The 72,089-nt window shown below is 37.0% G+C and overlaps 1 protein-coding gene across 3 annotated transcripts; it reads left to right on the top strand.

The window, feature by feature from the left end:
- The first annotated feature begins 52,113 nt into the window (after window positions 1-52,113).
- Window positions 52,114-60,538, top strand: LOC113332757. Of its 3 annotated transcripts, none has more exons than XM_026579275.1 (5): window positions 52,114-52,272; window positions 52,384-52,694; window positions 53,279-53,339; window positions 59,158-59,228; window positions 59,996-60,538. In XM_026579275.1, the coding sequence occupies exons 2-5, from the start codon at window positions 52,384-52,386 to the stop codon at window positions 60,036-60,038; spliced, it is 486 nt and encodes a 161-aa protein (XP_026435060.1). In that variant the 5' UTR covers window positions 52,114-52,272; the 3' UTR covers window positions 60,039-60,538. The 3 variants fall into 3 exon arrangements, with proteins under 3 accessions (XP_026435060.1, XP_026435058.1, XP_026435059.1); XM_026579273.1 differs by having other exon boundaries at window positions 52,114-52,292; XM_026579274.1 differs by having other exon boundaries at window positions 52,114-52,298.
- Window positions 60,539-72,089: the final 11,551 nt, after the last annotated feature.

Raw genomic sequence — 72,089 nt, 5'->3', positions numbered from 1 at the left:
GCACAGTGGTGCGGCTGGCATTGTTGGCATGCCTTGGCGCGGAGATGTGGCTGGCACGGTTTTCCATCGGCATAATGGTGCGGCTGGCATGGTTGGCATGCCTTGGCGCGGAGATGTGGCTGGCACGGTTGGCCGTCGGCACAGTGGTGCGGCTGGCATGGATGGCATGCCTTGGCGCGGAGATGTGGCTGGCACGGTTTTCCATCGGCACAGTGGTGCGGATGGCATGGTTGGCATGCCTTGGCGCGGAGATGTGGCTGGCACGATTTTCCATCGGCACAGTGGTGCGGCTGGCATGGTTGGCATGCCTTGACGCGGTAGCATGTGAATTTAGGGTTTTGCACAGATGATGTCAATTAATGTTAAGGGTTCTGCCGTGGAACATGACACATGGAAAGAAAAAAGGTACCCTGGTAATTCTTACGTAAGCATGTTGATTGATTCGATAAATGTACTAATGGTCATAGTGGTGTCATGTCAGATGTGCGGTTTTACGATTTTAAGCCTAAGAAAAAAACCACCATCAACACCAAGGTTACCACCTAAGAGAGACATAGATTTTAGCATTGATTTACTGCCGGGAACTTCTCCGATTTCGAAAATCCTTACCGTATGGCTCTTTGTGAAAAGAAAGAGTTAAAGTCACGGATAGAAGAGTTATTAAGTTTAGGATTTATTCAACCTAGTTTTTCTCCATGGGGTGCTCCTGTTTTTTTTGTGAAAAAGAAAGATAATACCTTCAGGTTATGTGTTGATTACAGGGAGTTGAATAAAATTACTGTTAAAAATAGGTATCCACTTCCAAGGATAGATGATTTGTTCGATCAGTTGAAAGATGCTATTTTTTTTTGCTAAGATTGACCTTAGGACAGGGTATCATCAGTTGAGAATCAAGGAAGGTGATATTCCAAAAACAACATTTAGGACAGCGTTAGGGCACGATGAATATCTTGTTATGCCTTTTGGTTTGTCTAACGCACCAGCTGCTTTCATGGATTTGATGCATAGGATACTCTAGCCATTTTTGAATGAATGTGTGATTGTATTTATTGATGATATACTGATTTATTCAAAGACTCGTGAAGATCATGAATTATACTTGCGGAATGTTCTTCAAACTCTGCGTGAAAATCAACTTTATGCAAAGTTTAGTAAATGTGAATTTCGGTTGAATTAAGTTAAATTTCTTGGTCATGTGGTTTCAAGTGGGGAAATTTGCAGTAGATCCTTCAAAGATTGATAGTGTTCTGAATTGGCAACAACCAAGGACAGTTTCAGAAATCCGAAGTTTCTTAGGTCTGGCAGATTATTATCGTCGGTTTGTAAAGGGTTTTTCTGTTATTGCTTCTCCATTGAGTCGGTTGACACAGAATGGGGTTAAATTCAAATTGACAGTTGAGTGTGAGTCTGCATTTCAAGAGTTAAAGAACTGTTTAACTTCATCACAGGTGTTAAAAGTACCATCTTCAGGGGAAGTTTACGATGTGTACACAGATGCTTCTACTATTGGGCTTTGGTGTGTGTTGATGCAAAATAGGCAGGTTATCGCGTATGCTTCCAGGAAGTTAAAGATTCATGAAAAGAATTATCCTACGCATGATTTAGAACTGGCAATAATTGTATTTTATTTGAAGATTTGGAGACACTACGTCTATGGTGAGAAATTTCAACTTGTATTTTGATCATAAAAGTCTGCAATACTTGTTCTCGCAAAAGGATTTGAACATGAGGCAGAGGCGCTGGACAGAGTACATGAAGGATTATGATTTCACTTTATTGTATCATCCGGGTAAGGCAAATATGGTGGATGATGATCTTAGTCGTAAGAGAGAAGGAATTCTGGCACAACTAATGGTTAAGGAATGGTTGTTATTGGATGAAGCTACAGATTATATTTTTCAGGAATCAGAAAATGGTAAAGGGTATTTAGCTCAAATGACAGTACACTCTACTTTGGTTCAAAGGATAGCGAAGGCTCAAATGGAAAGTCAAGACTTTGTTAGGTATTTAGACATGGCTAATGACAAAGACAACAAGGACTGGAAGCTGCATTCTGATGAGACTCTTCATTTCAGAAATCATTTATGGGTGCCGAAGAAGACAGGTTTAGAGCTGAGGAATGAAATATTAAATGAAACGCATCGCTCTCATTACACGATTCACCCAGGAGGCACTAAAATGTACAAAAATCTAAGAAACTTTTGGTGGCCCGGAATAAAGAAGTCTATTGCCGAGTTTGTAAAGAAATGTTTGACATGTCAACAAGTAAAAGTTGAAAATAAGTTACCATGGGGTCTCTTCAACCTATACCTATTCCACATTGGAAGTGGGAGCATGTTACAATGGATTTTGTTAGTGGGTTTCCTAGAACTAGTGATGGTATGGATTCCATACGCGTGGTGGTGGACAGATTAACGAAGACGACTCATTTTGTACCAGTCAAGACTACTTATTCAGTTTGAAAAGGCGAGGGTACCAAAATATACCTAAAGTTAAAACTTTTCCTACCTATAAGTCCTTTCTCCGAAAGTGATTGTCTATGGACTGAGTCGAGACGATACAAATAATCGGTTCACACTTCGTGTGATCCTCTATGGATACAAGATCGAGACAATACAACAAAGAAGTATGTTTACTTGATGCAAAGGTTCGGACTTAACCAAACATAATAGGATTTCTTATCAAGTAAATAAGAATTAACGTTTGTGTAATTTACTTTAATTATAATAAAACAATTATAATACGGAATATAAAAGTAATGACACATCAAGATTTTGTTAACGAGGAAACCGCAAATGCAGAATACCCCGAGACCTAGTCCAGAATTGAATACTCTCAGGATTAATCCGCTACACAAAATTACACTAAATTCGTATAGATGAGACCAAGTAAGTAAACCTATAGTTCACCTAGTTGCGTCTGTGTTCCCACGCCTCCGACTTATGAATAAGTCACGTACTTGGAACAACCCCTTTGGTTCGTATTCAAAACAGTAAAGGAACAACAAATCTGTTTGGTATCAACTCTATTCAACCAAGTGATATGAGTCGGACAAAGGCTATTCCATTTATCTTAACATAAACTCCTTCGTCAGGTCCTTAGATCTATCTTATGTTCAATTACCGAAGTAATCTTTTAAGATTAAGCCAACAACACCTTGAATCTGAAGAATCGTGTTGATGCCGCTCAATTAATCAATTTATTCTACCACAAGGATAAACCGATTATTAACTGGATCATCTTTTACCGAAACAAGTATTATGCACATCAAAGATTATAAAACCCAAGTCAGATCTTCAATATCTTCTTTGTCTTCAAATCTTCTTAAATCTTCAATAAAAACATGCACACAATCACTTGAATCTCTTGTGATCAATCACGCACAGAACGGAGTCTGTTAACAATGGATTATCACAAGATCGTCTTTAGAACTAACAACAGTCTAAAGATCCCTGTCGAAACTCCGAACTAGTTTGAGTGAATCTTATATCAGAAGAGAAGATTCTAAAGAATAAACAAACTAGGTGAAATCAGATTTCAACCACCATTAGTCATTCAAATCAATCGAAAACAAAAGATAAACCGCAATTATCTAGTTTCCCACCAACGGGTCGCGCTAGAGCTTCTCAATCCCAAAGAAGACTTTAAACTGAGCGGTCGTAAGAGATTTCACCTAATTAGGTTACTCTCCTCTCCTAATAGGCGGCTACACCAGTAACAACAACAAAAGAGGAAGTCTGTTGTTACGAAGGATTAGTTTGCTTGAAAAGACAAACTTCGGTATTTATAGACAAGGAAGTTTGGACACCAAGGAATTTCCAAAACCGAAAACATTCTCAAGATATTCATAAAGCACAAATTCGGTTTCCATAATTCCTGGAAATGCTCTGTCCAAAAATAATTATTGAAATCTCTCGGAAAATCTAATTAGTAAATGCACATTACTAATTCTATAATTTCCCTACAAAATGAAATTAATAACCTTAATTAAAAGATTCTTAACTTACTTATGTTTCGATCCTGGGATTCTCTTCCCTTATCCGTTAAGGAATATCTTTGAACAATTATAAAAATAAACATTCACATCACGTGTTCAAAGTATGTCGACATCTTTACTTTGTAAGTTCTTTTTCACACTTACAACCTTGAAACTAATTTTCCACACTTCCAAACAAGTTTAAAATTGGTTCATCTGACTTTCAAGAACTATGTGATTGATCAAACTAACATTCAATCACAATCATGGGTCTAACGGTTCTACCTCCATGTGAGTATTGTGCATAGTCACACTAGCTTTCCAAAAATTAGGTTGACTAGGTAATAGGATCGGTTCCTCATATATATATGGTATCTAACTTATATGTGTTGCACATGTCCATAAGATCGGTTCCCCTTTGCCTAAAAACGTGTTGCACATGTCCATAGGATCGGTTCCCCTTGCTGCTATAAACCTTGCTGCACCCATACAAGGATCGGTTCCCCTTGATGTACTGCACCCCTTACAAGGATAGCTTCTACTTTCCCAGAATTGGTCATACAACAAACCCGATCATACCACAGGTGATTACTTAATATCGATTTTACTAATAAAAGTTATACCAATACATAAGTCAGGCCTTTGTGAATCGTCCTACCAAAACACAACAAGTTATGAGCGGTTAAACTCAATCTGTTCATAAGATATGCAATGAATAACAAAACCAATAACGTCTGGAAATTTCCTTTCGGTCCACAAACAAGTTTATGAACTTACTTCCTTAGAACACATGTAAAACATTATTCCCTAGTTAGAAATCCTCACATCATACCCATACATAATCACAATAGCATTCAAATGATTATGGCGATGTCTTATCTATAAAGTTTAATGGTTAAGCAATAAACCTTGTATTGTATTCTATGTCTATCTAGAGTTCATATATGCTTCGCAGTTATGTTTTCAATATGCACGACTTGAAAGATACGTTAGGGAATGAAACAGTTCAAGTCAAATATCATAAACCTTAAGTGGAAGGATGATTGTTGTTGTTGTTGTATCTCCTTGCTTCTTCACATCTTCAAGACTTCGCAATACTTGTAATGTCTCATATCCTAATACTTTCAATCTAACCTATACGAAGTTGACTCTAGTACATAATCAAGCGACTCTTAACATGAGTTCTGATTCACTAAAATATGACAACCAAACTTGACATACCAACGCTTGGTGGGTTCAACCGAGCTATGCTCTAACAGTCTCCCTCTTTGTAAATTTTAATGACAAAACTCTTACATCACATGGATAAACAAATTACAAGAATTCGTTACAATCCGCTTGATTCTCGATTCAACAGCACAGTAAAACTGCTTACATTCAATCCTTGAAAATGCCGATGTTGACATTATAATAACAAATCTAATACTCCCCATAAGGAAGATAGGTAGATATTCAATCCGCACGGCTTTGTTATACCAATATATATGACATGCTATTCCCCCTTAGTCTGTGCTTTCACTCTTTTGTTAGATAAACATTCAAGCACCAATGTTCTTTTCCCTAGCGATGCCAATCAATATAAAATATGAATGCCAACATCACTGTTTACTCCATATATTTCTCCCCCTTTTTGTTACAAAAATGACAAATAAACGAAAAAATAAAGGACAACACGAAAAGAATCTTACAAATCTCAGCATAGACTTGCAAACCTGCAGAGTTAGGCACGAGGGTTCCACACATCACATTCTGATAACCAATATCAAAACTGAAACTACAAGTAGTCTTATTTTGATATGTTACCAAGGAAACAATTTTCCGAAACAATTTTTCCAATTTAGTTTAGCAAACCAAAAAAACTAAGCACATTAGTCCCTTTGCTAAACCGATTGTTCAAAAACAACCGCTTGATTTGATAAGACCAAAATAAAGATTAACTCCATTTTTCTCATCAGGTTCTAATTATCCATAAACTTAGACCTTTCAATTTTAAACAAGACAAGTACTATGTTAGTTAACTAGCATTTCTTGTTTAGGCATTCGATTAGACTTGAATAACCGAAACCTTACTTCGATAAGTCTAATTAAGATCAGAATTAACTTAGTTTATCTTATCCGGACTAAACAACTCATCCCGTACACATATTATTTCATTAAGACATAAATAATTCATACAAACCAAAATAAATCAACTTGCATAATTATTCGCCTCAACCGGAAGCAATTGAAACAACATAGACATTATTAGCACCGCAATTGTACCGAAATTTTGTATGCCTAAACCATCGAAACCATACAAAAGCAAGATAACAAAAGTTTTTCTTAACCGGAACCAATTGAATTGTAACGAGCCTCAAGCTCGTCAACGCTATTAGACCAGTCCAGATACAACTTAGACGCTAATGACTCGTTTAGTTAATATAGAATTTAATTATTAGAAATTAGGGTTTGAATATTATTTAGGAATCACCTAATCGGTACTGGAAGGAAGATGAATTGATGATTTAGAGTTAGGGTTTTGGATTGTGATTTGGAACTGAGCAGTTATAGTTGGAGGTTAAGTTACATGGGATGAAGATAAGTAAGATAGTGGAGTTATGAGTGTGGTGTTAAGATTTGATTAAGAGGAAGCTACAACTTATGTAACTGGTGGAGGTTGAATTGAAATGGTGGTCGTATATCTGTGTTGAAGAGTTGTGTAGAAGATAAGAGATGAACTATGGATTCTGTTGGTGGTTATTGTGCATAAATGGGACTGAAATTGCAGCTGTTCAACTGATGTTGGTAGTGATCTTGAAGTGGTGGTGATTTTTGAGAAAGTATGAAGTTAGTTAAATGCATGGGATGCTTTGGTTGAATTGATAATTCATACATGAAGATGGACCTGGAACGGTTAAGTTGAACAATGAGTGATGTTGGAAATGAACTTAGTAGAAGTGTTTGCTTGGGAATGGAACTGCAGGTGATGATGTTGGTTTATGAAATGATGTTAGTGATACAGATGTGGAGATAGTGGTGCATCAAGAATGAAATGAAGTTGGAGTTGCAACTGAACTGATGTGATTGGTGTTGTTGGTTAAGGACATGAATAGTTGACGAAAGCAATGACTGAGTAAATATGAGATGCTGTGAAAACGTGGAGCAGAACTGAATGTCAGTGTAGCTTGATAATATGTGTTGAATGTTTGGTGGTGTACTGGATTAAAGTTAGAGATGGAAGTATAGTGTTTGAATTGTATCAATGGGGTTTTAGATGTTGTTTAGATTGAGCTGAATTGTTAAAAGAGTATGAGTTGTTTTGTGTTTGGCTTGTTGTATATTGCATCATTTAAGTCTTGGAAGGTTATGTGTTGCACTTTGTTTGTGCATTAGTATTCTTTAGCCTTGAGCTTTTCAGCTCAGTCAGAACCTGACTGACATAGACTTCCTTTTCTCAGATATTTGAATGAGTTGAATCATTTTTACTCACCGAGTTCCCTATCTTGACCCGAGTTGACTCAGTTGACCTGACCTTGACCATTTGACCATTTGACTTGACCAGACTTTGACTTGACCCTAGACGTTGACTTTTAGTGACCTATTCGATTGTTAGTGACGGTCAGTTGACTCTTGAACCAGGCCTTGTGTTAATGGGCCGAGTTTGGTGGACTTGGGCTTAGGCATAGTTTTCCTATTATGATGGTTTGGACCTTTATGGTTTGAATTAGCCTTTGGTTCCTTCTACAAGGTAGTAGATATTCATAAGACATATCTAGTGGACTATAAAATCAATCTTATTGAATTAGTAAACCTTTAGCTGTGCTAAAGATAGATAATGAAAGGTGTAGAACCATAAATGGGCTTAGAACCATTAGATAGTTCACTTAGTCTTTAACTGGAGATTTGTATGAAAATGTGTATGAGCCTTGTATGAGCCTTTTGGATAATCTCAGAGTGCTTCTGTGATTAACAGTTAATCTGTATTAACAACGTACGACCTAAAGAATGAACCAGTGGATTATGGATCTCAAGGTATGGGAGGCTTGTCATCAAAAGAGGTGGGAATCGATAACGAACTCTCTTGTATTCATTATTGTTTTACAAATCTATCTTTTGTGAAATCCATGCATATCTTTGTTACTATATGATAGTGTATGCATGTATTATCTGTGTGTATTACAAACTAGTTTTCTTTTACATTTTGGGATGGGCTTGGATCTTTAGAAACAACTAATATCTGTGTTTTGGGAGTATTTACTTATTTTCAAAAAGTGATTCTTTCCATTGACTGGGAAGTGGTTACAATCTTTATTTACTGTTAGCATGAAAGGGAGAAGGTTTCCTTTTTATTGGTGTGTGATGTGGTTGCCAAAAGTTATATCTATATTTATGCCCTAAAGGAGTGAAAATTGCTTCCAACTAATAAACTATCTAGGTGTGTACTCGTGTCACTGAATATTATTTTCCCTATTTCTGTACGGGCAACGCATGTCTCATACATGAATGTTTATTGTTATTTAAATTACTTTCAAAAGCTATTATATTATGTTTTGGTGTTTAGAGAGAATGATGTTGAGAATATTATATATGATTGTTGGATTTACCAGTGGCGGATTGTGGGCTCTCCACTGTGTAAGCACTTCGATTGGATATAATGTCGTTACCGTTAGATCTCTTTAGATACTTGATATGTAGAGTGCGCGTATAATAAGGTACTGGTAAGGTACATATCGTTTATGACTTGAGGACGGAACCTCATGGGAGCTTTAATGATCATTGAAGAATCCACAACAGTCATGCCTTGCTACTCCGAAGGAAGACGTCGCTCAACTATTATTTATGTTGTGAATGTTTGCCGAATGATTGGTTGGTAGAACTTTACATTCTCAGTATTACTAATTTCAGTACAACTATTATCTTAATATGCTTTATATGTTTTTCCGCGTTTTGTCGGTTTTCTACAAAACCTCATTATATTCAAATCATTCTAATGATTACTCGAAAGGTAGTTGTTATTTATACTGGGCAACCTTCGGAATGATGTGCTCACCCATTCCCACTTTCAGTTTCAGAGACAGATCAAGATGTGTACGAGGCGATGAAAGCTTCGAGGAGTTGGTTTCGTTAGTTGGTTAGCTTCCGCTGTGTTTATTATGTTGTATATTCTATTTGTAAACCATCTCACTATTAAATATGTATCACTTGAGAGGAGTTCTTGTATTTATTTCGGAGAGGGTTTAGATTCGGGTTAATCTTTGTTTAGAAATTCTTTCTTAGTGTTTTAAATAGATGTTTTATATTGTTAGTGCCTCATTTTATAGCTAATCTCTTGGATTAGTCAGCTGCTAGCTTAGGGGGCGCTACATGAATCACACGCAACATCAATTGTACCGAAATTTTGTAAGCCTAAACGATTGATACCATACAATAAAGCAAGATAACAATTGTTTTTCTTAACCGGACCCAATTGAAACACACATCCACACACACATCATGCAATAAATATCAATTGAACCGCAATTTTGTTAAGCAAAAGCAACAAATTTATATAATATAAACTCAGGCTTTTCTTAAACAGGAAAACAATTAACTAACAAGATTGTTACCTAAAATTTCGCATCCACTTCTTCAATATGATTGCATCTTCGTCCAAAGAGAATTGATATCAAAATATCACCACGTTGTCATACTTATGCGTGAACAAAAGAATAATAACACACCTCAACCTTTACCAGAGAAAGGTTGAAAACCAGTTTTAACAATTGCAAGCAAGAGTTGAAAACCGTCGAAACACATATGCTTTTATGCTAAACCAAAGCCGATTCAACGTATTGTGACTTTTTCACATATTGCTTCTACCAGAACCCCTCATAATCCTTTGATAAAGACTACCTACTAGGGCTAGAACTTAATACCGCTAAATCAAAAAGTCACCCAAACCATGAGGGTTCACAATATATGAGATCGAATATTAAGGTAGTAAAACCGAAATCAAAAATCCCATAAACATACATAGCAATAAGGTAAAAGAAATTAAGCACAGGCTATGTAAACCGAAAACTATCACAAGAAAAATTACTAATCAAATAATTTTATTCATAATAGACCAAGACAATCAATGAAAGAAATAAAAAATTGATGTCTATTAAACTAGATTAAGTAATACAACAAATAACTTAATCTCTAGTGGTGCTCTTGTTGTTCACTGAGGTCTCTTCAGTGTTCAAACTTTCAAAGCATGTCGCAAGGGACTTGTCCGCAACCACTTCTTGTTTTTCAAGATCTTCAATTATAGATTTGAGCTCAGCAAGAATTCCTCTTGTTCCTTCGTACTTCTCTTTTACCCAATATTGATGTCGAATAGTCGTTGCAAGATTGGTTTCTAGTTCGTCAAAACCATGGATATATTGAGACATGCTATCAGAAAGAATCCAATGGGTTTTGGTTGGATCTTGTTTGTTGTAAGCCAACAGACATGAGTCATCTTGTGATCTTAGATATGCTCCTTTTATTCCTCTATGTATTGATTCCTTGACAATCCTTAACCTTTTGAGATTCTTCCTTATTAGTCTTTGAGACACTGCGGGTTACTAGAGGCATGCTCGGTTATGATCGAATATAAAGGATTCCTCAGGGTTTCAAATACAGACAAGAGAAACTTTCTCCTCTTAAAAGAGACAACTTTCGGACCAAAAGACCTTTGGAAGAACAGAAAATATAAAAGAATATATTTTGTTTCCTTAGTCCGAAATTTTTCAAGTTGGAAGGTTTATTAAGAAACCGAAAAATCCAAACAACACCACCTTTTGGAAAATCATGTTAAAACATGAACATTTATTGATAAACAACTACACAACCACTTGTGCTCCTGTTTTATTGTGCCTTTCCCATCCAAGATTATAAGCACGAAAGGATGAGAAAGCACAACATATGATACAACTAAGTTGCATCGGAGTAAGCTTTTTCCAGCTTACAGTGAATATCAGAAACATAGTTCATGTCTCTCTTCGGGAATTTCTGCCCAAAATATTTTCTCCCAAGACAATGATCTTTTCTAACTCTAAAGATATGATCATGTGGATAAAATGTACTAATGTGAGAAATCTCGGAGATAGCTAGATCTCTCTTAATTCTTTTAATGAGATTTTCATAAGATTTTCCCATTCTAAGGACTTCCTTATTATTCACATTAGTGTGATCATCTGAAACAATTATCGGAAATTCCTGATTGTTTCTTTTGGCAGAGATTCGCTCTTTCCCTTCCTTCTGAAGTCGTTCCTCATCAAAACCAGAACTGTTTCGATATGGGTGCGGTGGAACCTTTTTCCAGAAGAGATTATCAACTCTTTCCTCTGACTCCTTTGATTTGATCTTATTGGGATGTAGTATAATCTGTCTTTCTACTGAGGAATGATCTTTCAGTTTTTTAACACAAGAAACTTCCTTCAAAATTTTTACCACCGTATATTGAAGAAGTATAACTTTCCTGTCAAGTGACTGAAAAATTGTATTCCTTAGAATCACCAAGGAATCGGTTCAAAGTTTCCTTTGGACAAGATTTCGTTTGATCATCAGTAGATCTAGAAGCTGGTTTCTCATCCTCTTCTAACTTGATGTAGTTAGGAAAACTACCATCATCTTGATCTGTTTCAGATGTGATTAACCCAGTCTTATCACAACTGTAAAAGTCGATCAAGGACTTTTAGTTTCCTCATCAGAAGAAATCACAACAACATCATTAGTCAGAATCATAGGATGTGTCTCTTTATCTGTTAGAGATTTACCAAGAGCTTCTAGTTTAACAGCGAGATCCATTTTCTATTTGGCTAGACAATTCAGTTAAATTTCTTTTTCTCTGATCTCCTGCTTAAGAAGATTCGACTATGTCTTTAAAATAAACACTTTAGAAGACAGAGAATGTATAGGCTTTAGGAGTTTTACTAACTCTTTATCAACATCTTCTCTTTCATCAGAGATAGACATAGATGTTTTCGTAACTCCTGGATCATGAGTCAACGAAGTGGTAACATCTTCAACATTTGAGTATTCATACTCTTGCATAACGTTAACTGAATCGGACATTAGATTCAATTCTTATAGGTTGGATCGCACCAAACACAGATTGTTAGATCCATTCGTGTTTGCCTTCTCTGATACCAATTGAAAAGGCGAGGGTACCCAAATATACCTCAAGTTAAAACTTTTCCTACCTATAATTCCTTTCTCCGAAAGTGATTTTCTATGGACTGAGTCGAGACAATACAACTAATCGGTTCACACTTCGTGTGATCGTCTATGGATACGAGATTGAGACAATACAACAACGAAGTATGTTTACTTGATACAAAGGTTCGGACTTAACCAAGCACAATAGGATTGCTTATCAAGTAAATATGAATTAACGTTTGTGTAATTTACTTTAATTATGATAAAATAATTATAATGCGGAATATAAAAGTAAATGACACAACAAGATTTTGTTAATGAGGAAACCGCAGATGCAGAAAAACCCTGGGACCTAGTCCAGATTGAACACCACATTGTATTAAGCCGCTACATACTCTAGCTTACTACAAGTTAACTTCAGACTGGAATGTAGTTGATCCCTAACCAATCTCATACAAATTAAGGTATAGTCGTGTTCCTTACGCCTCTGAATGCCAGCAGGACTCTACGCACTTGATTCCCTTATCTGATCTCACCCACAAATAAGAGTTGCTACGACCCAAAGTCGGAGACTTGATAAACAAATTTGTCTCACAGAGAAAAGTCTATTGAATGGATAAATATGTCTCCCACAGAAATACCTACGAGTTTTTGTTCCGTCTTTTGATAAATCAAGGTGAACAGGAACCATTTGATACACTAGAATTATATTCCTGAAGAACAACCAAGTAATATCAATCACCCCACAATGATCTTAACTGTATGGAAGCGGAACAAGATATTGTGGAATCACAAACCATGAGACGAAGATGTTTGTTTGTGACTACTTTTTATCTTACCTATCAGAGATTGAATCTCAAGCAAATCTTAGAGAAGATAGTACTCAATATGATAGAACAAACTAAGATCAGAACACATAACTACAAAGAAAATAGTTGGGTCTGGCTTTAAAATCCCAATGAAGTCTTTAAGTCGTTAACGTATAATGGTTTTTGAAAAACCTAGGTTAAAGGAGAATCGACTCTAGTCGCAACTAGTATCACACAAGATGTGTGGGGATTAGGATTCCCAGTTGCTAGAGTTTTCCCTTATATAGTATTCAAATCAAGGTTTGCAATCAATGTTACCTTGGTAACAAAGCATTCAATATTTACTTTTAGATGAAAACCTGATTAAATTCAATTTCAATCTAAAATCTTTCAACCGTTAGATCGAACTTAGCTTTTTATACACAAATGTGACTTCATATAGATATGGGTAACCGTACCTAAACGTATATACCTTGTTGGCTCAATAATAGTTAACCGAAGTTATCCATATGAACACTTACATATCAACCTTGTTCATCTTAATCACAACTAGTTCAAATGACTCAAATGAAACTAGTTATAGAGTTGTTCAATTGTTTAGATTCTCATAGAAGCATACAAGACACAATTAAAACAAAATCGATAATGATTCACTCGAATCAATTCATGAACATTATAGCCACGTTTTGCGAAAGATTGCATTCCTTATTAGCTATTCTATCTCGTTCCCTTCTCTCTCTCTCTCGTCATCATCTCTCTTTCTCTTCTATTCTGTCTCGCTTGATTTCATCACTGTGTTTGAATTTTTATTCTGGGTTTGATTAATTCTAATCTTGTGTGAAATCCCTAAATTTCTTGGGTTTTTGATTTGAGAGATCGTGAATAGGAACAACGCTTTCCTCGTATAAAAAAACCCTATTTTTTGCTTATTGAAACCCTAATTTCATATATGCAATTAGAAGGTAATGATCTTAGAACCTTTAAGTTTCATTTTTCCGTTTATTGTGTATTATTACTATCGAGTTCTTCAATACTTGTTCTTCAATTTTTATTCAACATTTTAGCCCGTTTAGATCTCACTGATACTTAAGGATTTTGATGCTTGCAAATGTTTATTGGCAATTTACGGTATTCCTTATGTTTCATGAGGTTAGTTCGCTGTAATGGAGAGACTTTACTAATGACTTTTATGTATATTCTGTTTTAATTTATTTTTTTGATTTGGGTTTTAGGGATTTTCTGTTAATGATTACTCCCTCTGTCCCTTTTTATCTGTCCTAATTTCTACTTTGGTATCCCTTTTTATCTATCCGCTCTGTTTATAGACATACTTTTCCCTTAAAATATCAAATATATCCTTTATTTTGTACAACCATAAAATCATTTTTAATTTCCAAATCTTAAATAATATCACCATATATAGGGAAAAAAACTTACTCAATATCTTTGTATTAATTGTCATTCCTTTTTTAAATAAAAACATTTATGAATAGTTATAAAATTCCTAATAAACTTCTCCTTATTTTAACACTAAAAATTTAGTTTTAGTAATAATATAAAATTAAATAGGTGTAGATGGGGAAAAACGATTTGCTGGTTTTTAAGGAATTGAGGAGACAACCGTACGGAGGAGACTCCTCGAACCAAGAGAAATGTTAAACCTCACACAGATGCACCGCTGCAAAGGGGGTGCTTTAGATTCGAGAGATCAATCTGTAGTACTCTGTCCTAAATCAAGACAATGACCGTTCCAGAGTAAATTCGGTCACAAGAGAGGATGGGTTGATCTGTAGGAGGGAAGCTGAGAAATGTGTGAGATCAATGGTGATCGAGATTGTGGGTGTGTTAATTCTGAATATGATAAGCTCTGAATGATTGAAATTTCTCAATTGAGAGTAGTTGCTCAATTGATGAGTTGATGATCTCGTGTTGTCGATGAGACGTGAGATTGATGATACCGTTGATGTTGATGATTCAATAATGATTCAGAGACTTATTTATATTGCTGTAATTTTAGACACCATGACCCCATGAAGTGTGACAGTTGATGGAATCAAGGAGTGGGGAAGTGTAGATCGTGTTTGAAACCAGTTGCTCAATGTGTGGAGACTTGGTCGATTTTCCACCCACTACCTCGTGAATTCCTTCAACTGATTGCACGACTTGCTCACATTCCATCGTGTGTTTGAACACGCGTTCCGTAGACCGCCAGACCAAAACCCTGAGTGATATCCCCCCAAAGTGACACGATTGACGTCTCGTGGTATGTTAGTCAATTGATGACTTCGTGGTTTGATGGGACGATGAGTCCATGTAGTTTCTGAGTTGAACATGATGTTCTGAAACTCATGAATTGAACATGTCATGAGACAGAGGTATAGTTCTTACGATAAAGTGAGCAAGTATTGCTCATTCGATGGACCGTTGAATACTGATTGTTGAACCAATATTCTTTGATTTGAGTAAATATTTATCATCTGAGCAAGTGTTGCTCATGTGATGAATTGTTGAATATTTGATCGTCTGAGCATGTGTTGCTCATCTGATGGATTATTGGCAGTGTACCAAAAATATTAATTAGAATACTGGTCGTTGAACTGAGCATAATTAATAAAATTAATGACCATGAGGTCGTCGTAAAATTATTAAGGTTGGAATCTGGAATGATGATCCTTGGATTCAGAAACCCTAATTTGATCAATTGATGATCAATTCATGGTTCGTCAGAAGTTTAACCATGGGACGAAGGAGGGAACGACTACATGGGACCGTGGATCAACCATGTAGTGTCCATATGCTCACGTGAGCAAATACAAAGAACTCCTGAAGATTTGACGATTTTTTGGTGAAAGAATGATTAAATGCTGGTTTAATCATTTATTCGTCTGCGCCTTAGGTGAGAAAACCTAATTAATTATGACGTGAGGGACCGACCATGGGTTCATGAAACCGGCCCTGGGTAGTCACGTGACCGCCTGATGATCACTTCATGAAAATACAAAATGTTTGGAAGAGTCTTGGACCTAATACGTGCAATTGTGCAAATTAGGTTAAAACTGTGAAACTTGACAGGACCGGCTTCTGTAAGCCAAAGAGCCAATATTGGTCGGTCAAGATAGCGTGCTCGTGTCCCCAAGGCGTTCGCGTCTCAGTCCTGAGAATTTTGATATTTTCTGGCGTGCAATTGAGCATCCATTCGAGAAAATATGCCAAAATTAGGGTTTCGACGAAACTGAGGAAAACACCATGAGATGATGGAAAATAAATTATAAAATAAGGAATAAGGAGGCGTGGGACCTCCGAGGCCAAGGCATGGTCGGCCGGTCGTGACCACGGTCCCGTGGTGCCATTTTCTTAATTTTATAATATTTTTGATGATTTTATGAAGAATTTTAAGAAATTTGATGAATTTAGGGAGTTTCCATGAATTGCAGGAGTTTTCATGAGTTCAAGGAAGCAAAAAATATTAAAATAATAAAAACACGGGCGTGTGGGACCGTGGGGGCGTGGCCAGCCGGCTAGGGGCCCGGTCCCACGAGTTTTCATAATTTTTTATATTTTTTAAGTATTTTTCATGATTTGAGGGAATTTTTCCTAATTTGTGAGAAATACCATGAAATCAAGGAATTTGATGAATTCAAGGAAAAATAAAATAAAATAATAAAACAAGGGGCGTGTGGGACCGGCTAGAGCATGGCCGGCCGGCTAGTGACCCGGTCCCACAAGTTTTCATAATTTTATTTATTATTTGATGATTTGTGCAAAATACCATGAAATCAAGGAGTTTTTTTTATGAAATTAGAGAAATAATAATAATAAAATAATGAGGAACCGTGAGGTGTGGGGCCGGCTGGGACCAAGGTATGGTCGGTTGGCCAACGGTCACGCCCCACACTTCTTTCCTTAATTTTATATTATTTTTTACGAATTTATGAAAATACCATGAAACCGAGGAGTTTCCTCGAGACGAAGGAGATTTGATAAAATGAGAGAATTTTCATCAAATCATGGAAAATAATAAAAATGCATTAAAAATATAAAACTGGCGTGGGATTGACCACGACACGGTCGGTCGGTCGTGTGTCCGTGCTCCCAGCACCCTGGTCAATATTTTTAATTATTTATTATTTTCTTCCCTATTTTGCATAGGTTCATCGTTTCGTTGTATTTTGAAATACTCGTTCGTGCGGTGACTGTTAGTGTATCGTCGTTGAATACACTTTCACCATTTGAATCGAGACTTACTTAGAGGTAGCTCAGACGCCCGGTTGTTGAATATTTATTATTAATTGTAGAATTCAGTGGAGAATAATTCACAAAACTGAGTAATAAGATGTTTATTATTAATTCATAGGATCAGCTGAGGATTCGACTACGAATAATAAAGTGAGCATTACCATTCCATGGGATCGTAGATTCGACCATAGAATCGGAGTAATTAAGATTTATCTATTACCATTTATGAGACCAGTTGTGGATTCGATCATGAAATCGGAGTAATGAGATAATATAGTTATTGCTATTCTATGAGATCAAGCCGTGGATTCGATCATAGAATCAGAACAATTGTTTATTGCCATTCCATGGGACCAGTCGTGGATTCGACCATGGAATAGAGAGCAATAATAGATTATTCTGGGACAGTAGTGAATTCACTTAGGAATAATTAACTTTGTGGCTCTATACTAGCAGAGCAAGCTGTCTAGGAGCATTAATTATCCCGATATGAGCTTGTCGGTAAGTCATATCCTTTATATAGTCAGGGTAAACTCGTTGTTTGTTCCTGAAGACGTTATCGCTCTATACTAGCAGAGCAAGCTGTCTAGGAGCCGTCCATCTCGTGATACTATATAGAAATAATCACTGAAAGTGTTCAGTATTCATGAGATATGCCGTTGTCCAGTCGTGAGACTACATATCTACATGTACTCTGAGAGAAAGTACTCTCCGTTGAGAATTCGATGAGAGACCCGTGTCTCAATACTCACGTCTGATTGCTGGATCAGAGCTTCGTATAATTATGAGTTTACGATTTTAGCCCTTGTCGAAAATCCACCATCTACATTAAGTCCCCTGCTTACTGAGGAAAGTTGTGTTCCTCAGTCAGCATTAAATGGTGATTTTCCGGCCATAAATAATAATACCAGTAATTGAACTTAGTCGTAAGTTGAGACGTTACCGGATTTAGAGAGCATGAGCAAACCACGACTTGATGAAGGCTTCAATGTCATGATTGGAGCGTCGTTGATGAGCATAAATTGGTGTTGAACCGCTGTTTGGACGACGAGTCCGTGGTCGTTAGGATTCGCGGGGGCCCATGAAAACAAATCCTTGTTTTATGAATAGACGCTCGTTCGTTCGTTAGTTTAAGGAACAAACAAAATAGACCTGAGTCTAATGATATAAAATTCGTCTATGAGCTTTCACGAAAACCGGAATTTTATATTTTAAATATGTGAGATTTCACAAAGTGGAATAAACTCTCGTTTCAAAGGTGGATGCTCGTACGAGAGAAAAGTTTTTTTTTTTGATAGACGTGCGTCTGTTAGTAATAAAATTTTGTTTATGAGCCTTCATGAAAATTTTTATCTTCGAGCTTTCGGAAATCTTTGAAAATATACTCTCGCTTCAAAGACAGATGCTCGTGCGAGGGAGCAAAAATATATAGATATATTTTTCAAATTTACGTGAGTTTCACGTTGAATATTATATTTTGTAAAATCAATGTTTTGATTTTGAACAACTGTTGAAAGTAGACAATTATACATGGTGAAATAATGTCTATATGTGAGTTTTCACAATTGTAGAATGGACGTCTGTACAATTTTTGAAGATCAGTGAGTGTTCACATAGTAAAAATTTACGTGGGTTGTTCACGGCTTTATGAAAATCAAGTCATGATTTTTGAGCAATTGCTGAAAGTAAGCAATTGTATACGTGATGAAATAATGTATGTATGAGTTTTGCGATTTTATAGTGTATGCACACATGTAGAAAATCAGCGAATGTTCACATGAAAGGTTATGTGAATTATTCATAGTTTCACGCAAAGTCAGGTGTTGACTTTAAATAATGAATTTTGCTCGTCTTGGCAAGTTTGAAGAAGCGAGCAAGTTTTTCGAGGTTTTTACGTTATTATCACTAGGTTCTTGAAACCGTAAATAAGTAAGAGTTGAGGATTACCATTTTGTTGCGTGTTTGTTATTGGTATATCCATGACTCCATGCCTTGCGCCTCAGATAGTGGTGACTTCTGGTTACACCACTCTTCGGGATCTTCCGTGGAGCGCTCCAAAAATATCAAGTCAAAGATGAAGACTTCTGCGGATGCTCATACTGAGGAAAATCAACCTTTCAGAGACACTGGAAGCTGACATATTGTATGTCTCTCGATCATCCGAGAGTCGTCCCTCATTAGCAGAAGCACCGCCGACTTCAGCAAGTGAGACTATCGGCTGAAGATGAAGTTCGGCTTTGTGTTGATGGTGTAGCTCCTGATTGGATGAATGAAGAATTTCGTCATCAGAAAATTCAGAAGTTAGGTCTTCGTTGAAATTGTTGTAGAATCTTCGTCCGATGTCGGATTTTCGCGGTCGACCCATGTATCCTCATGCCCAGGAAATTTCCAAACTTTCAAGAAGCCTTTTGAGTTCCGAGCATGTTTAGGATGTGAAATCGACGAAACAGTAAACTTCCAGGAGACCTTCAGAAAATTTTCAGCTGGCATGTGGTCCAATGTTTTGGCCACAACTCTTTGCTCGTTTCTCCAATTGTTTTGAATTTTGGATATGTTGTAGAGGACCTTCATACGAAGAGAATGGTATATGACCCATCCCTCGATTCTTCACCAATTGCTCCCAGCTCGTCGGTTTGTACAGGACAGTGTAAAATCATCTCAGCCGAGCTTGCTGTAAAACACTCATGTTGTGTTCTTAGACCATTCGCTTGTGTCTTGAACGGTTGGTGAAGGATTTTAATGTCGTTGATTCGTTTGAGATCAGGACCCCTTGATTGATACATGATCATGGTGCTTGCAGCGCCATCTTGCTTCTGTCAGTCGTAGAAACATCGCTTCTGAAACCCTGGTCATGGGACCATAGCTGAGGTTGCTCTTGAGAGGGGATGATGTAATGACCACGGTTTCATGTCCCGATGGTAGCATTACTTTTATGATGAATGATTAGCACATGAGAGTCTGGTGCCACGAGTCTTGGACTGTGAAACTGGTCGTCATGATCAGTGGATCGTCAGTCCCCAGTATTTTGGTTAGATCTCTCCTCTTCGTTTTCTCTTCTTCTGGCAAGACTTGGATAGAGGACCCAGGTAGAAAAATTGATGTAAAGACCTAGATGGTCGAAGTTGGAGGTACCTTGATGAAGTACTTAGTGGAAAGACCTGGTGGACACCGATCGACTGTGGAAGTCATGAATACCGTCTAAGAATTGCTGCTTGCATATTGTACGCTCTGGAAGATGTAGGAACCTCATACGACGTCGGAATTTGATGCTTGACCCCAACTTTTGAAGCTAAGAGACTGAGTTATCCCATGAGACAAGAATCACTCAATTTGGAGTTGTAGAGGTCATCCAACGAAGCGTGCACATTTGTAATTTTTAATCCCGTACAAATTTTTCAGATTTCGTAGACCTGACGGTAAAGGCCATATCTTTCAGCTCGTACGTCCGATTGATGCGCCCTTTTGGTAGGTTGTATAAGAGACATAGACGAACATCTTTTGTTGAGGAAGTATCGTCTCATTCCTCACTCGTTGGTACGTTTTTGTAAACCCATTTGCTGAAGTATGTTGTATCTCATTTGTAGAGGTGATGAGAACATCTTGTAGAAGACTTTGGTGTTGTGCCCGCCCATCGTGCAATCTTCAGAAAGACTTTCATGTGAGCATATTTCATGTCTACACGCCTTGATATGAATCATTAGTGCTTCGAGAAGTCCGTTTCCTCGAGCAATACTTCAGAGAATGGTTAGTTGATGGAGCCTTGTCATGAGGATGTTGCTCCTGAGACCGTTGTTGGTGCTGAGACCATGAATTATTATGCTCCAGATATCCTTGTCGATGCTAAGATCATGGATGGTGTTCCTCTAGAGATTATTGTTGATGTTGATACCATGGTTGAAGTTGCTCTAAAGACCGAAAAGGCTAGAACTATGATTATATATAATTTTTGTTCCTTCATCCAGTGAGCCTTTTACGTTCACGAACTAGTTAGTGAGTTGAGAATCCGGTATACTGGGAGTTCAACCTGAGTGCTCTTGAAAGCATGACTGTATCGTGAAGCGGCTTTGTAAGTGAATCCACGTTGTTGTGGAAATAGCAGAGAAATCTCCGTTCTAGATCGGTGAAGGGAACAAGTTCCTCAGTCATGTAGGGTTTTGTGATGTAGAGAAGTCCCGTCGATGAAGTTTCACGGAATCACCTCAGGTTCCCAGTGTATGTTGAAGGAGTTGGTAACATTCATGTGTGAATGATGTTGCATCTGCTTCAGAAGTCTTATAATGAGATAATGAAGACTTATCGAATGTAGTGTCGTGCTGGTGTTGAATCAGTGTCGAGATATTTGTGTTGAAGCCAGAGGCGCCATTATCGAAGGTGTACTCTTTGATTGGGAGTACAATTTTGAAGGCTTCTTAGATGATTGAGCGTTGAAGCGTCATACCCCTTGAGCATGTCTTAGGTTTGATCGTCTGGGCCCCGACTTTCTTCTGTTGATTCAGCATTCCTTTCGTTGCAGCAGTGGGATTCAACACTTGTGCAGAAGTCAGAGCTTTCTAATTTTGTGGCACACATGGACGCTCCTGCAAGGCTATGTAGAAACTCCCAAAGTGTTCTTTGCCATGTTTGGACATCATCTCAGCAATGAACGTCTCAGTGATCGATTCAGAGAAATGTCAGATTAAACCACTTGGTAAAATACTAATGCGGTGAAGTTATCATTCATAACATCTTGCAGAGTTGCTAGCAGAATTAAGTCCCCATGCTACATAGCATGTGAGGAAATAAATGACGTAGACACGGGAGGAATAAGACTTGCCTGAGTGTGGAACCTCTTGATGAATGTCTATGCATCTTTTGCAGGTTCTTGCTTCAATATCGTCAAGGTTCGAAATTCCTCCAAGTGCTCTGATGATGGAATGTCCGTCAAATATTCTGGATCAGACTTTCTTTGTTGGAGAGATATGTAACCAAAGGCGTCTTGTAAGTACCCATATTTTCAGCGTGGATCCACGCTCTTCTGAAGGACATGTCATATCCTGGATCTTCATTGGTTTCTGTCCAGGTTGAACTTATGTTAACTTTGAGAATGATGTAGCCATAAGTATTTCCGAACGCTCTTTCAAGGTCTCCGATTGAGATGGAGCATGAGTATCTTCTTGTCGAGTGATGCATGTGGATCCGATGGTTTTCAGTGGAATGTTGTTGATGGCGGTGTCAGCATCGATCAACGTTCTTCCCAATTCGTTTCTTCTGAGATTGACTGTGGTAAGCAGTCCCCAGTCGTACACCTCTTGGTCCGTGGATGGAGGCTCAAGAAGTATTTTCGGAATAGACTTCTTGACATGATACGTTCAGTGCTGTGAACATGTCTCTCCTTCGTTCCTTCGACAGATAGAGCAATTCACGTTCGACCAGGATTGAACTTCCTCTTTGATAGGTTGTTCAGAGAGAGTGTAAAGCTTCTGATTGGGAGAAGACTCTTGTGTACTCCTTCAGTCCCTCGTTGAAGCTATTTTGGATCAACCTTCTCTTTGAAAATTTGCTTCAAAATATTGCAGTTACTTGTGGGATGATTTGATGAATCTATGAAGGTGACAATACCTGGGTTTCTTCATTTTTCTTCAGTTGTCTCTCTATGATGAGCAGCGATTTGATTGCACCGTCTTGAACCCAGACTTCTAGTAACTCGATCACTGCTTCATGATAAGTTTGAGTATGTCCGATCATCTCCCCATTCGTTAATGCCGGATCGAGGTTTGTGTAAGATTGGTTATCCTTTCTTGATGATTTTGTAGGATGAGGTGTTAGATGTCGCATGTTTGAGAAGAATCTTTACTTTTGCCTACTTGAGCAACAACGTTCATGGAAGGTTGGACATTGTACTGTTTTTTGATCAGGCGTCGGCTGCTCCGAGGTTCCTCGACCTTGTAGACTTTGCTCAGTAAAGCAAGTGTAGTAGTCGCTGATCGTTTGGCTGCTTCATGAAGTTCAGAGAAAGTGTGGAACCGGAGGTTTTCCAGCGAGTCTCTGTAGACCGGGATCATTATGTTGATGCATAAGTCTACAAGTTGCTGCTATGTGATGTTGGGGTCGTGGCAGTCCAAGGCTTGAACTGTGAACCATTTCACATAATCATCAGAATGTTCGCTGCTCCTTTGAAACATCCTTCCTAGATCAGATAGAGTGATTTGCTCTTACACGAAGAAGTATTTTCTGTAGAAAGCATTAATCATCTCTCCCCAATCGGTGATACTTCCCAGTGCGATGTTTTTGTACCAGGTGTATGCTCTGCCTGTCAGAGACTTTGAAAATTCCTTCAGACAGACGACATGTTGTGCTCGTGTTCGCCCAATAATTCCAGAAACCGAGAAATATGTTTTTGAGTATTGCATGTTCCATCATAAAGAATGAATGCTGGAGCGGTATAACCTTTTGAAAGAGGAATCCTCTGTATGGAAGCAGGATATGAAGATTGGTGAAGATGGACAGATGATGCCTTGTCTTTTCCTCGATCCTCAAAAAGTTCTACAGGTCTTCACGAGTGATGAAACTTGCAGGTTCCATTGCTGGAGAGTCATCTGCAGCTTTGCAGAATTCTTCATCATGTACAATATGGACTGGAGAGATTTCAGGATTGGCAGTTGAAGATGTTTCTTTATCTTTCCCTTTCTCGCGTTGAGGCTGAGTTCGTTCAGACGCAATATTGTATGTGAGAGTTTTGAGATAAGCACACAACTCTTTCTGTGCTGCAGCTACGTTAGTCTGAACCTTCATGAGATCAACTATGGTAGGATGATTTCATCTGGTTTCTTCAGGAGATCAACCGAAGAGTGGATTGTTGATGGCGCCAGTGCCGTCACTTGCAAGGGTGATCACTGGAGCATAAGTGCTTGGAGGAGTATTAGTATAAGGTTGCGCTGGAGGAGTGGTATTAGCGGTACCACTAGATCTTGCAATGTTAGGGTTGGGTGTTGAACCCGAGTTGGTAACTGAACCAGACCTAAGATCGACCATCTTTATGAGAACTGAGATTGCAACCGAGAGAATAATCTCCCACTGTGGTCGCCAATCTGTAGATGGGGAAAAACGATTTGCTGGTTTTTAAGGAATTGAGGAGACAACCGTACGGAGGAGACTCCTCGAACCAAGAGAAATGTTAAACCTCACACAGATGCACCGATGCAAAGGGGGTGCTTTAGATTCGAGAGATCAATCTGTAGTACTCCGGCCTAAATCAAGACAATGACCGTTCCAGAGTAAATTTGGTCACAAGAGAGGATGGGTTGATCTGTAGGAGGGAAGCTGAGAAATGTGTGAGATCAATGGTGATCGAGATTGTGGGTGTGTGAATTCTGAATATGATAAGCTCTGAATGATTGAAATTGCTCAATTGAGAGTAGTTGCTCAATTGATGAGTTGATGATCTCGTGTTGTCGATGAGACGTGAGATTGATGATACTGTTGATGCTGATGATTCAATCATGATTCAGAGACTTATTTATATTGCTGAAATTTTAGACACCATGACCCCATGAAGTGTGACAGTTGATGGAATCAAGGAGTGGGGAAGTGGAGATCGTGTTTGAAACCAGTTGCTCAACGTGTGGAGACTTGGTCGATTTTCCACCCACTACCTCGTGAATTCCTTCAACTGATTGAACGACTTGCTCACATTCCATCGTGTGTTTGAATACACGTGTCGTAGACCGCCAGACCAAAACCCTGAGTGATATCCCCCCAAAGTGACACGATTGACGTCTCGTGGTATGTTAGTCAATTGATGACTTCGTGGTTTGATGGGACGATGAGTCCATGTAGTTGCTGAGTTGAACATGATGTTCTGAAACTCATGAATTGAACATGTCGTGAGACAGAGGTATAGTTCTTACGATGAAGTGAGCAAGTATTGCTCATTCGATGGACCGTTGAATATTGATTGTTGAACCAATATTCTTTGGTTTGAGCAAATATTTATCATCTGAGAAAGTGTTGCTCATGTGATGAATTATTGAATATTTGATCGTCTGAGCATGTGTTGCTCATCTGATGGATTATTGGCAGCGTACCAAAAATATTAATTAGAATACTGGTCGTTGAACCGAGCACAATTAATAAAATTAATGACCATGAGGTCGTCGTAAAATTATTGAGGTTGGAATCTGGAATGATGATCCTTGGATTCAGAAACCCTAATTTGATCAATTGATGATCAATTCATGGTTCGTCAGAAGTTTAACCATGGGATGAAGGAGGGAACGACTACATGGGACCATGGATCAACCATGTAGTGTCCATATGCTCACGTGAGCAAATACAAAGAACTCCTGAAGAGTTGACGATTTGTTGGTGAAAGAATGATCAAATGCTGGTTTAATCATTTATTCGTCTGAGCCTTAGGTGAGAAAATCTAATTAATTATGACGTGATGGACTGACAATGGGGTCATGAAACCGGCCCTGGGTAGTCACGTGACCGCCTGATGATCACTTCATGAAAATCCAAAGTGTTTGGAAGAGTCTTGGACCTAATACGTGCAATTGTGCAAATTAGGTCAAAACTGTGAAACTTGATGGGACCGGCTTCTGTAAGCCAAAGAGACAATCTTGGTCGGTCAAGATAGCGTGCTCGTGTCCCCAAGGCGTCCGCGTCTCAGTCCTGAGAATTTTGATATTTTCTGGCGTGCAATTGAGCATCCATTCGAGAAAATATGCCAAAATTAGGGTTTCGACGAAACTGAGGAAAACACCATGATATGATGGAAAATAATTATAAAATAAAGAATAAGGAGGCGTGTGACCGCCGAGGCCAAGGCATGGCCGTCCGGTCGTGACCACGGTCCCGTGGTGCCATTTTCTTAATTTTATAATATTTTTGATGATTTTATGAAGAATTTTAAGAAATTTGATGAATTTAGGGAGTTTCCATGAAATGAGGGAGTTTTCATGAGTTCAAGGAAGCAAAAAATATTAAAATAATAAAAACACGGGCGTGTGGGACCGTAGGGGCGTGGCCAGCCGGCTAGGGGCCCGGTCTCACGAGTTTTCATAATTTTTTATATATTTTTAAGTATTTTTCATGATTTGAGGGAATGTTTCCTAATTTGAGAAAAATACCATGAAATCAAGGAATTTGATGAATTCAAGGAAACATAAAATAAAATAATAAAACAAGGGGCGTGTGGGACCGGCTAGGGCATGGCCGGCCGGCTAGTGACCCGGTCCCACAAGTTTTATATTAAACACTTCTTTCCTTAATTTTATATTATTTTTTACGAATTTATGAAAATACCATGAAACCGAGGAGTTTCCTCGAGACGAAGGAGATTTGATAAAATGAGAGAATTTTCATCAAATCATGGAAAATAATAAAAATGCATTAAAAATATAAAACTGGCGTGGGATTGACCACGACACGGTCGGTCGGTCGTGTGTCCGTGCTCTCAGCACCCTGGTCAATATTTTTAATTATTTATTATTTTCTTCCCTATTTTGCATAGGTTCATCGTTTCGTTGTATTTTGAAATACTCGTTCGTGCGGTGACTGTTAGTGTATCGTCGTTGAATACACTTTCACCATTTGAATCGGGACTTACTTAGAGGTAGCTCAGACGCCCGGTTTTGATTATTTATTATTAATTGTGGAATTCAGTGGAGAATAATTCACAAAAGTGAGTAATAAGATGTTTATTATTAATTCATAGGATCAACTGAGGATTCGACTACGAATTCATAATAATAAAGTGAGCATTACCATTCCATGGGATCGTAGATTCGACCATAGAATCAGAGTAATTAAGATTTATCAATTACCATTTATGAGACCAGTTGTGGATTCGATCATGAAATCGGAGTAATGAGATAATATAATTATTCTATGAGATCAAGCCGTGGATTCGATCATAGAATCAGAACAATTGTTTATTGCCATTCCATGGGACCAGTCGTGGATTCGACCATGGAATAGGAGCAATAATAGATTATTCTGGGAATTCAGTAGTGAATGTCACGGAAAAATTAATCTTAATTAGGAATAATTAACTTTGTGGCTCTATACTAGCATAACAAGCTGTCTAGGAGCATTAATTATCCCGATATGAGCTTGTCGGTAAGTCATATCCTTTATATAGTCAGGGTAAACTCGTTGTTTGTTCCTGAAGACGTTATCGCTCTATACTAGCAGAGCAAGCTGTCTATGAGCCGTCCATCTCGTGATACTATATAGAAATAATCATTGAAAGTGTTCAGTATTCATGAGATATGTCGTTGTCCAGTCGTGAGACTACATATCTACATGTACTCTGAGAGAAAGTACTCTCCGTTGAGAATTCGATGAGAGACCCGTGTCTGAATACTCACGTTTGATTGCTGGATCAGAGCTTTGTATAATTATGAGTTTACGATTTTAGCCCTTGTCGAAAATCCACCATCTACAATAGGCTAGTCAAGGGTTAGTCATGATAATTTATAGGATTTCCTTAATATCTTGACTTAGTCAAAGAGGACTCTTAATTTAGGACAGAGGGAATAGTTGAAATGATTAGTTGATTTTGTTTCAGTTTGGCTGGTTGTGACAGTGGGTTCTAGGGGTATTCTCAAGAACAAGAAGAAGAAGAAGAAGAACATCGATTCCTGCTAACAAGAACTTTTATTCTCCAATTTTGCAGACCACTACTTGTGGTTCTCTTTTCCAAGAATTACAGGTCTTTAGGTGTTTTTTTACCCTAATGGCTTTTCAAATTATACCTGGTTTTCCTTCTTTAATATGAATAATGTTGTTTAATCTGTGTATACTGACATTCTCATGCTTAAACAGGCTGATGATAACCCTGAGCTTTTCAAGACATGGTAAATTGTCTCACTAAACTCACAGTTGTTAAAGGCACTAAGTGTTTGATAAATTGTCTCACTGAACTTACATTTGTTAAAAGTTGGTCTTATTCATGTCTTTATGGTTTATATAACATGGCAGAAGTGAGAAAGCAAGCTGTAAATGCAATGGAAAAGTTGGGGGATCAATACAGTCCTAATCTGCATCCTCAGGGAACTCATCTGGTTGTTCAGATATCCATTTGCTGAATTATTTGTATGTGTATTCTAGATTACAAATTTATAATTGATGTCAATGGTTACTCATATTATTTAATGTTGGTTTAAGTGTCTATTGCCTTTTTATCTACAACATAACAAAAACATTTGTTGTTCCATGTTTTCCTTAATCCTTCTTACAGCTTTGGTGGATATTCATACAAATATGAGCATGCTATGAAGCTTGGATTGAGAAATAGCCTATTTCAGCTGTTACGTTGGGATGGTTTATAGATAGTGTCAGAGTGAATGGTGAGTGCATTGTTACTAATATCCACCTAATTTCATTTCACTTCAATTATTCCTTCCTAGCTTTGTGGAGGGCATACATGCGATATTGATGTTCGTTTAACAATAAAAGAGTGTATTATTGCAGCTAGGTTTAGTGAATCACTTTACGCTGTTAAGAATGTGGTGGAAAATGTTGCGCAATTAGACTTCAATCGATTAGTTGGATCCAATGGAAGTGAGAAATCATGTCTCCGTGTTGGGTGCATGAAGAAGTTACCAAACAATCCAAAATAAGCGAGCAACCCCAACTAGAAGTTATTAGGAGTAAAGAATCAGTATTTGCTGGACAATTCATGTATCTTGATTCAGAACTTTCAGCTGAGATGAAATGTAAAGTAAAGTAATAGACCCCAATCCCATTAAGCAAATTTCGGAGTTGAAATTTGAAGTTGTGTTCTCTCAGTATCGTATTTATTTTAATTTTAATTAATTGGGTACGTTGATGCATCAACTAGTGAAGGTGCTAAGTTTGTAGATCACTAGTTTGTTGGATGTGTAGCAACACATATAGTTTGCGAAGGACCTTAAGTCCAGAGATATTTGGGCCATACTAATAATTTAGTCACTGTAAGTTGTATCCTGCTCTAGTAGAAGTTACTCTAATTTTATTTTGTTGCGGATTGATATCGGAATGTTTCAACCATTGTGGATCCTATAAACAACCAGGAAAAATCATTGCAGAGACTCGTTCAGTTGTCCACTGACCTAGCTAAGCAAGTAACAGTTGTTTGCTTATCAAATTTCCAATCTTGTTAAAATGTTTATGATCTACTTATTACTTGTTAGAAATTGATGGATAGGTTGGTTTTATAGTCCACTAACCTGCTTCAATATTTTTTCTCTGTTGTGCGCCAGAGGTGGATATATGAATGTGAAAGAAGATGTGGCATGTGATGAAGGTGCAACTAAGTTACAGGATCCAAGTTCTTTGAGGACAATGAAACCATTGGCAAAAGATGATGCACCTGATGGTATGTCTTAAAATAGTGTTTTTGTGTTGTAACATTTTCATTGGGTTTTTTAAACTTGGTTTCATATCGTGGAAGTTACTTCTGATGGTTAGTAGTTAGATAATCCCTTACATATGTTCTTTTATCAACAACTAAGGTACATTATCGTTGGCTACAGGCGCAAAATAAACGAAGCAGGCATTGGTAGAGCTCATATAGTGGCGATGACTAATGATGGAGCTTTGGCTAGAATAAGCATGGACAATGTGGAACAGGTTCAGTAGGAATGGTAAGTGCAAGTTTAAGTAGTGACTGAGTTTTACATCTAAAATGTTAACTTTATTGTAAGTATTACGAAAAAGGTTTACTTCATACACCAAAATTAAGGATGACTTTATTATATGGGGAACACTCCTGGAATCGACCATATTGCAGGTTTACTGTAGTTGTACTTTACTTGATTCTCAGGCAGTCGTAACTATCATTGAACACTTCTTGCAATCTTTCTGTTTAAATTGATTCCATGTTTCTCAGGCAGTGACGTGTCTGCTGTTTCTTTCAAGTTATTCTTTAATGTTAATTCTCTCCCCTGCAGGGACTGCTTAACCCCAGGCTAAAAGTCATGCACCAAAGAAAACTGGTGCTAAAGCTTCATACATAAAAGGAAGAAGTCTAAAAATTCGTCAGAGTCAGCTGACCCAAGGCTAAAGGTCCTGCGCCAAAGAAAGATGGTGCAGAAGGGTGAGTTGGCTTAATCTACCAGACGAACAGCCAATCAGTGGTCGCCTAACTGTAGCAGTGGAGGACTTGATAAGAGTGAAAAGGCTTGTGCAGTCTCTAAAGTGAATCAGGTTACTTGATCAGCACTCACCTTTTTCTAATAATAACTTCTGATGTTTCAGATTTCTAGTCATCTATTGGTGTTGTTATTGAACTTATAGGACTTGTATTGGTGTCAATTCAACTTTCAAATATTTTTGTATCATTCTTGAACAGAATTTATGAATAGAATGAACATTTAATGGAATGCAGTTTTCTCTATAAAATTTAAATTTGAATACAGTAAATAATTCTCAAAGAGTTGACCGGGTCAAAATCTGGTTTTCACCAGGTCAAAACCACTTTTTTTTTAATGTTGCAAAAAAAAATCGTAACTGCAGCAAACAGTTGCGATCATCTAATTTCGCAACTACACTTCCACCAAGTGTATTTGTAACACCTTAGTCTATGGTGTATATCCTTTATTAAGGATTTGTAACCTTGCAGGTAGGTTTGAAGCTGGTATGTGTGATCTCATCACCTTATAGCGACATCAGTGTACATTCTGAAATTCGATTATTCTTTGTCACTTCACATTTATATTTATGGAGTACAAGAATCAATATGAGACACATTTGGGAACACATCACGACAATTCATGTCGTTCCCTTAGAAAATACTTTTTCTTATCTCCCCATAATGACGGGAAGAATGTCTCATTAAAGTGATAACCCGCAAATCTAGCGGTAAGAGATCTCCTTCCAAAAGGTTTAAAACGCGGATAATTGTTGGGAACTCATTTCCAACATAACTACTTAACAGTTTTGAAAACCCATCATAATACGATGTGGAGTCGTAATGGCATATATATAGTGCAACCAAAAATGCGCAAGAACACGAATGTCAGGCTTAAATCCAGTTACCAACTGGTACGCAGAAAAGGATGACTAATATTGGGTTCTAAAATGAACTAAGTAAAGATGCATTAGTATTGCATATTCCCCAAGCAGTTAAAGGTAGGTTTGTACGCGTAACCTATTCTTTAGACACCATCTGTGACCTTTGATGGTAGCCTCCGCGAGACCATTGGGTATAAGATGCTCTATATTGATCCTATTAAATATGCAATATTCATCAATTCCTTGTGATGTAAATTATCTAGCATTAACAAGGGTGGTGAGACTTTGCACTTTGCATTGTGTAATATGTGCTAGGAGTTTTTACAAAAATTAAATGCATCGTTTGTTGTCAGTAATAATTGATTCAACACGTCGAATCATCCACCAGATCCATCAATTACTTGAATGGTCCGCATTCTGCATGGATATATGTTCACTAACAACACTTTATTTCTTTGAAGAATGAGTTATTTTCCATTTGCATCTAAGTAAAACAGGATGGTCTCAATCATGTTTTACTAAAGAAAGACTTTGTAAGATGAGTGACGTGCTTTCTTACTTTAAAGCATAATGGGGAGAGGCAGTCAAATCTAGTAACTTTAGAAATCACTGATTGTGATAGATATCGTAACTTCGCATTCTACTAGTTCATTGTATTGTAAACTCATATGAAGTGATGCCCGTGTTAGTACTTTCAAAACGGAAAATCGTGTCACAACCAATGTGCCTTATGGTTATGTCAAAGTCTTTATGAATCAATCACAATCAATTCATTGCTGGGGTTAAAATGGATTCAGTAATTCAGGTCCAGTGATTTGCATTTCACTAAATTGACACATTAATTTTCTAAGAATATGCTTCCTTCCACATTTAATAGAAATAGTTGATAGATGCAATCAAATCCATTCTTAGTTTTCAAAAAGGAAGGTAATAGTTCACATATGAACACCCTTCGCACTTGATAAGATGTGATTATACTTTAGTACATACTGAGTTTAGACATTGTGTCTTGAGAGATACAATAAGTGATTTGGTCTTATTATGTAACAAAAGTCGGATTCAACTCAATTACTTTATAATGAATATATGTTACATTTCATCCAGATATATCCCAAGTGCTTTAGAGAATTTATGTTTCGTGGGAATGATGTACTTTCCACTCCGTAAGCGCAAACATTTGATCTAGTTCAATTAAATAGTCAATTGGCTAGACAAAGTTCTTGTTTCCATTAAAGTTGATGTGAAAATTGGTTGCTACTATGTTACACACATTACATCGTATATACCAACACCTATAACCAGGTGCATTTCCAACTCTTTCATTTATGATGGAAGCTAGAACTACATTTTAGCTTCATCCCATGATATATATATGTCCCTTTTCGCATGCTTTATATGAGTTATTACATATAACCCTTATTACTTCGGGGTTCTTTCCATTTTCAATTTTGCAACATTTAGCTTAATTTGAGAAATTTCTTTATCTCAATAGGCCAAGAGAATCTCAGTACACATGTCAACCAATTACTTTAGGTTACATAGATTACTAAGATGGTTCTCTTGTTGTCATATTTCAACATATATTGGTTCGTTAGTATCATGGACGAAGTAGAGAAATGAAAATTTTCTGACTCCTATATCATCTTCTGTGAGTTCTTCCACAAAATTTGGAATACATGTGATTTTATTTGAAATGTATTTTGAAAATACCGACTCTTAATAGTCAAGCCAGTGAATTGCATCCCACGGTACATTTCAAATTTGGGAAGAAAATATCAAGTACACAATAATGGTGCTCAAGTACTTCTAAACCCCAAATAAATACATTGGAATTGAGTTGGTACAACCAATTAAACAAAAGACATTATTCAACTATAATATAACCAATATCATATTCAAGAGAATAAAATAACACCAAGCCAAAAAATTCTTAATGATCGATAACAATAATCATAATTTAAGTTGACCGTGTATATGGTATGGACCTATATTAAGACAAAGATAGAAACAAAACTATGTCTGTTCTAAGAAGAAAAAAAAGGTAAGCCCAATAATTATTCACTGTACTGTTATGTTATATACCTTAAAGGTTTTGCTTCCAGCCATATACATAGCCAGACCCGGATCAGCCTTCATCACGCACGCCCAGTAACCATATTCAAAACAGGGCAGGATGGCATGGGCGGAAACGGGACAGGAAGGTTAAACCGAACCAGCTGAACCGGATTGGAACAGACCGGATCAGCTGGACCGGATTGGAATGGAACGGACCGATCAGTGATTCCCAGAACTGAAGACGAACAAATCTTTCTGAAGGAGAAGACGACAAGACTTCTTTCCTCCTCTAAAACTAGATCCAAATCCAAGATTAAAAACGACAAAGATTGACCAACGTAATTCCTCATGGGGTACACACACAGTACGAAAGACAATAACGACAACCAATATCACTCCCAAGGACGAGTAAATAAAAATAACTCCTGATTGGTATGCATACATAGTTACGGAAATAATAACAATCAATCAAAATAATTCCTGATTTACAAACGAGATTAATCAAAATAATTCCTAATTCCTGAGATCAAATCAATTTTTCGCCGCAGATTTAATATACCCAATGTGATGAAAAGAAAAAAATATTAGGAGAAAATAAATCAACTTATCTTATTTGGTTTCAGCCTTGATGGAGATCATCCATGTCGAAAAAGAAAAAAATGAGTCGATCCGATATAGCTCTGCGGTACAAGTTCGTGCATGATAACGTGTTTCAGTAAAATAATTAGGTAAAAGAAAGAGGCGGAGAAAGAGAAGGATTCCATTGATAAGAATTTTATATGTTACATGGATATAATACATGTATATACATGGAGCTGGGAAAACCAAAAGACATCTGTTTTTGGACCGCACATCTAATGTAAGCCCTACAACAAATAATGACAATTTGGTATTTACGGGGGGAATTAAAGGTTGATATTCAGAATAATTTATTGGAATTGATAAAATCTAGTAGGTACAAGCACTGTTCTACTTAAGATTTTGTTTGGGGGATGTTAAACGTATTAGTAGATCAAAGTTTGGCATTAGCTGGTTGTTCATGTGACTTTAGCTGAAAAAAATGAACTGTTGTTTTAGTAAGTGAATGTCCAGTGCATTTCTTATCAATGTTCATTTTGTAATACGGTTCATGTCTTTACGATCCTAATGATAATTTATCTTGGTTGTGTGGTACTTATATTATTATTATTGGCCAAGAATTAAATTGAATATATATACCTATTCGGATCACGAAACAAACATATTTTTCCATGATGTATCTACGAATATATATATCATACAAATCTGAAAGTCAATATATTGCTATGTAGTTGCAGGAAATCCTACACTACACCCCTCATGTGATTTCATTAATATTCAACTCATTTTAGATTAACAATCTTAATTTTATTGATGAATCTTTGAACAATATTACAAGAAAAGATAAAGGAATCAACAATAACCACTGCTCTAGATTTTCTCTCTCCTATTTACTTGCTTCTCACCCAGAAAAAGATCTCTCCCTTTCCTTTACAACTGAACGACTATTTATAGGGAAGTACATAGTGGATGACAGCTAATATGTCCTTTATTTTCGGATATGGCTTGCGACATTCTCGCAACCTTACAAATGTTAATCTCGCAAACTCTCTAATTTTCGCAGGACCATCATATTTTTCTCATGATTTTAGCTGACGTCGTTTATTATGTCATTTCTGAAATTGTTCTGTGACGCTGTTGTGTTCTGTTGTTGATAATTTCGCTGAGACATTATTGCTGCGAGATTCTGATCCTACATCTTACCTCTTCTCATATCTTCTCTGCGAAGTAGAGAACGATGTGAGAAATGCCGCAACTGTTCATTTCTTCATATTCTGCATTTATCACACGTATCCTTTCTTCCGTCTATTTCTTGACATGTCTTCTGTAACTGCTGCTTTTTAACCGCTCACGTCTTTTCGTATTAATGGTGTTTATTTCTTCGAGTAGAAAATCCTCTCTATATATATTCTTATTACTCTTCTTTCCATTTTCTTTTTACTTTCTCTTCTCTTTTTATTCTCTCATCTCTGCAACTCTATTATTCTTCCGTAAATTCTGCCATTGCAACTTTTCTTCTTTCTTCTTCTTTTACTATTTTTATTTTCTTCTTCATCTCCATACTGTTCCCTCTGAAGATCTTTACTGTTTGTAACTTTCTTAATTTTGACGAATTAATCTTCTTGCTGGTGTTTTCCATGGATTCGTCGAGGTTAGTTTTATTTTTTCTTTCTTATGGGTTTTGCTGAAATTGATCTTGTTTACTACTTTATTTAATGATGTTTGTTATGTGATTCCCATACTGTTTTTATTTCAGCAAAAACGCCTCCAACACCAAATTTACGGTTCAGAACCCTAATATTCCCAAACCGCAACATAAGATTGTTGTACACAAAAGAAAATCTGCGAATCAGAAGGTAGTAAGAAACATTATTCTTTTCTAATAACAATATTGTTGCCTCTGTTTCTTATCTGGATTGTAATTCGCAGGGTGATAAGGATGTCAATAAACCTCTCAAGAAATCTCGCCACCTTAAAACCGTTGAAACCTCTATTCCATTCCACTTACTTATATCTTCTAAAACCCCTGCGACATCTTCGCAAGTTAAACCATTATCTCCAATTCGCGAAAAAGCTGCCTCAGATTTCATTTCTTCAACTGACCTTTCAATGATTGAAACCCCCTTATTGATCCTTCTGTGAATGAAACTTCTTCTCTCCTATTGATAATGTTTCTCAACCTTCTATCATTGCCAGTTCTCTACCTGAGCCTCTTCCTTTTCGAAAGAAACCGTGGAAGGAATAGATATTGCTTTCAAAGTTTTGTCTGAAGTCCTGGATGATGGCAAGAAGTCTCCCATTGATCCTGTCAAGTCTGGTTTTGCGAAATTCTGAGTAAGTATTTCGGTTCTGACAGAGCTGCTTCGCAAACAGCTTTGGAAAAAGAGTGTAATGCTCTTCGTCTCGAAAATCAAAAGCTTCAGAATGTTTGCTGGATCGTGACAATCTTCGCAAGAAGAATGATGAACTGAGAGGTATGATTTCCTTATCTGTGTCTTCAATTTCCTTTCTAATGATTTTATCCTTCCCATATTTAATTATCCTTGAAATCCCTCTTTCGCATGTTAAGCCTTAAACCAGAAACGAATAATGGAGAGATATCAATTTGAATCTGCTGTTGAAGAAGCCCGTGTTGATAAAGAATTTTGATGGATCAATATAACCAATTAGATAACCTCTATTCATACTCTGTTGATCATAAATAATCTTACCAATGAAAATACCCAATTAGTTCAAGGCAAGATTTATTAAGTAATGAAATATCTCGCCTCTCTTATTCTTTAACTAAAGCTAATTTAGGGATGGAAACTTTATCAGATGAGAATAAAACTCTATCTCAAGAGAAGCGAATTTGTTTAAAAGATGGCGATATCTTCGCAACAACTTAGCATCTTCAGAAAGTATGTGATGACCAAGAGCAATCTCTTCGCTCTTTGAGAAATGAACTTAAAGAAGTAACAGAGTCATCTATCGCTGAAAGAGATACACTCATTCAAGGTAGAATAGCTTTAAGTGTAAAGGCGAATCAACTTAAAGAACAATATTCCAAATTAGAAGAATCTTATTCTTCTCTTGCGAAGAAAAATGCCTTTCTTATTTCTAAGAGAAAAATCTTCAGTCTCGACTTAAAGGTTTAGTTGGAGATAAATTTGATGATGCGATGGACCGTTGGGAGAATAGTTGTCTGACCTTGATTCAACACCTTATTTCGCAAAAGGAAGGTAGTCATAATAGTTTGACTGCCTTAACTATCTTTTCTTTGTCATATCTTTTTGAGTTCTTCATCTTATGAAATTTTGTATTCTACCTTTCGCAGAGTCTGAGAAAATCTTCATTCCTCCATTTCTGTTTTGGAGGCTAAATATGCCAAAATTCGCAAAGAAAATGCATTACTCGTCTCTGTCCTTACTGGTTCTCGCGACCGAGCAGAAAGAAGACTTGATTATCTTGCTTACTTTAAGGATATTCAAGATAGGAATCATCAGAGAGCACTTCTTCGTCAAGTTCATCTCCGGGCTGAAGTCCTTGTAAATGATATTTTATTGTCTAAATCTCTTCCTCCTACATCAATCGAACCTTTGGAAGTAGATGATGATGAAGTTCCTCGTCCTGCTGAGTGATTATGATTATGAAAGTGGTGCAGAGGATAGTCTTTGGAAGATGGAGAAGAGATTCCTTCTAAGGAAGCAACTGCTGGTGTTAATCAAATGAAAATGAAAAGAAATCTCTTCTGAAGAAGTAATTGCTGGCGATAATCAAGGTGCTAATCAAGGCGAAGATCAGAATCGAAATGAAGGAGAGGTTGGCGATAATGAGAACATTGGCGAAGAACGTCTATTATCTCCTTCTACTGGAATTAATACTGAAGCATGAGCTTCTTATCTAGTTCTATCTTCTTGAATTGTCTATCTTTATTATTTTGCGAATAATATTCTTCAACCAACTTTGGAATCAATTTTCCTTTTAGTATTTTGCTGGTGAGAAAGATAACTCTCTTGTTTATTGATTCCCATACTTGCCTCTCATTATCTTTCTTGCGAAAATGATCTGTTATGAATACTTATAAATATTTTGTTTTGTCATGTGGTCTTATTTTGCCTTCCTAATTAAAGGTCTTATTATGCCACCTCTTGTCATTGCGACAAAATCGCAGGACGTCCTTGCACTTTCATGCAAAAACCCATTGATCTTGCCTTAACTTTTTCTTTTGTATTATGGCCTCTTCAGGAATGTTGCGACAATATGACAGGCCTAAATATTCTTGCGAAAATAAAGCCCCATGACATTGCCGTCTTGCGACGAAATCGCAGGACGTCTTCGCACTTTCATGCGAAAACCCATTGATCTCGTCTTATCTTTTTCTTTTGTATTATTGCCTCTTCAGGATTGTTGCACAAATATGACAAGCCTTAATACCCTTGCGAGTAAAAAGCCTCATGACATTTGCGTCTTAAGACACTTATCAGCTCCCTAATGGAGGGTGCCGCCCTTATCTTCCCCTGGTTGCCCCTTCAAGGAGGCGTACTTCTACCATACAAGGTTAGCTCCTCCCATCCAGTTTTAACAACAACCAGTTGTTTTCGCAGCCTCTTATCCCTTTTACCTATAGGGCTTATGGTTACGAGACTGCACCCTAAATGGGGTTTTCTTCGGGCCGAGTGCAGTATAAGCCAAGACTTGTCAAGAATGGCAAGGTACGCTTCAAACCCCCCTGGCACTCTTGACTCAACCGTGTACCTCGGCGCCTTGATCAGATTCTGCACTCCTTGGGAGAGTCCTTATTACCTTAGTCGCCCAACCTAAATCATATGCTTAAGCTGAGAATCCAAGGTGCCTCTCCCGGATGGGCTTTATTGACCCCAAATCTCCATGACTCAGGTTCCGGTGGCGGTGTAGCCTTTCCCTGAGCCATGCAACAGGTACCCCCTTATATGACGTACTTTAGGTCTTACATTTGCCTCTTGCGAAATTTTATTCGCGAACTAGGGTGTACGCCATAAAGGTTCCCCCTTTTTTATGTCATTGTTCTATGATTATCTCTGCGAAAGTTTCGCACATCATGATCTTGTTTTGATATGAATAATCTCGCAATTATTCTTTCAGAATCCATAACTTCTCAAAGCTTCTTACGGATAATATTTTTAAGTACAACCTGTTCCATGGTCTGTCAAGTCTATGACCAACATCTCTACCTTCTGGATCCATTAATTTATAAGCTCTGTTCCAACTATCTCCTTAATGATGTAAGGTCCATCCCATTTTTTCGCTAATTTTCCACCATTTTCTCGCTGATATATTGGTGTCTCTCGCAAAAATCTCCTGGTTGGAATTCGCGTACTTTGACACGTTTATTATATTCTCGGGCTAATCTTCGCTGATAATTCTCCATATGTTGTAAAGCTCTTTCTCTTTTTCTTCTAATTCAAGTTTGTTTAAGATCAAACCCGCACTAAGATTTTTCTCCCAAGCTTCTCTCTTTGTTGTCGGAATAACAACTTCTGTTGGTAACACCGCTTCAACTCCGTATGTTAAACAAAAAGGTGACATTCCAGTAGCTTCTCTTCTAGTTGTATTATAAGCCCATACTGCATTATGTACTTGTTCGCACCATGCTCTATGATGTCCTTCCAATTTCTTCTTTAATATATCTGCAATTGTTTTGTTTGTTGCTTCTACCTGCCCATTAGCTTGTGGATACAAAGGAGTAGACTTTCCACATTTTATCTTAAATGCATTAAGTAACATTTCTATGTTCTGTCCTTCAAACTGTTTCCCATTATCAGATACCAACTGCGCAGGAATTCCGAATCTGCAAATGATATTTTCGAATATGAATGTAAAGATATCTTTGTCGCGAATATGTTGTACTGCCTTCACTTCTGTCCATTTTGTGAAATAATCTGTTGCGACTATTAAGTATCTTCTTTGTCCAGAACCTGGTAAAAATGGCCCCACAATATCTAAGCCCCACTTTCCAAAAGGCCACACACTGGTTGAAGATGACAATGGTGCTCCAGGTGCATGTATTTTCTTTCCATGCCGCTGACAATCTTCGCAACGTCTTGATATTTGTTTTGCATCTTCGTGCATGTATGGCCAGTAATAGCCTTGCATTTTTGCTCTATGTGCCAAAGATCTTCCCCCGCTATGATTGCCAGCATCCCCACTATGTAACATTTTTAGCACTTTTTCTCCTTCCTCTCGTGTCAAACATCTGAGTGATGGTCCATTAAAGGATTTTCGGTATAGCCCATCTCTTAATTCATAATTCGTTGCGGCTTTTTAACTTGTGTGCTTCCAATCTATTTCTTGGTGTTTCTCCTTTCGCCAAATATGCATGAAGTTCTGTTCTCCAATCTGCGATATTGTTCGTTTGTTCTTCTTCTTCACCGTCTATTATCATCACGTCACTTCTTCTTCTTTATTGATTGATGGTGACAGAAGTGTTTGTATTTTTATGCATCTCGCAGTTGGATCTGTCATCATGCTTGAGATGAAAGCAAAAGCGTCTGCGAGTCTGTTATCCTTCCTTGAAATGTGCCTCCATTTTATTTTTGGGATTTTCGCTGACAATTCTTCAACGAGCTTCTTGTATTTCTTCAAGGATGGTTCATTTGTAGTGTACTCTCCCTTTATTTGGCGAATAACTAGCTGCGAATCACTAGTGATCCTGGCATTTTCTAGTTTCATTTCTATTGCGAATTTTAAGGCATGTATCACAGCTTCATATTCCGTTTCGTTATTAGTGGATGCGAATTCCAATCTGAATGAAAAAGCCATCTTCACTCCTTCTGGCGAAATTAAAACAATTCCAACTCCATTGCCTTCTCCATTTGATGATCCATCTACCAATATCTCCCATCTATTTGGTTCTGTTAATAAGTCTTTTGGATCTCCGTGTTCTTCTTCTATATCCATCATTTCTTCTACCGCTTCATCTTCTTCTAAAGGAAATTCTGCCAAGAAATCTGCAACAACTTGTGATTTTGGTGAAGACAAAATTTCATATTTAATATCAAAGTGGCCTACTTGTGCATTCCATCTCTCCACTCTTCCTGATCTTTTTGAATTCTTCATCACTGATTCAATTGGTACTTTTGTTAATACCTTTATCTTGTGCGCTTGAAATATATGCGGAGCTTAAATGATGCATAAACTAATGCTAAGATTAGCTTCTCAATTTGAGTAATTCTTCTCGGCAGTATTAAAAGTTTTGTAATGTAATAGATGGGTTTCTCCACTCCTGCGTCTGCATTCGAATAACACGGCACTTAATGCATGCGACGTCGTCGCAAGATAGATCAATAATTCTTCTCCTGATTCTGCTTTTTGTAAAATAGTTGTATTCATAAGATGTTCTTTGATCCCTTGAAAAGCTTTTTCGCATTCATCAGTCCATTTGAATTTCGCACCCTTCTTGAGTATATCGAAAAAATATTTGCATTTGTCTGATGATCGCGAAATGAATCTCCCCAGCGAAGCTAAAAGTCCATTCAAACTTCTGTACATCTTTTATTGTTGCTGGTGTTGGCATGTCACGAACTGCTTGCATTTTTTTGGATCAACCTGTATTCCTTCCTTTGATACAATGTAGCCTAAAAATTTTCCCGATGCAACTCCAATAGTACACTTCTCAGGATTCATTTTAATGTTATACTGCCGCTTTTGTTCAAAAATATCCCTCAGGTCCTGTACATGGTCTTTGGATTCTTTACTCTTTACTAACATGTCTTCCACATATACTTCTAATGTTTTGTGTATCCATTTCGCGAACACCTTCTCTACCATTCTTTGGTATGTCGCTCCCGCATGTCGCAAACCAAATGGCATTTTCGTGTAACAATATAAACCTCTAGGGGCGAAGAAAGCAGTATGCTCTTGATCTTCTTCAGCGAGAGGGATCTGGTTATATCCTTTGTACCCATCTAAAGACGATACCCTATCATTTCCCGCTGCGGATTCCACCATTTGAGGAATATCTGGTAATGGAAAACTATCTTTAGGGCAAGCTTTGTTTAAATCAGTGAAATCTATGCAAATCCTTATTTCTTTGTTTTTCTTTGGGACAATGACCATATTCTCTATCCACTCTGAGTATTTAGCTTCTCTTATGATTCCTGCATCAAGCATTTTTTGTAGTTCTTCTTCTATTTGGGAATGGTAAGCTGTTGCGATTTTTCTTATTCTTTGTTTAAATGGTCTCACATTCTTGTTAATCTCCAACTTGTGACATGTAATTGATGGATCTATTCCTGGTATCTCATCCATGCTCCCTGCGAAGACGTCTTTATATTCTCGCAAAAAGTTAACAGTTCTTTCTTCTTCTTCTACATCCATCTTGGTTCCAATTCTCAATATTAGAGGTTCTTCTATAGTCCCAACATTTACTTCTTTTGTTGGTTCTGCGGCAGTGTAACTGGATTTGGATTCTCCCATTGGTGTTGGTTCTTTTATTGTTTTCACAGGTTCTTCTCCTTCTTCCGAAATTTCGCGGGGTATTCCCCTGCCTTCTTTTGACCTTATCATGTATACTATAAATTCTTCTTCTTTCTTTGCCTCCTTTTCCAACTTTATGCGAAATTGTTTCCTTTTTGCTTTTCCTTCATAATGCTTTACTTCAATTTGATGACATAGTTTCGCATTGTCAACATCTCCTCTAATTTCACCTATTCCATTTGGTGTGGGGAATTTAATACATTGATGCAACGTTGATACTACAGCTTTTATCGCATGTATCCATGGTCTTCCTAGCAACATATTATATGGCGATTCCATATCCACCATGCATAGTGTCACGTGTGTTTCGATCTCTCCTAGTGGAATTCGTACCACTATTTCTCATTTAGGTTTTGTTGTGCATTTTCCAAAGCCATGAACAAGATATGTTGAACTGGACATTTATTCATCTTTAAATCCCATTCCCCTGAATGCATGATAAAATATTATATCCACTGAACTTCCTGTATCGACTAAAGTTCTGTTCAATATCCATTCTTCCGTGGATTTTGTTGTTGTCCCCTTCCATTTTCGCGTAATAGGCATTGTAATAACCAATGGAGATGTGTGGTTCAAATTTTATTTTGGTATTTCTGCCTCCATGAATGTGATTTTTTGCTTTTCCCAATCTTTCCAGGTGATGACTTTTCTACCGCCATAACCTTCCTTCCTTCAAAATTTCGTTTATGTATTCTTCCTTTGCTGTTTTCATGGAATTCATTAACCATTGTTTTTGTTAGCATATTACACTTCATTCTTTTGTCATCTTCATTGACTCTAATCGTTTTTCTTTTAACTGGTTCACTGATTTATTTAATCACTTTCTTGATTTGAACAATCTCAACAACAATCTTCAACTTTCGATTTTCATCTTCCTGTTTCTAGCGCCATTATGTAGTTGCAGGAAATCCTACACTACACCCCTCATGTGATTTCATTAACATTCAACTCATTTTAGATTAACAATCTTAATTTTATTGATGAATCTTTGAACAATCTTACAAGAAAAGATAAAGGAATCAAGAATAACCATTGCTCTAGATTTTCTCTCTCCTATTTACTTGCTTCTCACCCAGAAAAAGATCTCTCCCTTTCCTTTACAACTGAACGACTATTTATAGGGAAGTACATAGTGGATGACAGTTAATTTGTCCTTTATTTTCGGATATGGCTTGCGACATTCTCGCAACCTTACAAATGTTAATCTCGCAAACTCTCTAATTTTCGCAGGACCATCATATTTTTCTCATGATTTTAGCTGACATCGTTTATTATGTCATTTCTAAAATTGTTCTGCGACGTTGTTGTGTTGTGTTGTTGATAATTTCGCTGAGACATTATTGCTGCGAGATTCTGATCCTACACGCTACTCCGCTACTTGTACGAATAAATGTAATACGGCTTTAGACATATAACGGTTTTCTCAGTTTGTAAGACTGATAACATTGTCTTGTATTCCGAATATAATAGTTATATATTTCTCTAAATCAATTCGAGACATTCCTGAATAAAAATCTCTAAATCAATTCGAACATTCCTGAATAAAAACAATTACACATATCATTGTTCCATATTATTTTCGAATGATAAACTTGAATCATGATTTGGTTCCGAACAATAAATTATTCTCCAACGAAATTTGATCAAGTATGAACAAATGTTCATTAAGTATAAACTAAAATTTAATTCTTAGAAACCTGTATTGGTTGTGTGGCACATATCTTTACCATCTTATTATCATTTTATAAACTGTATTAATAAAATGTTTAAGATCTATTAATTCTTAGGAAGAGGAACCATTTTTCTTGTTTTTTGTATGTTTAATACAGTTTAGTACCATTAACCACCTGATTAATTTTAAACTGGGTATCCGTTCTTCGGGCTAATGCGTGAGTATACATGATTGTTTTGAAAGGGTGAGGAAGGTTTTTTTATTACTAAATATTTTTTGAACCCTATGTGTAGAGAAAGCATTGCATCCCATATAGATACAATTTTGTTTTTATTCTGATTTGATATGTAGAAATTGGAAACGGTCACCTCATCGATCAGCATGAAACAAAATTTTTTAGTGATTATGTTGTACGTATGTGAAAAATGCCGAGATTTTAGGGACTAAAAGCCATGTTTATGTTCATCTGTCAAAATACTTGCTGCTTGTTTTCTTGCCTTTTTGTTTCATTAACGGGTTACAAGTTTTAGATATGCAATTTAAATAAATGGTTTTTTATATTGATTTAAAGAAATTTACTTAACAATTAGGATGGAAGAACTGTCTTAATTCTCTATATAGTCTGTCTGCTAAATAAAACTTCTTTGTTAGTTAACTGATTTTAGGATTCTGTATTAAAAAAGGTAGGGGGTGCTTAGAATTATTTTTACCAATTTATGAGTTTATAGCATTTATAAATCTATAATGAAAGGAAGTCGTTCGAAGTAACTTGATTTCCTAATGCCATTTGCAATTGTGACATTTTGTTATTAAATTGTTAATGTGTTCATAGTTGTACACATGCTGATTCTTAAAGTATACATGATTGTACACATGTTGATAGTTATTGTCCACATAGTTGTACACCTGTTGATCTATTGGCATTACGTTTTATTTTTTTTGAGAATTTATTCTTATGTCCCTGGAAATTATGGGTCTTACTTTTTTGGCCCCAGGGTTATTTAATAAAATTTAACTTTTAATCGCATATTAGTTGGGATTTTTACTCTTAATCCAGACTCCTCGATCCTGGTACTCGGAGATCCAAATTTCACATTTTTAAAACGAGTTAATCCTTTTCTAACGATTCAGTCCAAAACTGCATTTTTCGAATTGTGAAATTACCCTTTATATTAAAAATGGCACACTATTTTTTTCTATTTTCATTCATTCTTGTGTTCCTCTACTAGAAAATCTTTGAAGTCAACAACATATCGAGTTCTTCGCGGTTGAAATCAACCTCATGGATTTGATATGGTCTTTGGTAGGAATTAAGGTCTCATTTCTTATTTTTTCTTAATCAATTCATTCTTCTGTTGGTGATCAATATTGGTGTATCTTCAATGAGTTTTATGGTATTCTCAATTGTGTAGTCTTCTAAGATTTGGATTTTTTTCTACATTTCAGATTCTGATTTGATTACAAGCGATAAATGGTACTTCATCAAATGGCGACAAATTTGTCCTTCTCAGATCTGATTATGATGATTCTACAATATCGGTAACCTCTTTTAGGTTTTCAATTTCAATTTCCATTTTTCAATTCTTTCAAATCTCTCTTCCATAATCATTGCAAGAAACCTTTTATTCATCGATTAGATTGATCTACTTACTTTATCAATCAACTTCAATCTCAGTTCATCTTCATTTTTATTAATTTCATTTCATTTTCACCCGCAAAATTCAAATTCATCTCCATATTCAATTTTATTTAGTTATGCATCTGTTAATTGGTATTAGTTAGATGATTTCTCAGTTTGAAACCATTGTATTGTTAAAAAATGCGGAATTAGTTAAGCAAACAGTAAGTTAGGATATGAAATTATTCAATGTTAAGATTTTGATCTCTTGTGGAATTTTTCTTCATAACTACTGAAGGAGATGTGTATCTTCATAATTACCCACACGTGATAGTTTTTTTTATAAATCTAGTATGTCCAAGTCCTATAAGATAAAACCTCATAAGGAAAACTGGTTATGAAGATGATGAGGAATATGAGAACCAGTAAAAAAACCAAAATTTAATACGAGAACCATAATTATTTTTCTAATTACAATTAATAGTGATAATTTAGTATTTAAGGGGGGAGTTAGAGGTTGATATTCAGAAGAATTTATTGGAATTGGTAAAATCTAGAAGGTACAAGCGTTGTTTTATTGACGATTTTGTTTGTGGGCTGTTAAACGTAGTAGATCAAAGTTTGGCATTAGCTGGTTGTTTATGTGAACTTTAGATGAAGAGGTGAACTGTTGTTTTAGTATCTGAATGTACAGTGCATTGCTTATCAATGTTGATTTCGTAATACGGTTCATGTCTTTACGATCCTAATGATAATTTGCTTGGTTGTGTGGCACCTATCTTATTATAATTGACCAAGAATTAAATTGAATATACATACTATCTTGATCACGAAACAAACAGATTTTCCCATGGTGTATATACGAAAATAAATATATATCATATAAATATGAAAGTCGATATACTGATACTCCGCTACGTGTGTATATATATATCACACAAATCTGAAAGTCGATATACTGATACTCCGCTACGTGTACGAATACATGTAATACGGCTTCAGACATATAACAGTTTTTTCAGTTTGTAGGATTGATAACACTGCTTTGTATTCCGAATATAGTTGTTCTATATTTCTCTAAATTAATTCGAAAAATTCTTGAATAACAACAATGACACGTATCACTGTTTTAGGTTATTTTCGAATGATAAACTTGAATCATGATTTGGTTCCGAACAATAAATTGTTCTCCACCGAAATTTGATCAAGTATGAACAAATGTTCATTAGGTATAAACCAAAATTTAATTCTTAGTAAACTGTATTGGTTGTGTGGCACCTACCTTTACTATCCTATTATCATTTTATAAACTATATTAAGAAAATGTATAAGATCTATTAATTCTTAGGAAGAGGAACTGTTTTTCTTGTTTTTGTATGTTTATACAGTTTAGTAACCATTAACCACCTAATTAATTTTAAATTGGGTATCTGTTCTTCGGGATAATGCGTGAGTATACATGATTCTTTTGTAAAGGTGAGGAAGTTGTTTTCATTACTAAAGATTTTTAGAACCCTATGTGTAGAGAAAGCATTGCATCCTATATAGATACAAAAAAAATTATTCTGATTTGACATGTAGAAATTGGAAACGGTCACCTCATCGATCAGTATGAAACAAAAGTTTTTAGTGACCATGTTGCAGGTATGTGCAACACATTGTAGGAAAAGTACGCTTCCAAAATGCCGAGATTTTAGGGACTAAAATCCATGTTTGTGTTTCATTGACGGGTTACAAGTTTTAGATATGAAGTTTAAAGTGCTAGTTTTCTTATATTGGTTTGAAGAAATTTAGGCAACAATTATGATGGAGGAACTGTTTTGATTCTCTTTATAGTCTGTCTGCTAAATAAAAATCCTTCGTTAGTTAACTGAATCCATGTTTCTGTATTAAAAGAAAAAAACGGGGGGTGGGGTGGGTGGGGGGGGGGGGGGGGGGGGGGGTGGGGGGGGGGGTGCTTAGAATTATTATTGTTACTAATTTATAACTTGATTTCCGAATGCCATTTGCAAGTGTGACCTTTTTTTATTGAATTGTTAATGTGTACATAGTTGTGCACATGCTGATTCTTAAAGTATACATAATTGTACATATGTTGATATTTATTATGGACATAATTGTACACATGTTGATCTATTGCATTACAAAATTTTTTTTTGTTAATTAAGTGTGTTTGCTTTAAGAACACGATGTATTGTTCAGGTTAATGACTTGGGGTAGAAAAATGATAATGTTTATTTATATATAATGTGAACATTATTGTACAGCTATAAAACAAAACTTAAAGAATTTAGTTCTTACTCATTCTAGATAGCAAGTCATAATATAATATTATCATACTTAAATAATCCGTACATCTCAGGTGCTTCTCATCTTGATGAAAGCCACGAAGCCAACGTGGAAAACCAGGATGCCAAAGAAGGATCTAAGCAACATAAAAAATCAAAACCTGCATGGCTCCTGAATGTGGAAATAGTAACTGAAATCCTTACAACTATCATCTTACTTTGTGTTGTTCTAGCAGATGTTAAAGAATGTAAAGGGAAATGTCATGTCTGAATCCCTTTGAAGAAAGTGAAAAATGGGAAAGAACCAATTTATATGCACATAGGTTCGTCTGACAACATAAAAACTAGTTTCTTATTTTGACTTTTTATCAAGCTTTCTGTAAAATGACAATAATTATAATCTCGTTGTTATTGGATAATAGAATCTGATATGCTGCAAGATATGACGAAGTTGAGTAAAAAAGAGTTGGAAGTAGCTTGTGAAGATTTCAGCAACATTATTGGCTCTAGGTCAGATACGCTGATCTACAAAGGCAACATGAAATATGGTTTTGAGATTTCTTTATGCGCCAAGGGAGACTTATGGACATGTTACCTCGAAGTTTATTCCTAGAGAGAGGTGGTTTAACTTCTTTCTGGTCTTAAAGTCTAATTGAAACACTTTCTACTAGAGCATTAGAATTTGTCATAAAATATAAACGAACAAAAGAAAGAAAATAAAAACAACTCTTAAATTTTAATTCGTAATTAAATGTTTCAGGTTGCTGACCTGGCAAGATTAAATCATGAAAATACTAGAAAACTATTTGGGTACTACATAGAAATCAATCTATTTTCTAGGATGCTCATCTTTGAATATGCATCTAATGGAACACTTTATGAGGACCTTTGTTGTAAGTCACTGTTTTCTTCTTCTTTGTACAAAAACCATGTTTAAGCGACACTCTACTAAGATGGTTATTTTTTTGGTCGGTGAATTGAAGGACATCAATCATCTTGGAGAAGGTGAATGAATATCATTATGGGCATTGATTGTGGTCTAAAATATTTGCATGTGGTCTATGATATTTTCATACGGAACTTGAGACTCTGTTTGCTATGTTTTGTTTTAGGTTGCTTATTGGGGGAAGTTTCATTGATATTTAACGTTAAAATTGATTAATAGTGTTATATCATAGCTCGGTTGAACTCACCGAGCGTTGGTATGTCAAGTGTGGTTGTCATATTTTAGTATTAAAACTTATCTAGAGTTGCTTGATTAAATACTAGAGTCAACTTCGTTTATGTTAGACTAGAAAGTCTAGGAATGTTAAGACATACAAGTATTACTCCGGAGACCTGAATAATGTGAAGAAATAATGAACTACACCGACGACATCATCCTTACACTTGAGGTTAGTAATTTTAAAATTAACGGTTTCATTCCTAACGTATCTTTCAAGTCGTGTTATATTGAAATCATAACTGAAAAGTTGTATATAATGTACATATTGTATATAATACTATAGTGATATGACATGTAATACTATAGTGATATGACATGATCATAATAGTATGATCATAATATTAAGGAATTAAACTACGAAGTATAACGCTTATCTTTTGAACTTCGTAGATACGACATCTACAAAATCTTGTATATAGTGTTATGATTATGTGTATGGGATATGGTGAAGATTTCATCCTCGGAAACAATGTCTTACATTTGTTTAAAGGAATACATTCATGAACTTATTTTTTGAATCGAAAAGGAAATCGATAGGTTTATTGGTCTGGCTATTTAATGCATATGTTTGGATGACCAGTATATGTGAGTTGGTAAAACCAATCTTAATTCAGGTTATGTATCTTGGTATAACCGATCACAATGCCTAGACTTATGATTTGGTATGACCGGTCATGGTAATTGGTGTAACCGATCCTAAGTAATCACCATGAGATCGTATGATCGATTCTTGTAATTGGTGTGACAGATCATAAGTATTTGTGACCGATCCTTGTAATTAGTGTAACGGGCCCTAGTGACTGGTGTGACCGATTACAAGTAGATACCATGTATAGATGAAACCGATCCTTGTAACTGGTGTTAGAGCATTGCTCGGTCGAACTTGAAAGCGTTGCTATATCAAGCTTGTTTTTCAAGTTTAGTTGATCAAAACTATATACTTGATTTCTAGTCTACTTATAGCTATGTCTTGGATTAGGATAAAATGTGTAGTTGAGCTTTAAACTTCACGGGTTCACCAATTGAAGAAGAAGATCTACTGAGTATCTTGGAGAAACTTCATCAACAAAAGATATTCTAATGAGACTAAGTCGTATAACTATATATATACTTTTACATTATACACATTTGATATTTTGATTTTATCTCACTTATTTATTTCTCGAAATATGTGCTAAAAGATTTTTGCTTTAGCTATGTTTATCATATTTTGAAGAGTTTAGTTGGAGACAATTTATTTTTTAGAAACTAAATATTAAGTCAAAAGATGGTCATGTAAAAATTACCTTGAACATCTTACATGATTTGTATGAGATAGTCATTTAATGTTAGCTTGGAAAGTTTTGTATTGATCATTCGATCACTTGGGCTGAGAGTTTATATTATGTTTGATACCTCCAAGTACTTCTAATTAGCCTCGTGTGCACAAACCCGATATTTAAGGATACTATCCTGCAAGGTATAACCTCCTTTGATACCAGCCAACAGTATCATCATTCCTTGCATGTATACACCCGTTTTTGTGGTCTCTCACCTTCTTCCTTTAACATCATTGATGTCGCCTCACCTTTCATGGAGTTCTTGGAGGAACAATATTTTGATGTTATTAAGAATGAGTTGCACACCAAGTATCGACTCTTAACATGAGTTTTGATTCACTAAAATATGACGACCAAACTTGACATACCAATGCTTGGCGGGTTCAACCGAGCAATGCTCTAACAAATCTATTCTCCAATCTTACGCAACATATCAAATACAGATGCTTGTCCTTCCAAAAGATACTCTAGATACACTTGACAAAATTCAGAGAGATTTTTGGTGGAATAAAGATAAGTTAAAAGCGAAAGGTGGATATATAAAAGCGTGGAAATGGATGTGCAAACCTAAATCGCAAGGAGGATTAGGAATGAAGAACCCTCATAATTTCAATATCGCCCTCTTAACGAAGTTTGCTAGTAGAGTGATGACATAAAAGGATCAACTGTGGGTTAAATTACTAGAAGCGAAGTATTTTTATGGCTCGAATCCTTTTCAACGGACAAGAAATTATGAACTCTCGTGGATTTGGACAAGCATTCAAAAGGGTCTCAATATCATAAAAGGAAACTACATATGGCATGTGAAAACGGGGAAAATACAACAATCTGGGAAGGCAAATGGATACCTAGCATAAATTCTTTACCCCAAACAAGTGATAGGGCGGATCCGATACCACAAAAGGTCCATGAGTTACTAAATCATGATGGTGTCTGGGATATCAAAAAATTAGATGAATACTTTTTTCCAGAGATAAAAGAAAAAATCTTTGCAATTACCCTGGACAAACAAAACATGGACAAAATCACATGGGAACACCCTAGTTCGGGAGCTTTTTCGACAAAAAATATTTACAACTATCTTATCAGTCACAATAATAATTATGAAGAAGATATCATATTTCCTTGGAAAAACCTTTGGAACTTGAAGTCATTACCTCGGATTTGTCTCTTTATTTGGAAACTGATTCAAAAGGCGCTCCCAACAAATAGCAGATTAACAACCCACAACCCAGAAATCTCTTCGGAGTGTCCCCTATGTAAGAATCAAGGGACGGAAACAGAAGACCATCTTTTCAGAAAACGTCCTTTCGCTAGAGCAATCTGGTTTGGTTACGACTTGAATATAGTCAATTCGCAAATCAATTCAGACTCAATTGTTACATGGGTGGACACTGGATTTCCGATACCAATCTCTCAAAAATTTGTGATCAAATTGCAACAGTCACTTGGTTCCTGTGGAAATACAGATGTGAAGTAATTTTTAGGAAAACTAACCCAGATCCATATACTTTGATCCAACAAATGAAGAATTTTATACAAGCCAACCGATCAATAACGAGAAGTTACATAAAGTTAGTCAAAAAAAGAAAATTCCTATATTTAGATGGAAGAATTTCACCTCAGATTGGATAATTTTTACGGATACCTCCTTTAACAAGGAGAACTTATCTATGGGTTATGCTTTCATTCTTTACTCGGTAGACCAAGAAGCTTTTATGTATATTTCCGCATGCTCAGATTGGGCGTCCTCGGCGTTGCACGCAGAAACAAAATCATTTTGAAGGCTTTAAAATGGCTATAAATAATTGAGGATCTCTACATCTCTTTTCCAGAAGATAGGAAGACTTCCGTTTCACCGGTTTCGCAAAAGGGTTTAAGGCCTAGAATTTAGGTTCCTGTAATTTGTTACTTCTTTTTTTTATTTCAATTTTAGGTTTTGTTTTCTTATCTATCTCTTGATTTGGTTAATTATATGTGTGCAGATGGAAGATGATTTTAAAGATGCTAGGAAGCGAGCATTCAAGAGAGCTGATGCAATGATTGAGGAAGCTAAGGAGCTAACCAAACTATGTGAACTACATCGGTTCTCCCACCCCAAATCGTTGATTATGAGATCAAATACTCTTCGAGAGCATCTAAGCAATCATAGAGATCTCGTTGAGAAAATTAAACTGCAACATCCTTTCCAAGACAAATTAGCACCATTCACGAAAAGAATGGAGGAGATGCATGAGAAAGTTGCCAAAGCACTTGAACTCCTTCCTAAGAAGAGAAATGATCGACCAGGAAGAAGGTAAGACATCAAAGGAGCGTGTGACTAATAGGATTTTTCCATGGTTTGCCAAGTTTAGGATACAACTATAATTTTTGGCTACTCCTAACCCACCTGAAATTGTCCCCAATACCTAATATGAGTAAGTTCTACCAATTACTCCAAAACTTGCACATCCAGGTTTAGGAATGCTGCTCTATCACAAAAAGAATGCTACATATCCTCCTCTCTGGAGCATACACTGCCACTCTTTCACCCTACAAGATTTCACCCTCATGGTACTAAGCTATAGAAACTTAGAACCTGCAAATAAATTACCTAGTTCCAAATCTGGCCCTTCATTTTGTGTCCCCTTTCAACCGACACCGCTTCCAGAATTCTTCCCTTAAATCTGTACACATTGGGTTTATTCCCATCAAAAATTATCTTTTATCTCATAAACAACAGTTCTCTTACCACAGTTCTCTCATGGTTTCAAAAGCTGCAGTCACCAAACTCATATTGCTTTTCTGTTTTCCATGACTTTAATTACTTTGTAATTCTAAATCACATTACTTTGTAATTCTAAATCACAAATGCTTCACCATCACTTGTGTTTTTAACAGGAAGGCACCTGTGGACATAAAAAGAGAAGTAAAACATGGAGAGGGTGGATCAAAAACAACGGTAATTATTAAATTTTGCTTCTAACAAAAACACCTTTTTTTTGTCGTCTGATCTATTCCCAGTCCAATGAATCAAAACTTCATCATTCCTAGATATGTGAATAGCTAGGATGTTCCTGCCATTTTGTTGATCAAACAGGAGATTTAGCTTATGACCATCCCAGCACCTATTTTGTTGTTGCGATAGAACTAAGGAGTTTTGAAAGGTTTATCATGCAATTGTTATCATCCGTACGAGGGCTAGTTATAATTTTAAATTCCTAGAGAAAGGGGTTCTGATGGGGAAAGATAAGAAACTGCAACTTAGCACTTGATGTATCGTATTTGCAAGAGACTGAATGGTATTTCCACATAAGATGGTGGTTTTAGCACGCATTACGTTTGAAGGTGTTGGCTAAATACATGCATTTATTGTTAGATGTTGGCTCGATTTTAGAAAACAACTAAACTGATTTCGTAAATCAGTTTTGACACCAGTTTTAGAATTTCATCTAAACAGGGTTCTCGATGCTTAGGTAGTTTGGTTTCCTAAATTGAAGTGAAGTGTGGCTTCCTAATTGAAGTAGGTTTCCAAGTAATCGCCCTATTGTAAGCCTATAAATAAAAACATAACCTTTAGGTAGGTTATAGGTAATCTTGTTGTGCCGAGAGGTTCATATCGTTCCTCAAGGATTCACAGGATCTAGCATCAGAAACGAAAAACTACACAATCAACGGAAGCTAATGCACATAGAACACACAAGACACAAAGATTTACGTGGTTCGACAATCCGCCCTACGTCCACGGGAAGAAATTCACTTACTTCATATATCAGAGAATACACAATGCACATGACACTCGACACCCCTTCTTCTTCTTCACATTCTCAACTCACCTTCAACTCTCTCAGCCCTAGAGCTATGAGAGGATCTACATCTTTCTAATGAAGAGATTACTTCTTTTCTTTGTGAGGAGATGTCTATAACCTAAGGGTTTAGACAATATTGATGTAGATGATGTAGATGCTTATAACCTAAAGGTTATGCCTTTATTTATAGGCTTACAATACTTCAAATAGGAAACCATGCTTTACTCTAATTTAGGAAATCCAAACTATCTAAGATAGGAAACCCTTGTTTAGATAGAAGTCTAAACACATTCGAAAAATCAGTAAAAACTGATTTAGGAAATCACACTGAACTTCACTATTCTCTGATTTCTAGGCAAGATTTCCTAAAATCAAGCCCATATCCAACAATTCTCCACCTTGGCAAGATTTCCAGGACAACTTCAACTTCACTATTCTCTGATTTCTCCACCTTGGCATGAAATCTCGACATTCACCTTCCACGCCTTCATATTCTACTGCCTTCAATCACCCATAGGTGCCAATCATCCGTAGATGCTTCAATTCCACTAAAGGACTTCAATACTTCACTCACCCATAGGTGCCAACCATCCGAAGATGTTTCACTTCCATAAAAGGACTTCAACACTTCACTCACCCGTAGGTGCCACCCATCCGAAGATGTTTCAATCCCTCATAGGGCTTCAATTCTCCAATCATCTAATGATGCCTTCATACTTCAATCATCCTAAAGATGCTGCACTCCCACAAATGGGATTCAATTTTTCATTCATCCGAAGATGTTGCACTGGTACAATTTCCAAAATCCTTGTCTAAGGTTCAAATGTGTCAACCGACACCAACACACCAAATGGTGTTTCAAGTTCCTTTTAAGGATGCAATGTGCTTCCACATGTGCTTCACAAATTCGATCCCATGTTAGGGCTGCAACTGTGTCTTGAAAAAACACCAACATACTAATGCACCTAAAGATGCTGCAAACGTAAGTGATTGATTTAGTTCAAGATGGTCAATCTTAAACATCACCAATTCTTTCGTAACTTTGCTGATTTCTCAACAATTCCAGTTATCTATGAATTCCTGACGCGTCTTCAACTTCATAGATTCTCACATGCACATATTCTTCGAACTTGCAAGATTCAATTCTTTGCACATTTGCTTCAACTTGTAGATATAGTCTTTGACTTCAACTCACCACTTCACTTGTCAAATTTGAGATCTTCCTCCATCCTACTTCTTCAAATTCCAACACTTCGTCTTTCAATGCGGAGTTCAATATTTCATCACATGCAAATGTATGGTGTACCCCCGTACCGACGAAGTTTTCTTCAAAAGATGAAATAATTCGTACCTTACAAAGATGCAGTCTTTGCAAGTTCCCAAACATCTGTGTGAACACATTCCAATATTCCATATGTGGTGATATTCATGATATTTTCATATCTTCAAAAAACTAGAATTTTCTACTTCAACTCCAAGCTTGATTCTTTCTCCACCTTCACACAATGTTCGCAAAATCCTAAACTGCATGACTCTGCGTTCTTCAAATTCATGCCTTAACTGCATGATTTAGTCTTCAAATGTATTAGATTGCGCACTATCTAACGCTTCTACTTCCATATTCAACAATACAGATTTTCATTCTTCAATCCTTTCATCGCTGCAACCGCATTGGAAAACTTCTTCAATACTCCACCGTTTAAACAACTTTAAACCCCACAGTGTCAAATGGATCTAATAATTTCAGATTCTTCTTCAAACTTCGGTACACACCAAACAACTTCAAACTTCCCCAGTTGCACCTAAGCACTTCAAACGAATGTTTAACATTTTCAACTTCAAACTCCAACTCCTAAAAGTCAGAAATCATTCCCTAGAGAATGCACATGATACACAAACATTCAAACACTCGAGAATCCTCCACATATTCTTCATCAACATTAGATCTTCATGTTCCAACATTCACGTCTGAACTTGAAACTTCTTTCGTGTTTTCCAATGCTTTTTCTCATGACAAAAAACAATTCAATTCAATTCAATTTAATACCGCATTCTTCAAATAGTTTGTGATTTCTTCGCTTAACTATATTCTTCACATGTACTATTGTACCTTACAATTGTGAAGTGCCACAATGATACCTTGTTCTTTGCATCCAAGTTTTCGCCTAAAAAAACGTAACATATCCACATGACCAATCTGTTTTTTCACCATGGTCTTGCACTTCTTCAACTTGATGATTTCAAAAGGTAAATACCTTTATTCTCATATTTGTGGTGTTCAACGGTATGAGAAACTCTGCTCCTACAATGTGTGTAAACAACAAAAGCTTGCAGAAATTCAATCCTCGTACGTTTACTCTTCAGGTAAGTTACTCACTCAACACATTCAAAAAATCCCTTCTTCAATCATATACCCAAGGTGTATATGCCAAAAATTATGTCGACTTCATCTTCAATCGCTTCTCTTCAAGACATAACAAGAAACTACAGCTCCACCACACATAATATCTCCATATAGGAAATCTATTACCGCGTCCTCAATCGATCATTAACAATGCAATATGATTATAGCTACCAGCTTCAAGCACTTCTTCATGAAATTAAACTCTTTACCTAGAATTTATCAACCTTCCACTAGTTCCCTCGCAACACTAATATATTCTAACGATCAATAATTCTCACATGAATCCAACTAATAGGTTTCTGCAATCCTCGCTACACCATGCAACTGAGGCAAACTTGAGTTTTAATTTCTTCAATTCCTTTAACTACGTCAATGACAACATGATCAAACTAATGACAACCGGTAACATTCACAATTGTTCCCCTTGGTACTTCGAACAATTCTAAGGATCTTTTACGAATTCAATTTTTGCATCTTTACCTCTTCCAACGTACAAACCATTCAACTTGTACTTCAAACATGATTCTATTGTTTCCTTGCAACTTGGCTTGCAAAGCAAGCACATTCAAACGGAAAACCAACAAGGTATTCCCAAATAGTCCACAAAAGTCTCAAACAAACGAGGTAAAGAAAAAAAAACAACCAAACACCTTTATCAAACTAGTTAATAAGGTTATGGAATTACTCACCCGAAGCTATGTAAAATACATAGGGTTTAATCCTCAAGAAGTATACCAACGTCAAATCCTTCTTTCATGTAGAGCTTCAACTTCCAAAGTGTATCAATCAACAATCAACGAATGTGAAACACTTCAAATACATTCGTTTATGAGTAATTGATACTTCAAACGGTGCTTTTCAAATCAGAAAAAAATCCACCTCTTCACCTTGATGTAATTCAAACGACCTTGTCCCAAAATTTTTCACATGAGGCTATACAATGATTTTCTAAATTCCAAAGTAACTCTGATTTCAAATCGACATAACTTGATTCTACAACATGCCTATTTATGCATCTTCTTCTTGGCTTTTACTTCAATCTCCAAGTATGTCTTCTTCCATAAATCCTCCCACGTTTTCTGACGAAACTGTTACCACTTTGCACCATAGTTATAAAACTGTCACCAATCTTCACCACAAGTTTTTAGAACTATCACGATTCTTCTACCACAAATTTCAGTCAAAAAACGTCACCTTGTGTTTGTGTTCTTCTTCAAATTTGACATCTTCTTTGATATCTTCACATACCGTTTCTGACCCAATTCAAACGAGCAAACCCTAGATTTCAATAACCTAGACTTAAGCTATGATACCAGTTTTTTGTGCCGAGAGGTTTATATCGTTCCTCAAGGATTCACATGATCTAGCATCAGAAACGAAAAACTACACAATCAACGGAAGCTAATGCACATAGAAGACACAAGACACAGAGATTTACGTGGTTCGGCAATGTGCCCTACGTCCACGGGAAGAAATTCACTTACTTCATATATCAGAGAATACACAATGCACCATGACACTCAACACCCCTTCTTCTTATTCTTCACATTCTCAACTCACCTTCAACTCTCTCATCCCTAGAGATATGAGAGGATCTACATTTCTCTAATGAAGAGATTACTTCTTTTCTTTGTGAGGAGATGTCTATAACCTATAGGTTATGCCTTTATTTATAGGCTTACAATACTTCAAATAGGAAACCAATCTTTACTTTAATTTAGGAAATCCAAACTAGCTAAGATAGGAAACCCTTGTTTAGATAGAAGTCTAAACACATTCGAAAAATCAGTAAAAACTGATTTAGGAAATCACACTGATGTTTCCTAAAAATCAAGCCAATATCCAACAGATCTATGGGCGAGGGCACTAAAAGAGTGTCTCTACTATATTGGCCAGCCCATAATATGAAATTTACAAAGTGTACATGTGAAGAATATAATCAACCAATCTAACTAAACCCTAATCAATAAAAAATACAAACAAATACCAAAACCATCAGAATTTGACTTTTCTTAGAATTTGAATTACGTTGGGTAAGCGAATTTTCAACTCTGAAATCAAGCCTAACCATGTTTGGACGTACGGATTTGTCCTACCTCCTTTGGACGGTGGATCTATTCCGAGACAGAGGCAATGTTTTTTTATTCTATAGATATACTCGGTATTTTTTGATGTTTTTTTTATGACAAATCGGTGTTGGGATACCTTCGTACCGACACCAATTAGGAATCTTAGTTAATTTTGGAATTAATTTATTACTGTTCACTGTAAATATATAGTTTGTTATACAGGGTAAAATTCATTCAAATCCTTAGGTTATTCAGATCCTTAATATAAGTAGTTGATCGCTAACTCAAACTATCAATTTATTTATCTTTAGTATTAGGATCCCTAGTTCCGATCTAGTATCCTAACCGAAAGGTAAGACTTGTTTCACCAGTTTCGCAATAGGGTTTAAGGTCTAGAGTTTAGGTTCTTCTAACCTGTTGTTTCTTTCTTTTCTTGATTTCAGTTTTAGGTTTTGTTATATATTCTGTCTCTTGATTTGGTTAATAATGTGTGTGCAGATGGAAGAGGGTTCAGAAAAAGCTACACAGCTAGCTTCCGAACTATTTCCGGGCAGGTTTGAGGACGATAGGTAAAAATTAAAGCGATAAAGAATGTGTCATTAGATAAAAAAAATTGATAGATTAAAAATTGCATGATTTATAAGGGATTCCCTTCCATATAAGACAAAATGATCTGAAGCATTCCGGCGTATTGACTTAATGGTATCCACCTTAGTAAGAATGGTATCAACCCTTATAATTCATGAAAAATTGAACTCAATAACATTTGGCAATGAAAACCAATTGACAATGAGTATAGTGGTCCTGGGGATTATAAACATCCGGACCTTAGATAACCCAGACAATGTCGGATCACTACAAGAAACCTAACCTATTGCAGCACCCAATGGTTTTGTCCTAAACCCCTACTAATGCCACGATAACCTATATAGCAAGAAATCTATTGCAGCACCCACTTTTTATTGCTTCTGCAAGAGATTATACTTTTTTGCCTCACTCTTTTCATGTTATAGCCACAGTCGTGTGGCAAAAATTTCATTTTGCAGCATTAAATTTTATCTTTTAGCTGCACCGGAAAAGTACTGTGACTAGAAATTTACTTTTGCAACACCTATATTAAAGATGTGACAATATATGGTGCAACAATATGTAGATTTTCTTGTAGTAATTAATATAATAATCTCAACATAAACAGAGATTGTATTAGTCTAACAATCCAAAGTTATATTATTCGTGGTTTCCTATCTTGATGCATACTTGATTTTTCTTATTCTCGATTTTGTGTATCAGATAGCCAAATTTACCACTGCTTATTATAACTTTGTTTCTTTATCAGGAAAGTAAAAGTATACGTCAAAGTTGGTGTAATATCAACATGATTGGATTGAGAGAGGACGAAAGATTTGGGGTCTTGAGGATGATGTTGCAATTAGGTCCAAGGTACAATCCGAAGAAGTGCGTTTATTAATTCATATCTATGGTTCCATTGGTGAAGGATATGGGGCTATCTTACGTGATTCCAGAAAGCATCCGATAGTTGCTAGCTGTCAATCGCTCTCTCATGAAGACAGTGTTTCTGACTTTTACACCTGGTTAAATGGGGTGGCACTCGATGCCAAAATTGCTGCTAAGTATCGTTTGTCAAAAAATTTCTTATACGTTCCTACGCTCCACATTTGCACTTTTATCTCAAGTATTTGGGCTCCTTACTACAGAGGTTCTCAAGTATCTTTGGAGAAAAGCGACGTGGAGTCGCTATGTTTTCCAGAATATGGTGATATTGAGAAGATATACCGTCTCACTTTAGTTATCTTGTCTTATCTCAACCAACTTTCCGTTAGTGGTGTTGTGAAATACTTAGCGATGCAACCTGTAAGAAGCCCACGTAATAAAGCTGCAGAGTTTCTTTCTGAGCTCAGTGTAGACAAGGAATATATGAAGTTTTCAGAAATTTGTAGGAATGAGATGTCAGGATTTTCTTAGGGAATCACTGACAGCCGCGGAATAACGGATCTTGAGATATTATGATGAATAATAAGTAAACCAAGCCCAAGCAACTATAATAATACGAGAAAGATAAATCAACTCACAAGACACAAGATTTATAATGGTTCGACCAATACATACAACTTGTATATATTGTCTGCGTCCACTTTGAGCCGCACCAACTCAAATCCACTATGAATAAAAACGATTACAACGTCGTGTGAATACCCAGCAAACCCTTGGTTACACCGCAACAATTACCCGAGACGATAAATTTGTCTCTTGTTCCTCACCAATATGCTCTCACAACGAAATCCTAGCTTTAAAACTAAAATCTATACAAGAAATATCTCACCGATCTCTTAATCGTTTTCTACATAATACGCACATTCTACAAGGCCTAACTACCTATTTATATAGGTTACAAACTTGGCCACCAAGAATTCTAACCGGTTTAGGAAACCCCTTCCCTAAATAACCACGGCTAACTTTAGGAAATAATTAATTAGTCTTCAATAACTAACAATCTCCCACTTTGAAGACTTATTGATTGTCTTTCATTCTTCAACTTTGGATTGAGGGTGCTAAAACATCTTCCTTGTTAGTGCGGCTCCCCTCCCAGATCCTCATTCTGAGAGACCAACTAAAGCCTTGCATAGCTTTAGCTTGTCTGATGTAACTCCCTTGGTAAACATATCCGCCGGATTCTTCGAACCAAGAATCTTCTCGAGCTTCAACTCTCCTTCTTCTAAGAGATCCCGAATGAAATGATAACGGATATCTATATGCTTTGTCCTATCATGATAGGCTGAGTTCTTGGCTAAATGTATAGCACTTTGACTGTCGCTAAACAAAACACTATCTCCTTGTTCCTTTCCCAAATCAGCTAATAATCCTTCTAACCAAATAATCTTCTTGTTCGCTTCCGTCACCGCTACGTACTCCGCTTCCATAGTAGACAATGTCACCAACTTCTGTAACCGTGAGTTCCAACTCACTGCAGCTGACCCCATAGTATAAACATAACCGGTCGTACTTCGCATTTTATCTACATCACCTGCGAAGTCTGCATCCACATAACCCCTCAAAATAGAACCACCTTTTCCATAGCACAATGGTACGTTTGTGTTACCTCTCAAATACCTGAGAATCCACTTCACAACTTCCCAATGTTGTTTTCCTAGGTTGCTTGCATATCTACTCACTACTCCCACTGCATGTGAAATATCCGGTCTCGTGCACACCATAGCATACATTAGACTCCCAATAGCCGAAGAATATGGTACGTTAGACATGTACTCCTTTTCTTCATCTGTCTTCGTTTACTGTATACTTGAAAGAAGAATTTGACTTCCAAGTGGAGAACTAACTGGTTTAGCATTCTCCGTATTGAACCTTTTCAACACTCGTTCAATATATTCAGCCTGACTAAGCATAAGTACACCCTTAGCTCTGTCTCTTATGATCCTCATACCAAGAATCTTCTTTGCTTCACCAAGATCTTTCATATCAAAATCACTTGCTAATTGTTTCTTCAAATTCCCAACTTCTTGTAGAGATGTTCCGAGAACCAACATATCATCCACATACAATAGTAATATGATGTAGTCAGAATCATTCCTTTTGAAGTAATAACAATGATCTGCATTACACCGTGAGTAACCACTTCTATGCATGAAGTTATCAAACTTCTTGTACCACTGTCGCGGGGCTTGTTTTAAACCATACAAACTCTTCTTTAGCTTGCACACCATCTCTTACTTGCCTTTTACTATGAATCCTTCTGGCTTCTTCATGTAAATTTCTTCATATAGGTCACCATGAAGAAAAGTTGTTTTTACATCCAACTGTTCAAGGTATAGATCTTCAGAAGCCACTAGACTTAACACTACTCGAATAGTAGTCATCTTCACAACTGGAGAAAATATCTCGTTGTAATCAACACCGGGTTTTTGCTGGAAACCTTTCACAACCAACCTCGCCTTGTAGCGAATTTCTCCATTTGCTTCAGATTTCATCCGATAAACCCACTTGTTATGCAACGCCTTCTTACCTCTTGGTAATTTTTCTAACACCCAAGTGCCATTCTCATCAAGTGAATTTATCTCATCCTCCATAGCAAGTTACCACTTGATTGAATCATCAACCGCTAGTGCTTCCTTAATATCTTCAGGTTCGCCTCCATCCGTAAGTAATAGATAATTCAAAGCATACCTTGGGTTTGGTTTAGGAGTTCTTGACGATCTTCGTACTTCTTGTGAAACTGTAGGAATAAATCCCACTGCAGTAGAAGTCTCTTCAACTTGTACTTCTCTGCCATCAGCAACATCATGCTCTTCTTGTTCCACACTTCTTCCAGAAACATCATCAATATCGATATACAACTCCTTATCGACGTTGCTTGACCTGACATTTTCAACTTGTACTGTATTCCTGTCCTTGTACAGCTCATTCTCATTAAAAATGACATCTCTATTTCTAATAACTTTGTGACCCTCATAGTCCCAAAGTTTATACCCAAAAGCGTCAATTCCATAACCAAGGAATATACACTTCTTTGCTTGAGCACCTATCTTAGACCTCTCACCGGGACTAAGATGAACATAACCAACACAACCAAAAACTTTCAAATAGGAAAGATTTACCTTTTTTCCAGTCCAAACCTCCTCTGGTATCTTCATATCTAATGGACTACTAGGTGTCCTGTTAATTAGATAAGCAGCCGTCTCTGTTGCATGTGCCCAGAAGGTCTCGGGCAAACCAGACTGCAACTTCATGCACCTTGCACGTGCATTCAACGTCCAATTCATATGTTCTGCTACTCCATTCTCCTGTGGTGTCCTTGGAACTATCCACTCCAAACGAATTCCATTTGTAGCACATAACTATAAGAATTCTGTTTTGTCATACTCACCACCGTTGTCTGACCTTAGACAATTCAACTTCAGACCAGCTTCTGTTTCAACCAAAGCTTTCCACTTCTTAAACACTTCATACACCTCGAACTTATTCTTCATGAAGTAAAGCCACACCTTCCTTGAGTGATCATCAATAAAGGTGACATAATACTGGAACCCGCTGTGAGATGCAACATCAATTGGTCCCCATACATCCGTGTGAACCAAATCAAGTTTTGCACTTCTCAAGTCTCTTCCTCCTCTTCTGAAACTAACTCGTTTTTGCTTTCCAATAACACAGTCTTCACAAAAACTCATATCAACAGACTTCACCTTAGGTAGATATCCTCCCGAACATAGAATCTTCATGTTCTTCTCACTCATGTGCCCTAATCTTCTATGCCATAAGTTAGTGTCTTCACCACTACTAGCCACTGCTAAAGTAGTTCCATATGAAGTCCGGTATAGAGTACCGACTCTAACTCCTCGATCTAACACCATAGACCCTTTCTTTACTTTCCAATTGTGTTTTTTTAACACAACTTCACAGTCATCATCACAAACTTGGCCCACAGACACCAAGTTCTTCTTCAAATTTGGAACGTGTCGTACATCCTTCAATTTCCGTGTCGAACCATTGACTTTCAAGATCACATCACCCAAACCTATGATATTGCATGCTTCACCGTCACCCAAGAATACTTGGCCATAGTATCCTTATTTATAAGAGATCATAATACTCTTATCACCCGTTGCATGGAAACAAGCTCCGAGTCTATAATCCAAGACTCATCTTGCTTGTCCTCAGAGAGTAGTAGAAAACCTTCCGTAATCATCTTCTTGTTATCAACAAGGACCTTCACCGGTTCCACAGCTGCAACTACGTTGACCTCTTCTTGATTACCTTTGTTTCCACCATTATTAGCACCTTTGTTTTCCGGAAAATCGCGCTTGAAGTGTCCTACTTTCTTACACGCCCAACACTCAACGACACCTCTAGTCCGGGATTGAGATCTTCCCCTTGACTTTCCTCTAGACTTCCATCTAGATTTGTTGTTGTTGTTCCGATTTGAACTCCTGCCTCTATCTTCTTCATGCATACTTAAAGTCGAGCTTGAAGAACTAGAAACATAACCTTGTTCTATTTTTCTCTCCTCTTCAACAATTAACCTTTGTTGCACATCATCAAGCTTCAACTTCTCTCTCCCTGCAGAATTGCTAATGGTTGTGCTTGCAGTCTCCCAACTCTTTGGTAATGACGAAAACAACTGTAAAGCTTGAACGTCATCATCAAAAAGTGATACTAACTTTCGAAAGCTGAGAAATAATCGATTTAAACTTCCCAAGATGTGTTGAAATCGCTTCGCCTTCTTGCATCTTCAGATTAAATAATTGTTCACACAACATAATCTTCCCAGAGGCTGATGACTTTTGATACAACTTTTCAAGTTTATCCATAAGATCCTTCGTACTAGTTTCCTCTTGTACGTTATTGTAGACTTCCTCCGTTAGACATCTACATATCATGGCTATACACTTGCGATCAAGAGTTGTCCATTCATCGTCTTTGCGTGCTCCCTTTTTCGCAACTCCACCCAAAGGATCAGCAATGCCTTTCTCATATAGGTAGTCTTCCATCTGAGACTTCCAAAACGCAAAGTTCTTCCCATTAAAAACTTTAACCCTAGCTACCGTACTTTCGTTATTATCACCCATAACTCCCACTCCAATCGTACTACGATAAACCCTAAAGCTCTAACCCGAGCTTTGATACCAGTTGTCAGGATTTTCTTAGGGAATCACTGACAACCATGGAATAACGGATCTTGAGATATTATGATGAATAATAAGTAAACCAAGCACAAACAACTATAATAATACGATAAAGATAAATCAACTCACAAGACACAAGATTGATAGTGGTTCGACCAATACATACAACTTGTATATATTGTCTACGTCCACTTTGAGTCGCACCAACTCAAATTCACTATGAAGAAAAACGATTACAACGTCGTGTGAATCCTATCAAACCCTTGGTTATACCACAACAATTACCCGAGACGATAACCTTGTCTCTTGTTCCTCACCAATATGCTCTCACAACGAAATCCTAGCTTTAGACCTAAAAGCTATACAAGAAATCTCTCACCGATCTCTTAATCGTTTTCTACACAATACACACATTCTTCAAGGCATAACTACCTATTTATATAGGTTACAAACTTGGCCACCAAGAATTCTAACCGGTTTAGGAAACCCCTTCCCTAAATAACCACGACTAACTTTAGGAAATAATTAATTAGTCTTCAATAACTAACATGAGAGAGTCTCTGTTATCCTCTATGAAGATGTCGTTGGTAAGGTAATGTATCTGACGTTTTTCATCAAGTTGATAATTTATCATTAATAGTTCAATTATACAATTAGTTGATAATGAAATCTTACTTATTGGGCAAACCACTTGTAGGCTTTACATTAAATAGTTATCCACTTGATCGAATATACTAGGTGAGCTGCACATCAATATAGTTGTAATTTCCTTAGTTTTTTTTTTTATTTCACGATTTAATTCGTGTTTTTGTCTATACTAGAACTATTGTAGGGTTTCATATGGGATTGACAATGCACTTGTATATTTTGATTATTTTCGTTTTGCTTTGTTATGCGAACTAAATAATTTGGTTCTTGTTATTGTTCCTGTAACAATCTCGCGGCAACATTTTAGAGGGTTTTATATTCTAGAATCAAACTGATTGTTCTCATTAGGTTTGCGCGTATGGCTTGGACTCCACTACATTGTCATTGATATTATTATACTTTATCTAATTAAACCTATTATAGGATTTTGAATTGATCTACTGATGGTTTATGGGACTCTCCTATTTCTGTTTCAATTTATTAATGAGCTGAGTTTCTTTGTTCTGCATCACTTTTACTTTTAAGAAGCGATGGTTGTATCTGTTCAGTACCTTATGATGGAGCAACTTGGGGAGAAAGTGGAACATACAACTATCTGGGAGGAGATATGCTACTGATTCACATACCTGGTAGAGTAATTTTAGTTAGACCTGATACGTGTCGTATTTCGAATTTGTAAGTTGCATCGATGTGGACATTATTCCCGTTTGATAAGTAGGATTTCTTATGTTGTATTTTCATTATTCTGCTCAACTGACTGATTGATGTTCTATGTCAAGTACACTTTTTCATTATTTCTTATGCATTTGTTGTTGACTGATTTGTTCACATGTTAATATCTTCTCGCCATTAAATGCATTCATCTCAACAACACTCAGCATTATCTCCCTACACTTGGAGAGAGTTCAATCCGGCTTCAGTAGCTTCCCTGGTAAATATATAAAACAATATTAGCATGAAGAAATAAACAAGATCAGTAAAGCTGGAAAATCTCATACAAGGAATCTTTATGTTGGAAGGGAGGGTATAGACTTTACATGTATGCATCCTTAAGCTCTTTGTTTCCCGGATCGAGCGTCAAACCCTCAGGAAAGGCATCGGCTGCATCATCGTACCTCTGTAACAAAAGAAGTAGCCAAAAGTTGAAAAGGGATATTGTTCATTAGATAAAGATGATAAAGTGGAGATACATATTTTTTGTATATTGAGTGCGACACCTTTCGTATAGTACGCCTTAGGCCATTCAGGCCTTTCACAGATGCATTTAGTGGCTAAGTCAAGTGCATTGATTAACAAGCACTCATGTTGGATAGTACAACTGCATCTTCTGGGAAACTAATGTGGGCATATTTCCATTATCAAAAATACAAAATCATTAAAGTCATCAACGTAAGAGGAAGAGGAAAATATATTGGTGATGTTGATTAACTTCGTCAGGAGTATTCACGGGTCAATGAGATTCTTGGATTTGATGATCATTTCCTTGAGGAGAAATGTTCCTCTTGGATAGAATATATATAAAACCATATAATATCTTTTGTGTTTACAACCCAAGTAAATTGAGATAATCTCCTAAAGGTAAATAAGGCAAGAGGATAATATAAAGTCTATTACACCCCTTTAGTCTGAGCGGGAGAGGAACAAACGCTAAGACTAGAACGAAAGCGAACAAATAGCTGTCGAGGAAGCCCCTTGGTAAAGATGTCAGCATATTGGTTCTCAGAGGGAACATGTAATACTTGAATGGCACCAATACGAACTCGTTCACGAACAAAATGTATATCAATTTCCACATGTTTGGTTCATTGATGTTGAACAGGATCTCCAGACATATATATCGCACTTACATTGTCACAATAAACAATAGTAGCACGTCGTAGAGGTAGTCGGAGCTCTAGAAGAAGATTGTGAAGCCATGTTGTTTCATCAACCGCATTTGCTACTCCCCGGTATTCAGCTTCAGCACTGGATCGAGAGACTGTGCCTTGACGCTTGGAGGACCAGGAGATGAGATTGTCACCAAGAAAGACACAAAAACCAGATGTCGATCGTCGATAATCAGGACAACCCGCCCAGTCATCATCAGAGTATGCTGTTAAGCCAGAGATAGAGGAGACCGAGAGAAATAGTCTGTGGTTGATGGTGCCCTGAAGATAGCGAAGGATTCGCTTGAGGGCATGCATGTGAGGCTCACGGGGATCATGCATAAATAGACACACCTGCTGAACTGCGTATGAAATATTTGGCCGAGTAAAAGTGAGGTACTGAAGAGCACCCACTAGGATTATGTATAGAGTGGGATCCGAAAGTGTCGGTCCAGACGTAGCACTGAGCTTGGAATTTGTGTCGACCGGAGTAGTCACTGGATTACATTTTGTCATGGAGGCACGCGCGATGATGTCTTGTGCATATAATGACTGAGACAAAAATAATCCTGAGGATGAACGAGTAACAATGATGCCCAGAAAATGATGTAGTGGTCCAAGGTCAGACATAGCAAACTCTCTCTTCATCAAATCAATGAAGCGGCATAGGAGAGCATCAGTAGAGGCAGTCAAAATAATGTCATCAACATATAAAAGTAAGTATGCCATTTCTGATCCTGATTGATAAAATAAAAGTGAGGGATCACATACACTACCACGGAAACCACAACCTGTGATAAACTTGGCAAATCTCTGAAACCACGCCCGAGGAGCCTGCTTGAGACCATATAACGATCTGCGTAGTCGACATACGTAATCAGGGTGATCAGGATCAACAAATCTTGGAGGCTGATGCATATAAACTATCTCGGTCAAATCACCATGGAGAAAAGCATTCTTAACATCTAGATGATGGATTGGCCAAGAACGCGAAGTAGCAATAGTAAGAATAGTACAAATAGTAGCAGGTTTGACAACCGGACTAAACGTTTCAAAACAATCAACCCCAACCTGCTGAGATTTGCCATTAGAAACAAGACGAGACTTGTGTCGCTGCAAAGATCCATCAGCATTATATTTGTGACGAAAAAGCCACATGGAACGAATAACATGATCATCACGAGGTCGTGGTACAAGTTCCCACGTATTAGTTTTCAACATAGCATTGTACTCAGCTTTCATGGCGGCATTCCAATTTATATCCCTAAGAGCATACAAGTGAGAGCGAGGAATTGGAGAGATATGCCGTAAAGTTTGAACATGGAGATTGAGTCGGTGGATCGGTCGGTAAATACCACGGGAGGCTCGAGTAACAGGACGAGAAGGATCTGTAGTGGGGGGGATGTTGTAGTGGGAAGGACAGTAGTAGGTGGCGAGGATGGAGAGTCTGTAGTGGGAAGGACAGTAGTAGGGACGGTAGTGGAGTTACGATCTGTAGCAGTAGGGGCAGAGGAGATGGTGGAGTCTGCAGCTGTGGAATTAGTGTAGAGAGGAAGCAGAGAAACTGACTTAGAGAAGATATTGGACTGACGTAGGTACATGGGTCTATTAGGGGAAGGTGGGTGTGCAGACACAGGAGCTGGTAGAACTGACGTACGTACAGGTGGAGGAAGTGGAACTGACGTAGGCTGGGAGGTTGGAAGTGGAACAGACGCAGCATATGGGAAGTTGGACCGACGGTGATGAGGGGTATAAGGTCCTGAAGTAGTGGGTGGGATAGTGGAAGCCTGGGTGTCAGTAGGTTGATCATGATGTATAGATGGGTAAGAGAGGTTATAGGAAGAATGGAGGAGATTTTGGGGAGACTCGACAGTATAAGAGGTATTTGTAGTGATATTTGTGAAGGGAAATACATTCTCATTGAAAGTTACATGACGAGAGATAATAATCTTGTTTGTGGCAAGATCAAGGCAGCGGTATCCACGGTGGTTGGGAGGAAAACCAAGAAAGACACACCTAGTGGAACGAGGGGAGAGTTTGTGAGGAGTTGTGGACGAGAGATTTGGATAGCAAAGGCAACCAAAAGTACGTAGATGTTCATACGTTGGTTGTCGTTGATAAAGAATAGACACGGGTGAGTGAAAATTAAGGACTTTGGTGGGTAGAATATTATGTAGATAGACAGCCATATGGAGAGAGTAGACCCAATATTTTGGAGGAACGGAAGCGTGAGACATAAGGGTACGGGTGATATCATTGATACGACGTATCATACGTTCGGCCTTGCCATTTTGGGATGAAGTTTGGGGGCAAGAGAAACGAAAAACAAGACCATTATTACGAGAAAAAGTATGGAAGGAAGAGTTGTCAAATTCACGACCCATGTCACATTGAAAACATTTTATTTGTCGTTCAAATTGAGTTTGAACGAAAGAACGAAATTCCAAAAATTTGCTATAAACTTGAGACTTAAATTTCAAAGGGTAGACCCATAGATAGTTGGTAAAATCATCAAGAAATATAAGATAATATCGAAAACCGGTATCGATATGTAATGGAATGGTCCATAAATCGCTATGTATGATATCAAAGGGTGCAAAAGTAATGGAATTAGATTCATAAAATGGAAATCGAACATGTTTACTAACTTGACATGAATGACAAAGTTGAGAAGAATTATTCTTATTACAATGAATAGAATTATTTTTGCGTAAGACATCTAAAATTGCCTTGCCAGGGTGGCCAAGGCGGCTATGCCAAATATCTGGCGAAAAAGCAGCAAGGGAAATGAGAGAAGGCTGGGACGATTTTGTAGGTGGAACGGCAGATTTGGTGATAGGGTAGAGCTCCCCGGAACTATTGCACCGAAGGATAATCCTCCTCGAACTCAGATCTTTCACAGAAAAACCAGATGGATCAAACTCAACAGACACACGATTATCAGTGGTGAACTTACGAACAGAAACTAAATTTTTGATAATATCGGGAACAACAAGAGTATTTTTGAATTGTAGGGTGCGAGAAGGGAGGTTTATGAGCTTGGTACCACTAGCAGTAACTGGAATGTTATTTCCATTGCCAACTAAGATAGATCGTACAGTACTAGAATTCGTAACGTCATGTAAAGTACCTAAATCAGCAGTGAGATGCGAGGTAGCACCGGTATCCATGTAGAAAGCATCATCGGGTTGCTGTATATGCATAGAACTATATTCCTCATCAATGTCTGTGAGCTTCAGTTGTTCCGTCGCCATTGATTTTAATGGTTTAGAGAAAATAGGATCGTAGAGGGGCTGATCTTTCTCAAACCACTCTAATTCTCTACTCAAACCACACCAAATCAATTTCTTCTTCCTACATCAATTGATTTCTTCTCTTAAATCTTTCTAATTTAATTTTTGTTTAAGTAAGAGTGTTAATTTTTGTTTTGCTCATGAATGTCGGAGACTCAAAGGGCAAAAAGGAAACACATAACGAGATTTACTACTTTGGAAGATCATCACATGATTACTCAGTATGTTGTTATTGGTTATCACAATTATCCGGATAAGAAAGTGTTTTGGGAATTTCTATTTAATAAATTTGTGGAAGTTTGTGGCGGAATCGGAACGACCGCACTTTAAAAAGCGTTCGTAATCGGGTTAGCAAAATCAAGGGTGAAGTGGATGACTTCTCCCGTTGTGTTGCAAGAGCCGTAATGGCTAATCCGGGCATTGACCCTATTAACCGGGTATGTTATTTATATATGTTTATTATAGTTTTCGTATATGGTGCTTATTAAATAGATTAACATACACGTATCTTATTAACGGTTTGCTTACAATTATGTAGATGTTAATTGCGAAAAGTTTATATTCTGACATACACAATGGAGCTTTTGAACGAGATGTTGAGTGGAACATGCTTAAAGATGTTCCAATGGGGTCCGTCGGCGAAACTGAAGATATGGAAGAAGATTGTAATCCTCCTCCATCTCAAATTCATCAAAATTTCTCTAATATGTTTAGTTCTCCACCCTCAAGTTCCCAAAACCCACCTTCAAGCCAATTTGTCGAGAATCAATTTACAAATAATAACCCTACTGGTATACCTATTCCATCAGGATATACCCCTAGTACGACCCCAATCACCATACCTGGAACATCGTCTGGTGGATTTACCGGAGATAAACGCATATCAAAAGCAGGGGGAAAAGCCCTAATTAATAAAAACTTGGTTGGGAAAAGTAAATCCGCCACACCACCCTCGCAAGACTCTCAGA

The sequence above is a fragment of the Papaver somniferum genome, unplaced genomic scaffold (assembly GCF_003573695.1).
Source record: "Papaver somniferum cultivar HN1 unplaced genomic scaffold, ASM357369v1 unplaced-scaffold_132, whole genome shotgun sequence".
In the NCBI taxonomy this organism is placed as follows: domain Eukaryota; kingdom Viridiplantae; phylum Streptophyta; class Magnoliopsida; order Ranunculales; family Papaveraceae; genus Papaver; species Papaver somniferum.
This window is presented reverse-complemented; position numbering and strand designations above follow the sequence as displayed.

Coding starts and splice junctions, on each gene's coding strand:
- LOC113332757 (XM_026579275.1), top strand. CDS start 52,384: ATGGAAGATGATTTTAAAGATGCTAGGAAGCGAGCATTCAAGAGAGCT. Junction 52,695..53,278: donor AATGATCGACCAGGAAGAAG/GTAAGACATCAA, acceptor TGTTTTTAACAG/GAAGGCACCTGTGGACATAA. Junction 53,340..59,157: donor AGGGTGGATCAAAAACAACG/GTAATTATTAAA, acceptor ATGTGTGTGCAG/ATGGAAGAGGGTTCAGAAAA.